The 68,764-nt window shown below is 42.1% G+C and overlaps 2 protein-coding genes across 2 annotated transcripts; one reads left to right on the plus strand and one right to left on the minus strand.

Annotated features, from left to right (window-relative positions):
- Window positions 1-4,519: 4,519 nt before the first annotated feature.
- Window positions 4,520-59,320, plus strand: LOC118210038 (NACHT, LRR and PYD domains-containing protein 3-like). The gene is made up of 9 exons (XM_035385866.1): window positions 4,520-4,562; window positions 25,339-25,449; window positions 27,882-27,992; window positions 28,605-28,715; window positions 29,081-29,150; window positions 45,417-45,756; window positions 46,459-48,292; window positions 50,590-50,763; window positions 58,594-59,320. The coding sequence occupies exons 2-9, from the start codon at window positions 25,385-25,387 to the stop codon at window positions 58,664-58,666; spliced, it is 2,778 nt and encodes a 925-aa protein (XP_035241757.1). The 5' UTR covers window positions 4,520-4,562; window positions 25,339-25,384; the 3' UTR covers window positions 58,667-59,320.
- LOC118210039 (protein NYNRIN-like) lies at window positions 16,363-19,401 on the minus strand. The gene is made up of 2 exons (XM_035385867.1): window positions 18,498-19,401; window positions 16,363-17,414 (listed from the first exon to the last, which is right to left on the minus strand). Exons 1-2 carry the CDS (start codon window positions 19,375-19,377, stop codon window positions 17,311-17,313), a joined length of 984 nt encoding a protein of 327 aa, XP_035241758.1. The 5' UTR covers window positions 19,378-19,401; the 3' UTR covers window positions 16,363-17,310.
- Window positions 59,321-68,764: the final 9,444 nt, after the last annotated feature.

Genomic DNA, 68,764 nt, shown 5'->3' on the forward strand with positions numbered 1-68,764 from the left:
AAACGTTTTAAATATGCTTTCAGGTTTTATTTCTGGCGTGTTTGGGAGTAATGGCTCGATTTTAGTCTGCACTTAGAGGATGAATTTAACTGGAAGCTCTGTCTCCATGTGCTGTGAGTTAGAGCTGCAGTAAGAGGATGAGTTTAACTGGAAGCTCTGTCTCCATGTGCTGTGAGTTAGAGCTGCCGTGAGAGGATTAGTTTAACTGGAAACTCTGTCTCCATGTGCTGTGAGTTAGAGCTTCAGTAACAGGAATGTCTCATAGATTTATAACTTATTGCACCTATGCCAAATATTATTTTTTACCATCCGCAGTGGAATATCTCGCAAACACAATAAACCAGCTTTTATTTAAACGTTTTAAAAATGCTTTCAGGTTTTATTTCTGGCGTGTTTGGGAGCAAGGGCTCGATTTTAATCTGCACTTAGAGGATGAGTTTAACTGGAAGCTCTGTCTCCATGTGCTGTGAGTTAGAGCTGCAGTAAGAGGATGATTTTAACTGGAAGCTCTGTCTCCTTGTACTGTGAGTTATAGCTGCAGTAAGTGGATGTGTTGAACTGGAAGCTCTGTCTCCATGTGCTATGAGTTAGAGCTGGAATAAGAGGATGAGTTTAACTGGAAGCTCTGTCTCCATGTGCTGTGAGTTAGAGCTGCAGTAAGAGGATGAGTTTAACTGGAAGCTCTGTGTCCATGTGCTGTGAGTTAGAGCTGCAGTAAAAGGATGAGTTTAACTGGATGTTGTCTCTCCATGTTTTGTTCACAGGGTCCAGGTAGAAAGAGCTGGGTCACCTGAACCCAGCTGTCTGTCCACGAAGAGTGATCATTCAATGGATCGTCCAATCACATTCAGGGGAGAGTTCGCAGGTGATCAAAGGTAATTAAAGGGGTTCAAATTGACAGTACTGTTTAATTATACTTCAATGTTACTGGCACCTTTCTGTTGTCAGTCGGTGTAATAAGACTTTCAGATCTATGTGGGGGTTATTATTGCACATAAAGCTGTAGGTTTGTGATTTATATCACATTCAGGTGTAGATGAGCTGTATTTTGTCATATTCATTTGTGCTGTGAGTTAGAGCTTCAGTAACAGGAATGTCTCATAGATTTATAACTTATTGCACCTATGCCAAATATTATTCTTTACCATATGCAGTGGAATATCTCGCAAACACAATAAACCAGCTTTTATTTAAACGTTTTAAAAATGCTTTCAGGTTTTATTTCTGCCGTGTTTGGGAGCAAGGGCTCGATTTTAATCTGCACTTAGAGGATGAGTTTAACTGGAAGCTCTGTCTCCATGTGCTGTGAGTTAGAGCTGCAATAAGAGGATGAGTTTAACTGGAAGCTCTGTCTCCATGTGCTGTGAGTTAGAGCTGCAGTAAGTGGATGTGTTGAACTGGAAGCTCTGTCTCCATGTGCTGTGAGTTAGAGCTGCAATAAGAGGATGAGTTTAACTGGAAGCTCTGTCTCCATGTGCTGTGAGTTAGAGCTGCAGTAAGAGGATGAGTTTAACTGGAAGCTCTGTCTCCATGTGCTGTGAGTTAGAACTGCAGTAACAGGATTGTCTTTTACATTTATAACTTATGGCACCTATGCGAAATATTATTCTTTACCATCCACAGTGGATTATCATACAAGCACAATAAACCAGCTTTTATTTAAACGTTTTAAATATGCTTTCAGGTTTTATTTCTGGCGTGTTTGGGAGTAATGGCTCGATTTTAGTCTGCACTTAGAGGATGAATTTAACTGGAAGCTCTGTCTCCATGTGCTGTGAGTTAGAGCTGCAGTAAGAGGATGAGTTTAACTGGAAGCTCTGTCTCCATGTGCTGTGAGTTAGAGCTGCCGTGAGAGGATTAGTTTAACTGGAAACTCTGTCTCCATGTGCTGTGAGTTAGAGCTTCAGTAACAGGAATGTCTCATAGATTTATAACTTATTGCACCTATGTCAAATATTATTCTTTACCATCCGCAGTGGAATATCTCGCAAACACAATAAACCAGCTTTTATTTAAACGTTTTAAAAATGCTTTCAGGTTTTATTTCTGGCGTGTTTGGGAGCAAGGGCTCGATTTTAATCTGCACTTAGAGGATGAGTTTAACTGGAAGCTCTGTCTCCATGTGCTGTGAGTTAGAGCTGCAGTAAGAGGATGATTTTAACTGGAAGCTCTGTCTCCTTGTGCTGTGAGTTATAGCTGCAGTAAGTGGATGTGTTGAACTGGAAGCTCTGTCTCCATGTGCTATGAGTTAGAGCTGGAATAAGAGGATGAGTTTAACTGGAAGCTCTGTCTCCATGTGCTGTGAGTTAGAGCTGCAGTAAGAGGATGAGTTTAACTGGAAGCTCTGTGTCCATGTGCTGTGAGTTAGAGCTGCAGTAAAAGGATGAGTTTAACTGGATGTTGTCTCTCCATGTTTTGTTCACAGGGTCCAGGTAGAAAGAGCTGGGTCACCTGAACCCAGCTGTCTGTCCATGAAGAGTGATCATTCAATGGATCGTCCAATCACATTCAGGGGAGAGTTCGCAGGTGATCAAAGGTAATTAAAGAGGTTCAAATTGAGAGTACTGTTTAATTATACTTCAATGTTACTGGCACCTTTCTGTTGTCAGTCGGTGTAATAAGACTTTCAGATCTAAGTGGGGGTTATTATTGCACATATAACTGTAGGTTTGTGATTTATATCACATTCAGGTGTAGGTGAGCTGTATTTTGTCATATTCATTTGTGGTGTGAGTTAGAGCAGCAGTAAGAGGATGAGTTTAACTGGAAGATCTGTCTCCATGTGCTGTGAGTTAGAGCTGCAGTAAGTGGATGTGTTGAACTGGAAGCTCTGTCTCCATGTGCTGTGAGTTAGAGCTGCAATAAGAGGATGAGTATAACTGGAAGCTCTGTCTCTATGTGCTGTGAGTTAGAGCTGCAGTAAGAGGATGAGTTTAACTGGAAGCTCTGTCTCCATGTGCTGTGAGTTAGAGCTGCAGTAACAGGTTTGTCTTTTACATTTATAACTTATTGCACCTATGCGAAATATTATTCTTTACCATCCACGGTGGATTATCATACAAGCACAATAAACCAGCTTTTATTTAAACGTTTTAAATATGCTTTCAGGTTTTATTTCTGGCGTGTTTGGGAGTAATGGCTCGATTTTAGTCTGCACTTAGAGGATGAGTTTAACTGGAAGCTCTGTCTCCATGTGCTGTGAGTTAGAGCTGCAGTAAGAGGATGAGTTTAACTGGATGCTCTGTCTCCATGTGCTGTGAGTTAGAGCTGCAGTAAGAGGATGAGTTTAACTGGAAGCTCTGTCTCCATGTGCTGTGAGTTAGAGCTGCAGTAAGAGGATGAGTTTAACTGGAAGCTCTGTCTCCATGTGCTGTGAGTTAGAGCTGCAGTAAGAGGATGAGTTTAACTGGAAGCTCTGTGTCCATGTGCTGTGAGTTAGAGCTGCAGTAAAAGGATGAGTTTAACTGGATGTTGTCTCTCCATGTTTTGTTCACAGGGTCCAGGTAGAAAGAGCTGGGTCACCTCAACCCAGCTGTCTGTCCATGAAGAGTGATCATTCAATGGATCGTCCAATCAAATTCAGGGGAGAGTTCGCAGGTGATCAAAGGTAATTAAAGAGGTTCAAATTGAGAGTACTGTTTAATTATACTTCAATGTTACTGGCACCTTTCTGTTGTCAGTCGGTGTAATAAGACTTTCAGATCTAAGTGGGGATTATTATTGCACATATAGCTGTAGGTTTGTGATTTATATCACATTCAGGTGTAGGTGAGCTGTATTTTGTCATATTCATTTGTGGTGTGAGTTAGAGCAGCAGTAAGAGGATGAGTTTAACTGGAAGCTCTGTCTCCATGTGCTGTGAGTTAGAGCTGCAATAAGAGGATGAGTATAACTGGAAGCTCTGTCTCTATGTGCTGTGAGTTAGAGCTGCAGTAAGAGGATGAGTTTAACTGGAAGCTCTGTCTCCATGTGCTGTGAGTTAGAGCTGCAGTAACAGGATTGTCTTTTACATTTATAACTTATTGCACCTATGCGAAATATTATTCTTTACCATCCACGGTGGATTATCATACAAGCACAATAAACCAGCTTTTATTTAAACGTTTTAAATATGCTTTCAGGTTTTATTTCTGGCGTGTTTGGGAGTAATGGCTCGATTTTAGTCTGCACTTAGAGGATGCGTTTAACTGGAAGCTCTGTCTCCATGTGCTGTGAGTTAGAGCTGCAGTAAGAGGATGAGTTTAACTGGAAGCTCTGTCTCCATGTGCTGTGAGTTAGAGCTGCAGTAAGAGGATGAGTTTAACTGGAAGCTCTGTCTCCATGTGCTGTGAGTTAGAGCTGCAGTAAGAGGATGAGTTTAACTGGAAGCTCTGTCTCCATGTGCTGTGAGTTAGAGCTGCAGTAAGAGGATGAGTTTAACTGGATGTTGTGTCTCCATGTTTTGTTCACAGGGTCCAGGTAGAAAGAGCTGGGTCACCTGTACCCAGCTGTCTGTCCACGAAGAGTGATCATTCAATGGATCGTCCAATCACATTCAGGGGAGAGTTCGCAGGTGATCAAAGGTAATTAAAGGGGTTCAAATTGACAGTACTGTTTAATTATACTTCAATGTTACTGGCACCTTTCTGTTGTCAGTCGGTGTAATAAGACTTTCAGATCTATGTGGGGGTTATTATTGCACATAAAGCTGTAGGTTTGTGATTTATATCACATTCAGGTGTAGATGAGCTGTATTTTGTCGTATTCATTTGTGCTGTGAGTTAGAGCTTCAGTAACAGGAATGTCTCATAGATTTATAACTTATTGCACCTATGCCAAATATTATTCTTTACCATATGCAGTGGAATATCTCGCAAACACAATAAACCAGCTTTTATTTAAACGTTTTAAAAATGCTTTCAGGTTTTATTTCTGCCGTGTTTGGGAGCAAGGGCTCGATTTTAATCTGCACTTAGAGGATGAGTTTAACTGGAAGCTCTGTCTCCATGTGCTGTAAGTTAGAGCTGCAGTAAGAGGATGAGTTTAACTGGAAGCTCTGTCTCCATGTGCTGTGAGTTAGAGCTGCAGTAAGTGGATGTGTTGAACTGGAAGCTCTGTCTCCATGTGCTGTGAGTTAGAGCTGCAATAAGAGGATGAGTTTAACTGGAAGCTCTGTCTCCATGTGCTGTGAGTTAGAGCTGCAGTAAGAGGATGAGTTTAACTGGAAGCTCTGTCTCCATGTGCTGTGAGTTAGAACTGCAGTAACAGGATTGTCTTTTACATTTATAACTTATGGCACCTATGCGAAATATTATTCTTTACCATCCACAGTGGATTATCATACAAGCACAATAAACCAGCTTTTATTTAAACGTTTTAAATATGCTTTCAGGTTTTATTTCTGGCGTGTTTGGGAGTAATGGCTCGATTTTAGTCTGCACTTAGAGGATGAATTTAACTGGAAGCTCTGTCTCCATGTGCTGTGAGTTAGAGCTGCAGTAAGAGGATGAGTTTAACTGGAAGCTCTGTCTCCATGTGCTGTGAGTTAGAGCTGCCGTGAGAGGATTAGTTTAACTGGAAACTCTGTCTCCATGTGCTGTGAGTTAGAGCTTCAGTAACAGGAATGTCTCATAGATTTATAACTTATTGCACCTATGTCAAATATTATTCTTTACCATCCGCAGTGGAATATCTCGCAAACACAATAAACCAGCTTTTATTTAAACGTTTTAAAAATGCTTTCAGGTTTTATTTCTGGCGTGTTTGGGAGCAAGGGCTCGATTTTAATCTGCACTTAGAGGATGAGTTTAACTGGAAGCTCTGTCTCCATGTGCTGTGAGTTAGAGCTGCAGTAAGAGGATGATTTTAACTGGAAGCTCTGTCTCCTTGTGCTGTGAGTTATAGCTGCAGTAAGTGGATGTGTTGAACTGGAAGCTCTGTCTCCATGTGCTGTGAGTTAGAGCTGCAGTAAAAGGATGAGTTTAACTGGATGTTGTCTCTCCATGTTTTGTTCACAGGGTCCAGGTAGAAAGAGCTGGGTCACCTGAACCCAGCTGTCTGTCCATGAAGAGTGATCATTCAATGGATCGTCCAATCACATTCAGGGGAGAGTTCGCAGGTGATCAAAGGTAATTAAAGAGGTTCAAATTGAGAGTACTGTTTAATTATACTTCAATGTTACTGGCACCTTTCTGTTGTCAGTCGGTGTAATAAGACTTTCAGATCTAAGTGGGGGTTATTATTGCACATATAGCTGTAGGTTTGTGATTTATATCACATTCAGGTGTAGGTGAGCTGTATTTTGTCATATTCATTTGTGGTGTGAGTTAGAGCAGCAGTAAGAGGATGAGTTTAACTGGAAGATCTGTCTCCATGTGCTGTGAGTTAGAGCTGCAGTAAGTGGATGTGTTGAACTGGAAGCTCTGTCTCCATGTGCTGTGAGTTAGAGCTGCAATAAGAGGATGAGTATAACTGGAAGCTCTGTCTCTATGTGCTGTGAGTTAGAGCTGCAGTAAGAGGATGAGTTTAACTGGAAGCTCTGTCTCCATGTGCTGTGAGTTAGAGCTGCAGTAACAGGTTTGTCTTTTACATTTATAACTTATTGCACCTATGCGAAATATTATTCTTTACCATCCACGGTGGATTATCATACAAGCACAATAAACCAGCTTTTATTTAAACGTTTTAAATATGCTTTCAGGTTTTATTTCTGGCGTGTTTGGGAGTAATGGCTCGATTTTAGTCTGCACTTAGAGGATGAGTTTAACTGGAAGCTCTGTCTCCATGTGCTGTGAGTTAGAGCTGCAGTATGAAGATGATTTTAACTGGAAGCTCTGTCTCCATGTGCTGTGAGTTAGAGCTGCAGTAAGAGGATGAGTTTAACTGGAAGCTCTGTCTCCATGTGCTGTGAGTTAGAGCTGCAGTAAGAGGATGAGTTTAACTGGAAGCTCTGTCTCCATGTGCTGTGAGTAAGAGCTGCAGTAAGAGGATGAGTTTAACTGGAAGCTCTGTCTCCATGTCCTGTGAGTTAGAGCTGCAGTAAGAGGATGAGTTTAACTGGATGTTGTGTCTCCATGTTTTGTTCACAGGGTCCAGGTAGAAAGAGCTGGGTCACCTGTACCCAGCTGTCTGTCCACGAAGAGTGATCATTCAATGGATCGTCCAATCACATTCAGGGGAGAGTTCGCAGGTGATCAAAGGTAATTAAAGAGGTTCAAATTGACAGTACTGTTTAATTATACTTCAATGTTACTGGCACCTTTCTGTTGTCAGTCGGTGTAATAAGACTTTCAGATCTAGGTGGGGGTTATTATTGCACATATAGCTGTAGGTTTGTGATTTATATCACATTCAGGTGTAGGTGAGCTGTATTTTGTCATATTCATTTGTGGTGTGAGTTAGAGCTGCAGTAAGAGGATGAGTTTAACTGGAAGCTCTGTCTCCATGTGCTGTGAGTTAGAGCTGCAGTAAGTGGATGTGTTGAACTGGAAGCTCTGTCTCCATGTGCTGTGAGTTAGAGCTGCAATAAGAGGATGAGTATAACTGGAAGCTCTGTCTCTATGTGCTGTGAGTTAGAGCTGCAGTAAGAGGATGAGTTTAACTGGAAGCTCTGTCTCCATGTGCTGTGAGTTAGTGCTGCAGTAACAGGATTGTCTTTTACATTTATAACTTATTGCACCTATGCGAAATATTATTCTTTACCATCCACGGTGGATTATCATACAAGCACAATAAACCAGCTTTTATTTAAACGTTTTAAATATGCTTTCAGGTTTTATTTCTGGCGTGTTTGGGAGTAATGGCTCGATTTTAGTCTGCACTTAGAGGATGAGTTTAACTGGAAGCTCTGTCTCCATGTGCTGTGAGTTAGAGCTGCAGTAAGAGGATGAGTTTAACTGGAAGCTCTGTCTCCATGTGCTGTGAGTTAGAGCTGCAGTAAGAGGATGAGTTTAACTGGAAGCTCTGTCTCCATGTGCTGTGCGTTAGAGCTGCAGTAAGAGGATGAGTTTAACTGGATGTTGTGTCTCCATGTTTTGTTCACAGGGTCCAGGTAGAAAGAGCTGGGTCACCTGTACCCAGCTGTCTGTCCACGAAGAGTGATCATTCAATGGATCGTCCAATCACATTCAGGGGAGAGTTCGCAGGTGATCAAAGGTAATTAAAGAGGTTCAAATTGACAGTACTGTTTAATTATACTTCAATGTTACTGGCATTTTTCTGTTGTCAGTCGGTGTAATAAGACTTTCAGATCTATGTGGGGGTTATTATTGCACATAAAGCTGTAGGTTTGTGATTTATATCACATTCAGGTGTAGATGAGCTGTATTTTGTCATATTCATTTGTGCTGTGAGTTAGAGCTTCAGTAACAGGAATGTCTCATAGATTTATAACTTATTGCACCTATGCCAAATATTATTCTTTACCATATGCAGTGGAATATCTCGCAAACACAATAAACCAGCTTTTATTTAAACGTTTTAAAAATGCTTTCAGGTTTTATTTCTGCCGTGTTTGGGAGCAAGGGCTCGATTTTAATCTGCACTTAGAGGATGAGTTTAACTGGACGCTCTGTCTCCTTGTGCTGTATGTGCAAAAGGCTCAGAGTATGGACAGTGAAGACCTAACCTGTTGCTAGGCAACGCCTTTTTGTTTACAGCTCGCGCTTGCCGCGGTTAAATTTTGTGCAGAGTTAATCAGTTTAACGGTCATTTCTAGCGAGTTAAGTTTCCTTTGTGTGCGTCAATAAACGGCAGTAAGTACCTCTTTCTCTATCTTCAAGGATATGTAGTTTAGATTATTAGTTAATCCATTGTCTGATAGTAATTTGTATAGCAGAATGTTTAAGTTTTAGTAGCAGTATTCCTTAATATTTACCACATATTGGCGATTTATGCTAGGTACATTAGAGTGTCATTCCTCGCGACAGTGCATCTACATATGGTAGAATATTCCGTTGTATTTAGTAAGCTACGTGATTAGCACCGTTTATTTCCTTTTAATGTACAGCTGATAATAAGTATAGAAGTAGGCTAACTGTATTTCTTTTTCCTTATTTAGAACCACACATACACACATGCACACCCACCTGGTTTAAACCTAAGAGGAGAACAGAGATTGCCTGTGCCTGTGTATTTGCATTCCATTTATAATAAACCCCCAAAAGAATTTCCTGCCTCCGTGTCCTGACCAGACACCCCATATTGTTGACAAACTCCTAACCACCAAGAGCTTCCTTACAATTTATGGTCCTTCGAGCCGGATAGAGTCACCAATATGGCAGCCAGTAGTGAGGGAACCAGTCTCCCTGCTTCACCATCTATGCGTCCTGTGCGCGCAGTTCAGCGACCAAGATATTTGGAAGATTATTTAGTGCAGTATACAGACCAACGGAATGTAGAGCAGATACACAGGCACGAGGAGGGAGGGATAGCCTAGTCCTGCTAGGAGCACATCCTCCATGCCACCGGCGTGGAGTGCGCATGAAGCCATCGTGCAGCAAGCTATGAAGACAGCGCGGCAACAGAGTGAGACGGCCAAGAGGCAGACAAAGCTTTTGGAGTTTGTCCTGCAGCGCCATTCCCCTCGGTCCTCAGCTCAGTCATCAAGGAGGTCGTCACGGCATCAGACACCAGCTCGCCCACATCACCCAGAAAGAGTAGGTGAGCAGCATCCCCCTGCCAGTGCCCCTCACCATTCCCGAGCTGATGATCAATCAAGCGTAGCTGCAGAACTGGCTCATCAGCTAGAAGATTTAACTATCCACCACCAACAGTGGCCATTGCCTCCACCTCTCAGCCGAGACATTCATCCCCCTCAACACGTGCTTGATCCACGCCATAGCCTTCAGGCTATCAAGCAAGAGAATGAACATGACCCAGCTTCCCATCCTCAGACACAGTATCTGCCTCCACCCAGGCATCCGCCCGCGCATCATCTTGAGCATCAGTCAGCACATCAACCTCCTTATGTGCCCTACCCCTCCTACCCAGGGAACCCGGTCATGCCAACACCTTATCCCCCCATGATGTACGTGCAAGCAGCCCCCAATATAGAAGGCCCCACGTTTCCAGACTTCACGAAAGAAGATAGAGCCCAGTATGTGGAGCTTCGCCTTTCCCTCAGCACCCTCCTGCACCCCACGCAATCTGAGCATTACAAGTATGCCATCCTGCTGAAGCATGTGAAAGTACCTCAAGCCCATCGCCTTGTGCTAGCTCATGCAGAGTCTAGTACGCCCTACTCTGAAGCTCTGAAGGCACTAGATGAGCATTACGGACGCCCATATCAGTTCGCATTGAAGGAGATAGAGGACATGGAACGCTTACCCCCCATCCGAGACGATAGGGCTTTTGACGAGTTCGCCACCAGAGTGCAGTCACTAGTCGGGATGCTGAAGTCGCTTAAAGGAGAAGGTCGTGAGGAACTCCACTGCGGCTCAAACGTGAAGCGCCTCCTCAGTAGACTCCCCAAGCACCAGCAAGAGAGGTTCCGTCGACAACAGTACAGGAAGGATCCTGATCAGTTGAAGCTGTCACTCATTGACTTCTCGGATTGGCTGAAAGCTGAAGTCAGATGCCTGGACATTGAGCCCTCCCTTCAAGCCCACAGCGAGAAGGACAAGAAAGACTCCAAGTACAAGTCCAAGGTGAAGGTCACTACGGTAATGCATGGGACAGACAGCTCCAAAAATCCACAGTCAGATGTAACCTCCAAAGCAGCTCCTCCCATCCAGACCCGAGGTAAGGCTAAGATATACTGTCCTTACTGCAACTCTGAACACTATCTCAGCCAATGCGAGAGCTTCGCTAAGCTAACCAAAGGGGAGATGGTGGACTGGATCAAAACCAAGAGAAGGTGCTGGAGATGCGGTCGTTCTCACCTAGCCTCCGTCTGTGACCTGAAGAAGCCGTGTCGACTTTGTAAGTCTAAACACCTCTCCATTCTGCACGAGGTCAACCAGAGAAGTGAGAACGAGCCCACCAACACAGCGGCCATCACATCAACAGCAGAGACTCACTACCTAGATCAGCCAAATGGATATAGCCGAGTGCTGCTGAAGATCGTCAGAGTCAACCTGTACTACCAGGACAGAGTGTTCAACACATATGCAGTGCTGGACGATGGTTCGGAGAGAACTATCCTGCTCTCATCTGCAGCACGCCGCCTGGGAATACGGGGTCAGGCAGAAGATCTGACTCTTCGTACCATCCGCCAGGATATCAAGACACTGCCAGGCTCACGTGTCTCCTTCGCCATCGCGTCTGTAACACAGCCCAGAAAGAGGTTCCGCATCCAAGGTGCTTTCACAGGTGACCACCTAGGCCTGTCTCAGTACACTTACCCGGTTTCCCAGCTCCAGAAGAAGTATCGTCACCTGACAGGCTTGCCGATTCCACCCATTGATGGAGCTCAGCCAACCCTCCTGATCGGATCTGATCAAGCCAGTCTAATCGTTCCGATTGAGCCAGTGCACCTGGGGCCCCCTGGTGGCCCTGCAGCAGTCAAGACTAATCTCGGTTGGACACTCCAGGGTCCAGCTAAGTACCTTAAGCAACAGCTTCCGCCCGCACAGTGCTTGTTCACGGCAATTTCCTCTCCTTCTGCTGAGCTGTTTCGTGAAGTTGAACGACTGTGGCAGTTGGACACGCTGCCTTTCAAGAGTGAGAGGTTAGTGACCAGATCCAGACAGGACAAATACGCAGTGGACCTGTTAGAGGCCGAGACCACCCGTGTAGAGGTCGACGGAGTGCATCGTTATGCTACTCCCCTCCTGCGAGTCCAAACCATGCCTAAGCTGCAAGTTCCAAAGGAAGTTGTGATGAAAAACCTGCGGAACACAGAGAAGAGGTTAGCTCAAGACTCACAGCGTGCATCTACTTACCAGGAGGAGATCAAGAAACTAGAGGTCGCTGGGTATGCCACGAAGATTGACAACCATGAAGCTGACACATCCGAAGAATCGTGGTTCCTGCCACACCACATAGTCAGACATAATGGCAAAGACCGGATTGTGTTCAACTGCAGCTTCCAGATAGGCGGACAGAGTCTAAACAACTACCTACTCCCTGGCCCGACCTTAGGACCCTCACTCCTTGGAGTCCTCCTACGCTTCAGGGAACATCGAGTCACGATGAGTGGAGACATCAAAGGGATGTTTCATCAGGTTCGCCTGTTGGACAAAGATAAGCCCTTGCTGAGGTTCCTTTGGAGGGACCTGAAGACCGACAAGCCACCCTCAGTATACCAGTGGGAAGTCCTGCCATTCGGAACTACGTGCAGCCCTTGTTGTGCGATCTTTGCTCTCCAGAAACACGTCACCGAGTCCAGCCAACCAGGAGAAGATGTACGTCACAGTGTGGAACAGTGCTTTTACGTCGATAACTGTCTGCAGAGTCTACCTACAGAAGACGAAGCAAGGAGCCTTGTGACAAAGCTGAGAGCCCTCCTAATCAGCGGTGGCTTTGAGATCCGCCAGTGGGCCAGTAACCAGCCAGAAGTGATCCGCCACTTGCCCAAGGAGGCCAAGTCTGACAGCAGCGAAAGGTTAGTTTCCCAGACCCATGGGGAAGCTCAAGAGATGACGCTAGGTCTCAGTTGGCACCCCCAGGAGGACACACTCCACTACAGGCACCGCCCGGTTGCTCCAAGCCAGACGACAATGCGAAATATCTACAAGATATTAGCAAGCCAGTATGACCCCCTAGGTTATATCCTGCCCTTCACCACAAGAGCCAAAGTTCTGGTCCAGAGACTGTGGGCCAATGACCGTGACTGGGACGACCCGCACTTACCCACTGATCTCCTGCAAGCCTGGAACACATGGGAAGAAGAGCTCCCTCAGCTCCTATCAGTCAGCCTCTCCCGGAGCTACTTCCCATCTGGCATTGATATAAGTGACATCACCCTCGAGCTTCACGTATTTTGTGATGCATCAGAGTCCGCCTACGGGTCAGTCGCATACCTACGTGGTGAAGATCCTCAAGGCAATGTCCATGTGGCCTTCGTGCTAGCTCGCTCGCGAGTGGCACCAAAGAAACAGCAGTCGATGCCCCGTTTGGAACTTTGTGCTGCCCTGACTGGAGCTCAGCTCGCCCAGGTGATCTAGAGAGAGCTCACCCTTCAGTTGAGAGAGACGGTGCTGTGGTCTGACTCCACCACTGTGCTAACCTGGATACAGTCTGAGTCCTGCAGATATAAGGTGTTTGTGGGGACTCGTGTATCCGAGATCCAAGAACTGACCGACCACCGGTCATGGAGGTATGTGGACACGCAGAATAATCCCGCAGATACCATCACCAGAGGGATGACTCTGTCTGACCTCGCCAAGCCGAACCAGTTCAGTCATGGTCCAGCCTTCCTTCAGCAGCCACATGACAGCTGGCCAACCCCGCCGTCTTTCGCGGAGGTTCCAGACGAGACAGAGATGAAGAAGTCTTCGTTCTGTGGCCTCACATCGACTATCTCCGCTCCAGAGATCCCGCCTGTCGATGAATATTCCACCTTCGAAGACCTCCTTGAGGCGACTAGTAGGTCACTGCACGGAGCGGACTCCCAGCCAAGCACCCTCAGTGCTGATGACTACGCAGAAGCCGAACTCCGAATCCTACAGAGAGCGCAAAGTGATAGCTTTCCAGAAGAGATCAAGTGCCTACAGACAGGGAAAGCTGTTCCATCCGGCAGTCGGCTCATAACACTTGCCGCAGAGTACGACATCTCCAAGGGCCTCGTCCGTGTAGGCGGTAGGTTACGCCGTTCTTCCAGCCTGGAAGACGACTTTGTGCACCCAATCGTGCTAGAACCGAAACACCCTGTCACCAGGCTCATCATACGGCAGTATGATGACAAGCTGCTCCATTCCGGAGCCGAGAGAGTCTTTGCGGAACTCCGACGCAAGTTTTGGATCCTTCGGGGCCGCGAAGCCGTGCGTCGCCATCAGAGATCCTGCCCGGAGTGCCAGAAATGGAGAGCGAAGCCAATCATACCAAAGATGGCAGATTTGCCCCCCTGCCGTCTCCGCCTCATGAAGCCCCCATTCTATTCTACGGGAGTGGATTGCTTCGGACCATTCCAGATTAAGCGAGGTCGGGTTACGGAAAAGAGATGGGGAATTGTGTTTAAGTGCATGACAACGAGATGTGTCCACCTGGATGTGCTGCATAGCATGGACACTGACTCATTCCTCATGTCGCTCAGAAGGTTTGTGGCTCGACGAGGAACCCCCTTTGAGCTTCTCTCCGACCAGGGAACCAACTTCCGGGGAGGGGAGTCCGAGCTTCGAGTAAGTTTCCAGGTTATGAGTGAAGAGTTAAAGACCCAGCTGGCTAAGCGCCAGATCCGCTTCCAGTTCAACCCTCCAAATGCGCCACACTTCAGTGGGACTTGGGAGCGGGAAGTCAGGTCCATCAAGGCCGCGCTATATGTGACCATGGGAGCACAGACGGTGACCAAAGAAGTTTTGCGGACGGTCCTCATTGAGGTAGAGGGAATTTTAAATTCCAAGCCGCTAGGTTATGTTTCGACGGACGTAGCCGACGTGGACCCAGTAACCCCCAACTACCTCCTCATGGGGCGGCCCGACTCCTCGCTCCCTCAAGTGGTTTATCCGGAGTCCGAGATCCTCAGTCGGAGGAGATGGCGGCACAGTCAAGTACTTGCGGACCAGTTCTGGACCCACTTCCTGCAGCACTACTTACCCTCCTTGCAGTCAAGGCAGAAATGGGTGAAAGAGACGAGAAATCTTACCATTGGCACAGTGGTGATGGTGATCGATCAGCGGTTACCTCGAGCACTGTGGCCCGTGGGAAGGGTCAAGAAGACTATCATGAGCGCAGACGGGAAGGTGAGAACTGCTGAGGTTCAAGTGGACAACAGGACCTACACAAGACCGGTGGCCAAACTCATTGAGCTACCAGCTATCCCAGAGGATACTCCGACAATGTCCCCAGCGGACACTGAGCCTTCAAGGAGCTGATTCGCACAGCGAATCAGGGGGCGGCTGTGCAAAAGGCTCAGAGTATGGACAGTGAAGACCTAACCTGTTGCTAGGCAACGCCTTTTTGTTTACAGCTCGCGCTTGCCGCGGTTAAATTTTGTGCAAAGTTAATCAGTTTAACGGTCATTTCTAGCGAGTTAAGTTTCCTTTGTGTGCGTCAATAAACGGCAGTAAGTACATCTTTCTCTATCGTCAAGGATATTTAGTTTAGATTATTAGTTAATCCATTGTCTGATAGTAATTTGTATAGCAGAATGTTTAAGTTTTAGTAGCAGTATTCCTTAATATTTACCACATATTGGCGATTTATGCTAGGTACATTAGAGTGTCATTCCTCGCGACAGTGCATCTACATATGGTAGAATATTCCGTTGTATTTAGTAAGCTACGTGATTAGCACCGTTTATTTCCTTTTAATGTACAGCTGATAATAAGTATAGAAGTAGGCTAACTGTATTTCTTTTTCCTTATTTAGAACCACACATACACACATGCACACCCACCTGGTTTAAACCTAAGAGGAGAACAGAGATTGCCTGTGCCTGTGTATTTGCATTCCATTTATAATAAACCCCCAAAAGAATTTCCTGCCTCCATGTCCTGACCAGACACCCCATATTGTTGACAAACTCCTAACCACCAAGAGCTTCCTTACACTGTAAGTTAGAGCTGCAGTAAGAGGATGAGTTTAACTGGAAGCTCTGTCTCCATGTGCTGTGAGTTAGAGCTGCAGTAAGTGGATGTGTTGAACTGGAAGCTCTGTCTCCATGTGCTGTGAGTTAGAGCTGCAATAAGAGGATGAGTTTAACTGGAAGCTCTGTCTCTATGTGCTGTGAGTTAGAGCTGCAGTAAGAGGATGAGTTTAACTGGAAGCTCTGTCTCCATGTGCTGTGAGTTAGAACTGCAGTAACAGGATTGTCTTTTACATTTATAACTTATTGCACCTATGCGAAATATTATTCTTTACCATCCACGGTGGATTATCATACAAGCACAATAAACCAGCTTTTATTTAAACGTTTTAAATATGCTTTCAGGTTTTATTTCTGGCGTGTTTGGGAGCAATAGCTCGATTTTAGTCTGCACTTAGAGGTTGAGTTTAACTGGAAGCTCTGTCTCCATGTGCTGTGAGTTAGAGCTGCAGTAAGAGGATGAGTTTAACTGGAAGCTCTGTCTCCATGTGCTGTGAGTTAGAGCTGCAGTGAGAGGATTAGTTTAACTGGAAACTCTGTCTCTATGTGCTGTGAGTTAGAGCTTCAGTTACAGGAATGTCTCATAGATTTATAACTTATTGCACCTATGCCAAATATTATTCTTTACCATCCGCAGTGGAATATCTCGCAAACACAATAAACCAGTGTAAGAAAAAATAAGGTTCCGGACGAGAAAATCTTGGTCTTCGTAGAAACTGTCTTTATTGGCAAAATATGGCAGCAACAGAAAATACACGTAGCATGTACTCTGGGAGCATCGAAGTCAAAATGCACCCCGACTGTCTGTCTTGGCCTTCTTTTAAGCTGTTAGTTGTGATTTGATTAGTGGTACCAGTGATGATTGGTGAGTGAGATGATTAGTTTCTGTCAAGAGTCACACAATGCCTTAGCAACTCTGCTTTGTTAATCACTCCCGAGTCAGTTTCATTCACCTTTCTCCCTCTCCTGGCTGATTGTATCAATATGGCACTGTCAGTCTTTACAGTGATACTGAAGTCTTGTGAGCTGTGAACTAAGGCTTTCTTTCATCAGTGGGCCCAAGTATTGCGTTTTGGCACAACCTCTGTATTGAAGATTTGTAGTTGAACTAAAAATCTTACATATCCCCCCTTTGATGGTTTATTTGCGAACATGGACCATCACTCATTTGGATACTCTTGCGGTTAGTCCAGCAGTATGGTTTCTTGGTATGGCATAGAGCATCCTTTACTCACATGCCTCTCCGGATACCCTCCCAGCGGGTCGCTCTCAACTGCTGATGGCCTCTGGGTGATGCCCTCATCTCGGGATACACCCCTCGCCATTGGACTATTACTGTGCCTCACACGCCTAGGTCCCATGAAAGCTTTTGCTGCCTTGTCCCAGTCACAGACCAACCACACCGTGACTTCTAATCCATTACTGACTTACAACCAGGAGAGAGAGAGAGGTAACCAAACCCGACCATGAAAGTATTCAACAAGCATAAGAAACCAATACATGTGTGAAGAAGTGGGTGTTTTGAAATGATATTTGTTGGGAGGAGATATGTGTGCCTTAAGAAAAACCTGGTGTGATGCGAATGGTGTATGATAATGCTTGCTGTGTGACAATCAGTGTAATGAGTGGTGGGGGAAAAGATGCATTTAAAACAAAAAAACAAAATGGGTGAAGGAAAAAAAAATGGACATTTGGCCAGACAGTACAGGGTGGTCATAACAGTGAAACAATGATAATGAATAAACATTGCTTTCTATGCAGTGTTGTAGATACCTGCCTTTTTTTTTTTTTTTTTTTTTTTTAATATTGATATCAATATCAATAACAAAAATAATAAAAATAATAATAATTTTTTTTTTTTTTTTTTTTTTTTTTAAATCAATGTTTTTTTTTTTTTTTTTTTTTTTTTTTATGATATCAATATCAATAACAAAAATAATAAAAATAATAATAATTTTTTTTTTTTTTTTTTTTTTTTTTTTTTTTTTGGTAATTGAAATGATGATGGTGTCTTTGTACATAAATTTAAAAGCTTTCCTGGTCTTCTGAGTGATAATTGATAGTGCAGTTGCAATGGTATGGATGTTGTTTACCGTCGTCTTCTCCTCCATCAGTCCTTCCTGCAAGTACGCATCTGTTTGGAGAACTTGTGAACCAATTAATTCCTTCAATTTTCCCTCATTCTTCCTTAAAAGTTGACTGTCCATCCAGTTAGACACTCCCAACCCAGCTCCAGTTGCGCTAAGTGCACTGTCCATGAACCCCAATAATTTCCGCCCTACTGGGGTTCCCGTTGAATGTGGAGTTTGGGGCCCCTCTGCCTGTTTTTCCATTGATGACCTGGTTGCCACCGCACCATGGTACTTCAGAAACGCCGTTGTCAATAGGTCCTTGTAGATGTCAGCCACACTCTCTCCTTTGCACAGCTCATCAACATCTGGAGACCACGCTGTCAGGTTCACCAGGACTGGTACATGGACCCACTGGACATTGTTGATCAGGATTCCAGGATATGGTCTTGTCACTATGCCTGACTGGGGAGCGGGTTGCTGTTCTGGGCATTCCTGGAGCATCGCCACTGTCATCGGCAATATCAACATTAGGACACTCCCTCGCATCTTCGTTCTTTTCCTATCTTCCTGCTTGATCTGAAAAAAATAAAAGTGTACACAAAAATCAGTGCCCACCCCCCCCAACATTTAGACAGACACAAACATGACGTGCGATCAGTTATTCTCTGTTCTTTTGTAGAATTTTAACTGATCCACATGAAACCATTTGTTTGTGGTTCGTCGTGCTGTTGCCTTGTACTGGACTTTATATACAGTTTCTCCACATTTGTCAATGACTGTGTATGGGCCCTTCCAGTTAGCTGACCATGGCCCAGCATGATGGTAATTCTTTACCATTACCTCATCTCCCGGCTCAAATTTTTGCTCACTGACATGTTGGTCATAATACATTTTGTTGTATTTCTGAATCGAGCCAATCTGTTGAGCCGCTTGCTGGTACATAGCAGGTAAAGAAGAACAGAGGTTTTTCAGAAAGGTTTCAGTCGCCCATCCCTCTATCATGGGTCTCGGCACCTCTAGTAGCAGATGTTCTGGCATTCGCATTCCCCTCCCTGTCATCAATTCATGGGGGCTGTATCCTGTGCTTTTGTGAACAACCCCTCGCACAGACATCAAAATACTAGGGAGATTTTGAGCCCAATTGGTGCCATTTTCCAATACCATTTTTCTCAATGCGGTTTTGAGTGTTCTGTTTGTTCGTTCAACCCCGCCTGAAGACTGTGGATGGTGAGCTATGTGTAGTTGGTGCTTTATCCCAAGTAGTTTTGCCAAGTCTGTATGAATTTTTCCTGTGAAATGCGTGCCTCTGTCACTTTCCAGGCTAAGTGGCAGACCCCATCTACAGTAGACTTGTTCCCATAATACCCGGGCTGTGGCGGATGCGGTATCGGACTTAATTGGGAACGCCTCTATCCATTTAGTGAATGTATCTATTATGATGAGAATGTACCTGTAGCCTCCTCTAGCTGCAGGGAGTGGACCTACATAATCGATCTGCAAATTTGTCCACGGTCCTTCGGCTAGACACGTGGGCCTCAGTCGCCCTTTCCTTTTCACTGGTGATGGATTAATCTGGGCACAGGTTAAACAATTTGTGCAATAATCTTTCACATTTTTGTCAACGTCTGGCCACCAAAACATGTTTTTTAATCGGTCTTTTGTTTTTTTCTATACCTAAGTGCCCCCCCCTGATTGTGGATATGATACAAAATATCATTCCGCAATTCTGTGGGTGGGATCCATACTGGAATGTCATTTCCAGTGTACAACAGCATGCAATCATGGACCAGGAGTTGTGCATCAAACAGAGTCAATGGGCCCTCCAAAATTGCCTCCCCATTCTGTTTCTGCTTGATTGCTTCCCGCAAAACTGGATCCCGTTGCTGCGCAACCTTAAGGTCTGTCGGTTCCCTGACGTTTACCACAGCAACTAGTTCTGGTTCCGGTTCCAGAACATGGAATGGTCTCCCTGCTACAGCTGCTTTCTTTGCTAGCTCGTCCACAGCTAAATTACCATCTCCATGTTGGCTTACTCCTTTCTTCTGATGGGCTTTCACCTTTAATAGAGCAACCTTATGTGTACAGGACTTGGCTGCTGTCCACAAAGCCTGTATGGGTCCGACCTGTTTTAAAGGTTGGCCATCAGCGCTGGTGAAGCCCCTTTTCTGCCAAATGGGTAAATACTCAGTGAGAGAGTTAACAACAAATGCAGAGTCTGAAAAGATGTTTAAGTCTGAATCTGGAAAAACTGAAAAGGTCTGTAGGACTGCTGAAATTTCTGCTTTCTGAGCTGAGAAATGAGATGGACATCTGTAAAGGAAATCCCCATTGTCCGAATGAATCGCAAAGCCAGTATGATACTGACCATCCTGCCAATATCGGGACCCGTCCACATATACATCAATGGCTCCTTCTATAGCGCACACTTCAAAGACACTGTCCAGAGGCTGGACAGGTTTAGTGTCACAAGTGTGAGGGTCACCTTCATAGAGAAGTGTACGGGGTAACATGCATGAAGATTTGTACACAGTTTTCAAATTTTTGGAACCCAGATCCAAAGTCCATCGTGCTAATCTTGAATTAGATACTCCTTTCACTTTGCCATTCAAAAGAAGCTGAAGGGGTGTATGGGGAGTATGGAGTGTCACTTCATTAAAGCCGTAAATGTACTCGAAATGGGACATTCCCCAATGAACTGCCAAAAGGTGCCTGTTACATGAGTCAAATGCTTTCTCAACCGGAGAGAGCACACGGGAGGCATATGCAATGGGCCGCAGATTCTCCTGAACTTCCTGCAACAGAACTGCTGATAGAGCTTCCTCAGTGGCTGCGGTCTGCAAAATAAATGGCTGTGATCTGTCTGGATTACGCAATGCAGGAGCTTTAATTAGCGCATCTTTCAATTTTTCAAATGCCGTTTGATGTTCTGGACCCCAATCCAAAGCATCAGACTTTTTCTTTTTCCCCGAAAGTAAGGAGTTAAGCGGTCTGGCAATATCAGCAAAGCCTTCAATAAAGTCCCTACAAAATCCGACTATCCCCAAAAATGATCTTAAAGCTGTGACTGAAACTGGAACTGGAAGTCGCTGAATAATCTCTACCTTGTGTGGATCAGGAGTGCGCCCCCCTTTGGTAATTTTAATGCCCAAATAAGTTACTTCCGATTTGAGAAGTTGCGCTTTCTTGGGATTCAATTTGATTCCTGCTTCTTCAAGGAGGTGAAGCAGTTCTGCAAGTAAACTGACATGCTCCTCCCTTGTTGCAGTCTGCAACAATAGGTCATCAACATACTGAATGAGACATTCTGGTCTAGAAAAAGCACCTAGCACATTTGCCAAACACTGGTGGAATAATGTCGGTGAGTTAGCAAAACCTTGTGGAAGCACATTCCAAGTGTATTGGGTATTTTTAAATTTGAATGCAAATTTGTATTGGCAATCAGGATGCAGTGGGATGGACCAGAAACCATTGGAGACATCTAGGGCAGAATAATAGTTAGCTTCTGGGAGAAGGGATGCTAGAACATCAGGTGTGGCAGCTACCACAGGCGCACATGTGGGGGTGCACTTGTTGAGTTCCCTATAGTCAATACATAAACGCCATGAGTTATCCGGTTTACGTACAGGCCATATAGGAGCTAGGCATGGAGATAAGCACGGCCTAATGATACCTTGTTCAAGTAGGGAGTCAATTGCACTCTGCACATAGGGGTTTGCTTCATTCGGGTAGCTGTACTGTCTGAGAGGGGGTGGGTCCCGCCCCTGCACATTCACCTCTATGACACCCGGATCAATGCGACCACAATCATGCTTGCTTTTGGCGAAAGCCCCTCTGTGTTGTCCTAACAGGTCTGATAGCTGGGTATCATCATGTGACAACAAGCTATCCAAATTATAATCCTCTGCCTTCTTAATAGCAAACACCGCATGCACGTCAGAAATTTCGACTAAATCATCCCCACTCTGAGTATTGCGCCAAATACAATTATTGCCATAATCGATTATGTATCCCCGCCTCTTCATTATGTCTGATCCCAAAATATTGCGAGCATCACCAGTTGTACTGAACCAAGCCTTAGCATTAAAAGAATCACTGCCAATTCGAAAAGCCAAACTGTCCGACTGAGAAGCAATAGACACTGTACCATCAAAACCTTCCAGAGTAATTGTATTCGTGGGATTGCGAGGGTGACTATCTGAGTGTATAATTGACAAGGAAGCACCAGAATCCACTAGCCAACTGTTGAATCGGCCTCCAACAGCAACATTTACAATTGGCCTACCATAGGTATCTCGTTCCAAAGGTGCAATGTGGTTCACGGAGGCCTGGAACCCCTATGCTGAAGCATTAGCACATTTCGATCCCATCCCCTTATTAGCTGCGCGCAATTCAGCGTTTTCGGCGCTCAGTTTTTGTAAAACCGACTGCATTTCACTGAGCTGTTTGCTAATCTCCGAATATGGAGATGTTCTTTTTAATGTTGAGTTGCATTCCCTGGCAATATGTCCTTCCTTTCCACAAGCATAACATAAAATTACCCCGTTTGGGTTAAACAAGGGGGGCCTTTCACCCCTCGCTTGTCTCACATCCTCCGGCACATAACCTTCATTTTTCCACGACACCGATTTACAAGTATGATTCGGGCGTGATGTGGTCTCGGCCAGTGCAGCCACTGGTTGCTTTCTAGATTGGTTAATGCTGAGATTCATGTTATATAGCTGTGTCATTTTTGCTACGATATCTGCGTATGCGGCATGCGAATCTATATGTAGCGCCAAAGCCCTCCGAGTATTCGAATCGCTTTGTGCAATCAATGCGGATTTGAATGCGGGATCCTGTTGTGTTAAACCAGCGATGCCACTATAAGACGAAAAGGCTTCCCATAGGCGCGCCGCATATGCGGCCGGGTGTTCAGAAGGACACATCACTACTTCCCTTATCTTTTCCCAATCCACAGCACGAGTGCCCAAAATGTCCAACAACCCCGTTTTTCTGCGTTGTTGGTTGGCCTCCCGATTTTGTATGTCCAGTGGAAGCGCACTAGCAAGAGCATGGGGTAAACAAGCAGACAAAATGACACATGCGTCAACATCAGTCAATCTATGTAGGCCGACCATACGTTCCAAATTCGCAAGAAACTCTACCGGATCTCGCTTTGAGGGAACAAATGCACCAATACTTTTTACGAGAGCCTCAATCTCGCTCGGAGACAGCGGCTTTACAGTGGTTGTAGTGGTTACTCTGTTTCCCCCTTCCCCCGGTATAATAGTAGTGGTCTCGTGAACTGGCGCTACGGGGAATTTTAGGGTACGTAACGAACTGCCATCCCCCACCAGAGGTAAACCTGTATTTTGTGCGTCACTCCAAACCGCGCCGTCACTTTCCTCCCGAACCCGGTTCCCCGGAGCGTTACTATTCTTCTCATACAAGTAATCGCACGTACCTCGTACGCTTTTTAATTCTGTCTGCGTAGCATAGAGTTCACAGTGGAGCTCCTCGTTCTTTATGTGTAATTGAGCTACCTCCTTGCGCAGATCTAGCTGGATTTCGGCATTCAAATTCGCGTTAAGTTGATGGCTTTGTAACGAGGTCAGAAGCTCACCAGTTTGCTGTCGCAAATTTTCATTCTCTGCTTTGAGAGCATCCAATGTTTTATTGCCTAATTTGTAAGAAGCAAGGACGCCTTTCAAAACCATTGCAACCTTACTTTTTTTCCTAAGTTTATTGGTCGTGTTCCTATCAAATTGGAAGGCAGCCCATTCATACGGCTTTTCCTGGTTCTCTATTCCCTCCAACATATCTGATTTGCCGTGCTTAGCAATGTACTGAAGAATAAACGATTCCATTATCATAGATTCTCTCAGTTGTTCCCACTTAATAAAGAGTTAGGAAAGCACCCTCGCACCACCTCTGTGCGCAAAAACCTCTATTTCCCAAAACAGCAATCGGGCTTGCTGATTCGAACCCAAAAAACAATTCCAAATACGTTACGATACGTTAATCACCGCAACCTGGTTCTTTACTTTATATTCCAGTTGCTTTAGGAATATTTTATACACCTACTGTATGGTTCAGTACCTCGAACCAACAACGCTATTCCAATTACTTTAGGAACGTATAGCTTGTCGCGTACAAATCCTAGCCACAGTCCGTCGGGCCCTATTCAGTTACTTTAGAATAGTTCGTCGATTTGCAAGCACAAAAACAGGTTCAGTACGTCGAACCAACAACTCTTATTCCAATTACTTTAGGAATGTATACAGCTTGTCGCGAACAAATCCTAGCCACAGTCCGTCGGGCCCTATTCTGTTACTTTAGAATAGTTTGTCGATTTGTAAGCACGAAACAGGCAAGTTGCGTTAGTAACTTGTTAATTCCAAACAGTTCCCTATACCCAGTATGTCGGCAATTCAGTTGCTTTAGAATTGTTGTTTTAGAGAAATGAATGGACTTAAACCCTGCAACTTCTACTGCACCTTACAAACAAAGACTACTACCAACAATTTCAGTCAGGAAACCTCCTTTCCTTGTAGGTTCTTTGAAGACGTGAAACTGAATTAAAAGTGGAAGCTGTATCACGAAAGATGATACTCACCGTATGGGAAGCTGATGTCAGGAATCTCCCCTCTTTTTTTTTCAGCTCGCGTTGGGCTGGCTCGCCAATGTAAGAAAAAATAAGGTTCCGGACGAGAAAATCTTGGTCTTCGTAGAAACTGTCTTTATTGGCAAAATATGGCAGCAACAGAAAATACACGTAGCATGTACTCTGGGAGCATCGAAGTCAAAATGCACCCCGACTGTCTGTCTTGGCCTTCTTTTAAGCTGTTAGTTGTGATTTGATTAGTGGTACCAGTGATGATTGGTGAGTGAGATGATTAGTTTCTGTCAAGAGTCACACAATGCCTTAGCAACTCTGCTTTGTTAATCACTCCCGAGTCAGTTTCATTCACCTTTCTCCCTCTCCTGGCTGATTGTATCAATATGGCACTGTCAGTCTTTACAGTGATACTGAAGTCTTGTGAGCTGTGAACTAAGGCTTTCTTTCATCAGTGGGCCCAAGTATTGCGTTTTGGCACAACCTCTGTATTGAAGATTTGTAGTTGAACTAAAAATCTTACACCAGCTTTTATTTAAACGTTTTAAAAAATGCTTTCAGGTTTTATTTCTGGCGTGTTTGGGAGCAATGGCTCGATTTTAGTCTGCACTTAGAGGTTGAGTTTAACTGGAAGCTCTGTCTCCGTGTGCTGTGAGTTAGAGCTGCAGTAAGAGGATGAGTTTAACTGGAAGCTCTGTCTCCATGTGCTGTGAGTTAGAGCTGCAGTAAGTGGATGTGTTGAACTGGAAGCTCTGTCTCCATGTGCTGTGAGTTAGAGCTGCAATAAGAGGATGAGTTTAACTGGAAGCTCTGTCTCCATGTGCTGTGAGTTAGAGCTGCAGTAAGAGGATGAGTTTAACTGGAAGCTCTGTCTCCATGTGCTGTGAGTTAGAGCTGCAGTAAGAGGATGAGTTTAACTGGAAGCTCTGTCTCCATGTGCTGTGAGTTAGAGCTGCAGTAAGTGGATGAGTTTAACTGGATGTTGTGTCTCCATGTTTTGTTCACAGGGTCCAGGTAGAAAGAGCAGGGTCACCTGAACCCAGCTGTCTGCCCATGAAGAGTGATCATTCAATGGATCGTCCGATCACATTCAGGGGAGAGTTCGCAGGTGATCAAAGGTAATTAAAGAGGTTCAAATTGACAGTACTGTTTAATTATATTTCAATGTTACTGGCACCTTTCTGTTGTCAGTCGGTGTAATAAGACTTTCAGATCTAGGTGGGGGTTATTATTGCACATATAGCTGTAGGTTTGTGATTTATATCACATTCAGGTGTAGGTGAGGTGTATTTTGTCATATTCATTTGTGATGTGAGTTTGAGCTGCAGTAAGAGGATGAGTTTAACTGGAAGCTCTGTCTCCATGTGCTGTGAGTTAGAGCTGCAGTAAGTGGATGTGTTGAACTGGAAGCTCTGTCTCCATGTGCTGTGAGTTAGAGCTGCAATTAGAGGATGAGTTTAACTGGAAGCTCTGTCTCTATGTGCTGTGAGTTAGGGCTGCAGTAAGAGGATGAGTTTAAATGGAAGCTCTGTCTCCATGTGCTGTGAGTTAGAGCTGCAGTAACAGGATTGTCTTTTACATTTATAACTTATTGCACCTATGCGAAATATTATTCTTTACCATCCACGGTGGATTATCATACAAGCACAATAAACCAGCTTTTATTTAAACGTTTTAAAAATGCTTTCAGGTTTTATTTCTGGCGTGTTTGGGAGCAAGGGCTCGATTTTAGTCTGCACTTAGAGGTTGAGTTTAACTGGAAGCTCTGTCTCCATGTGCTGTGAGTTAGAGCTGCAGTAAGAGGATGAGTTTAACTGGAAGCTCTGTCTCCATGTGCTGTGAGTTAGAGCTGCAGTGAGAGGATTAGTTTAACTGGAAACTCTGTCTCCATGTGCTGTGAGTTAGAGCTTCAGTTACAGGAATGTCTCATAGATTTAGCTATAACTTATTGCACCTATGCCAAATATTATTCTTTACCATCCGCAGTGGAATATCTCGCAAACACAATAAACCAGCTTTTATTTAAACGTTTTAAAAATGCTTTCAGGTTTTATTTCTGGCGTGTTTGGGAGCAAGGGCTCGATTTTAATCTGCACTTAGAGGATGAGTTTAACTGGAAGCTCTGTCTCCGTGTGCTGTGAGTTAGAGCTGCAGTAACAGGATTGTCTTTTACATTTATAACTTCTTGCACCTATGCCAAATATTATTCTTTACCATCCACAGTGGATTATCATACAAGCACAATAAACCAGCTTTTATTTAAACGTTTTAAATATGCTTTCAGGTTTTATTTCTGGCGTGTTTGGGAGCAATGGCTCGATTTTAGTCTGCACTTAGAGGTTGAGTTTAACTGGAAGCTCTGTCTCCATGTGCTGTGAGTTAGAGCTACAGTAAGAGGATGAGTTTAACTGGAAGCTCTGTCTCCATGTGCTGTGAGTTAGAGCTGCAGTAAGAGGATGAGTTTAACTGGAAGCTCTGTCTCCATGTGCTGAGAGTTAGAGCTGCAGTAAGAGGATGAGTTTAACTGGAAGCTCTGTCTCCATGTGCTGTGAGTTAGAGCTGCAGTGAGAGGTTTAGTTTAACTGGAAACTCTGTCTCCATGTGCTGTGAGTTAGAGCTTCAGTTACAGCAATGTCTCATAGATTTATAACTTATTCCACCTATGCCAAATATTATTCTTTACCATCCGCAGTGGAATATCTCGCAAACACAATAAACCAGCTTTTATTTAAACGTTTTAAAAATGCTTTCAGGTTTTATTTCTGGCGTGTTTGGGAGCAAGGGCTCGATTTTAATCTGCACTTAGAGGATGAGTTTAACTGGAAGCTCTGTCTCCGTGTGCTGTGAGTTAGAGCTGCAGTAAGAGGATGAGTTTAACTGGAAGCTCTGTCTCCATGTGCTGAGAGTTAGAGCTGCAGTAAGAGGATGAGTTTAACTGGAAGCTCTGTCTCCATGTGCTGTTAGTTTGAGCTGCAGTGAGAGTATGAGTTTAACTGGATACTCTGTCTCCATGTGCTGTGAGTCTGAGCTTCAGTAACAGGATTGTCTCATAGATTTATAACTTATTGCACCTATGCCAAATATTATTCTTTACCATCCGCAGTGGAATATCTCGCAAACACAATAAACCAGCTTTTATTTAAACGTTTTAAAAATGCTTTCAGGTTTTATTTCTGGCGTGTTTGGGAGCAAGGGCTCGATTTTAATCTGCATTTATTGGAAGAGTTTAACTGGAAGCTCTGTCTCCATGTGCTGTGAGTTAGAGCTGCAGTAAGAGGATGAGTTTAACTGGTAGCTCTGTCTCCATGTGCTGAGAGTTAGAGCTGCAGTAAGAGGATGAGTTTAACTGGAAGCTCTGTCTCCATGTGCTGTGAGTTAGAGCTGCAGTAAGAGGATAAGTTTACCTGGAAGCTGTCTTCTTGTGCTGTGAGTTAGAGCAGCAGTAAGAGGAAGGGTTTAACTGGAAGCTCTGTCTTCTTGTGCTGTGAGTTAGAGCTGCAGTAAGAGGATGAGTTTAACTGGATGTTGTGTCTCCATGTTTTGTTCACAGGGTCCAGGTAGAAAGAGCTGGGTCACCTGAACCCAGCTGTCTGTCCATGAAGAGTGATCATTCAATGGATCCTCCGATCACATTCAGGGGAGAGTTCGCAGGTGATCAAAGGTAATTAAAGAGGTTCAAATTGACAGTACTGTTTAATTATACTTCAATGTTACTGGTACCTTTCTGTTGGCGGTGGGTGTATGAAGACTTTCAGATCTAGGTGGGGGTTATTATTGAACATATCGCTGTAGGTTTATGATTTATATAACATTCAGGTGTAGGTGAGGTGTATTTTGTCATATTCATTTGTGCTGTGAGTTAGAGCTGCAGTAAGAAGATGAGTTTAACTGGAAGTTCTGTCTCCATGTGCTGTGAGTTAGAGCTGCAGTAAGAGTATTGTCTTTTACTTTTTTAGCTTATTGCACCTATGCCAAATATTATTCTTTACCATCCACAGTGGAACATCACGCAAACACAATAAACCAGCTTTTATTTAAACGTTTTAAATATGCTTTCAGGTTTTTTTTCTGGCGTGTTTGGGAGCAAGGGCTCGATTTTATTCTGCACTTAGAGGGTTAGTTTAACTGGAAGATCAGTCCGCATGTGCTGTGAGTAAGAGCTGCAGTAAGAGGATGAGTTTAACTGGAAGCTCTGTCTCCATGTGCTGTGAGTTAGAGCTTCAGTAAGAGGATGAGTTCAACTGGATGTTGTGTCTCCATGTTTTGTTCACAGGGTCCAGGTAGAAAGAGCAGGGTCACCTGAACCCAGCTGTCTGTCCATGAAGAGTGATCATTCAATGGATCGTCCGATCACATTCATGGGAGATTTTGCAGGTGATCAAAGGTAATTAAAGAGGTTAAAATTGACAGTACTGTTTAATTATACTTCAATGTTACTGGCACCTTTCTGTTGTCAGTCGGTGTAATAAGACTTTCAGATCTAGGTGGGGGTTATTATTGCACATATAGCTGTAGGTTTGTGATTTATATCACATTCAGGTGTAGGTGAGCTGTATTTTGTCATATTCATTTGTGCTGTGATTTAGAGCTGCAGTAAGAGGGTGAGTTTAACTGGAAGCTCTGTTTCCATGTGCTGTGAGTTAGAGCTGCAGTTAGAGGATGAGTTTAACTGGAAGCTCTTTCTCCATGTGCTGTGAGTTAGAGCTCCAGTATTAGGAGGAGTTTAACTGGAAGCTGTTTTGTTCGCAGGAGACTGCGGTCTCTCCAGTCCTGCTCTTTAGAAGAGACGAGTTCAGAGAAATTATATTTCACAAGACAGGTAAGTTCTGTGTTTTTTCAATTGTTTTTAGTTAATTTGTGTTTCATTTGTATTGTAAGTTTCATCTCATAAAAAACACGTTTTCAACATACATAAATGCCAAGTTACTCAAAAGTATTGATATCAAAATGACGCCAAGTTACGGTACTACAAACAATATAGGCTATATTGCCTCTCTGAAATGACATAAGATGTATTTCAAAGCAATGCTACCCAATATTTCCTCAGTTCTTTCAAGTCACTTGGCCCTGTGTATAAGCATTCACTACATGGACAGGCCAAACATATGTGTGGATGGCTCTCTCACAGTCAAGATTGATTGAATAGGCGTGTATATGTCCAATTTGTATTGGTATGTATGTATTTCGCTGCCCAGCCTTTCTGTTGCGTGAATGATAGTCTGTTTCTTGGTATAAGTGTGTGTTCGTAAATGTGAATGTAACATGCTGCGAGGGGAATGTCCCCTTGGGGATAAAGAAGTTCTCTATGTATGTATGTACAGTATGTATTTTACATGCAGTATTTATTGTACGTAGCAAATATACAATAACTTGCACATGTACTCAAATTCAGTTCAGAAGCAAGTATAAACATGTTTTCTGGAGAAATGCTTCCTGTCGTTACTCAGCAGCAGTTCTGTACATTAATTTCAATGTGTTCCATGAGGCAATTCGAAATATTTGACTCTTTGATCTGACACAAAGTTTGCATGACATTGAAAAATGTTAAGATTACAAAACACAGGGCCAAGTGACTTGAAAGAACTGAGGAAATATTGGGTAGCATTGCTTTGAAATACATCTTATGTCATTTCGGTGAGGCAAGATAGCCTATTTTGTTTGTAGTACCGTAACTTGGCGTCATTTTGATATCAATACTTTTGAGTAACTTGGCATTTTTGTACGTTGAAAACGTGTTTTTTTTTGAGATATCATTTCTTTTTGCAAAGCGTTTTATTATGAGAGTGAGAAATGCGACCCTGTAAAAAAAGGTTGTGGATTATGGCTATCGTTGTGTCAATTTGTACAGTCTGATGAGCGTGTACCGTTCAGCAGTTTCGGTTTGCTATATATGTAAAACAGTGGCTGTGAGAAAGGATGCAGCGGCATAAGCGTAAACGCATCAGAAACGCAGATGAAATATGGCCAGTGTATGTACTCACGGATTTGACGTCCATCCAACGAGCCTTGACTGACAAAAGAATCAGCAAGCCCGTAGAATTATAACTCCCTAGGTCGCAACTTGTGTAGCCTTCTGTCCTGCTCCGTTGTCTGTTATTTCGTGGAGATGCACTTTTAGTGTTTGTAAGGTTTATCCTTCTGTCCTGCTCCGTTGTCTGTTATTTTGTGGAGATGCACTTTTAGTGTTTGTAAGGTTTATAAGGCATTTTGATAGGCTTATCTGCAGGTAGGAATCCTCTTCGCTGTTTTGCTAAACTAGAACCGGAAAACATGATAGTGGAGAATAGGAGCAGACGCATATATCCCAGCAGGCTTTGCATATGAGAAAATAACAACAGTGTGAGAGAAATTAGGATGAAATTACGAAATTCCATAGTTGAAACAATATGTTTTTTAGCAGAATGGGCATGTAGGTGAAGGCTGACATGATCACGGAGTATAGTGCGAAGTAAATGGAGTGACCATGAGCGAGCTTACATTCCTTATCGAACGGTATATATAACAGTCTAGTGTTAACCGTTAAAGTGGAGGTTTAAGTAACATGTGAAATTCATTACACTGTTATGTTCAGTACTAGTAGTTATAATTATGAGTGAATCATGATTTTAATGGTAACGTTTTAATGGGGAGTTGCAGAACGTACATACGTAGTAATTGTTTGTATGTGGCTAGATGGAGAACAGGGCGAGGTAACATGAATGTAGAAACGTGGCGTTTGCTGATAAGGTTTTGTACGGTAGCCAAGTGAAGAAATGTAGTTAGTAGAAATGGCACAGCGGTGAACTGGTGTAACTTTTTAATAAAAGGAATACATTTGCCGTCATGAAATGCATATGGGTGGCCATGAGTGAGTTTTGGTAAAGCAAATATAAGCGTAAGAGAACGTTAGTGTAAAAGAGAAAATGATCTGCCTGAGGACGAGGCGGGATTCAATCGTTCAACCGGAGGTTTACCAGTCTGTCACTTTGTTAGGGCAGCACCATGACATAGCTATGCAATGCGTGAAATATCATTAGCAAACCTGTCCGTGGTTTTAAAGAACACAGGCGAGTAAGCGCAGAAGAGCTCCCGTTGAATCCATATGGCTTTGCAATATTGTAGCCGGTTAACAATTGAACGTGCAGACGGTACGTCATAATACAGGGTATACGTTCGGGGAACGGCTGGTAGATATGGTGCAAAAGCAACAATTGAGAAGTAGTAGACAATTATTAGTGAGGGTAAAAGCAGGTTAAAGGAGTAACATGGTGGTTGAACGTGACACTTACCAGTTGTCTTTAGGCAACAACAAAACAAATGTGCATATTTTTTTTTATTATTCAGTCATTTCAATGTACTTTAAAATGTATTTTTCTAAGCCTAAATGTCCCACTATAAAAGTTCACCCGAACCGTCTGGGCGTGGTAATGAGAACTGTCAGTTAGCTATGATTGACAGACCGTGCCCCGTTACCATAGCTACCCCCATGATACGTGCTGTTTTTGGGAGACTTTTCACAAGCTAGCTAGCTTAGTAGTATATGAAGTACCGATAGATAGCTAAGGTAAAGACGTTGACTTATATCAAATTATAATTTTTGCTATCTAGCTAACCAAGTTAAGATAAAAGCACAACTATAACGTCCTCATAAAAGCAAACTAGCTAGCTAACGTTATCGATAACATTGCGTTATGAAAGCAAACTACCTAGCTAGCTAACGTTAGCTAGCTAGCTAAATTAATATAACCAGAAATAATCTAATAGTCCTTAAAAGTCACTCTAATTTAAGTGAACCTAACGTTAGTCAAATATTTGCTTTGTCTTGCCTGTAAGCCAGCCGCGCAAACTATGGGTCTGGAGCAGGGGTCAGCAACCTTTACTATCAAAAGAGCCATTTTTGGCCCCTCTCCCCTAAATAAAATTCATCTGGAGCCGCAAAACCTATTTGACCCTTAAAATGAAGATAACACAGTGTATAAAGTTTTATATATAGTTACACTATATTCAGAGGGATTTGAATCTATCCAAAAGCTTATTTCTAGTATGTTTGACAGAAGTTTTTAATGCAAAAGGAGGTCATACAAGATACTAATTAAATTTTCGTTTCCAATTTTTTTTGTCATCCACTGTAAAAGAACAATAGTTTGTTGCATTTATGAAATCATAGAACAACAAAAAGACAACTGTTGACATTTTATTGCTGTTTTTACCTTATAACAAAGGAAAACCTCAAACTCTTATAAAGAGTTTGATTAAATTATCAAGAGGAGAGAAAAAACACTGGCATGTGTAGACCTACTTTGAAATACAAACAAAGAACCATGCAGGTCTATTTCAGTCATTTCCTTATTTGTAGAACATTAATAAAATAAAAAGTAGCCCACTTTGAAATAAATCAAATGTATAGCTGCTGCCTAATAACTTTTAAAAAAAAGAGTCAACATAAAAATAGGCCAGTTTGTATTTAATTATGACTTAAGTCCATTTCAGTCTTATTTGTAGAACATTAATAAAATAAAAAAGTAGCCCACTTTGAAATAAATAAAATGTATAGCTGCAGCTTAATAACTTTAAAAAGAGTAAACATAAAAATAGGCCAGTTTGTATTTAATTATGACTTAAGTCCATTTCAGTGTGTTGTCATCCTCTTGTTTTCTCCTCAGCCACGTACAGCAATCAACCATCGAGCCTGAACATAAAACACAACTACATCAGCTCAGGTTCTAAAATAAATATGTTTTTGCAAAATAATAACCTATTAAATGATAGTGTTCTCACCCGTTTAATGTGATTTCTGTTTCTGACCATCACTGCAGAGCTTCTCTATATCAGGGATGTAAGACGTGACTTTCATCTTCACACAGGACTGCAGGCTGTCATCTGTGAGGCGCGAGCGATTTTTGGATTTGATGTAGTTCATGTTTGAGAAAACCTGCTCGCATAAGTATGTGGATCCAAAGATTGACAGGACTCCAAATGCAAACTTCTTCATGTTCATATAAGTGTCGGGAATGGCATTCCATGTTTCAAAGACAAGTTTGTCGGGTTTGGGGAGTTTTTCAATATCGCTCCATTTGTGCTCCCGAGCGAGAATCGCCTTCTGACGGGTGACATCTTCCAGATCAGCTGTCAGGCTTTTGAACTTGGACACCCATAACTCTATCAGCTATGTCGGCCAGTTCCATTTCAAGATAGGGTTGACTTACTCCTGTGAATGCGGACATGTTCAGCAGGGATGGGTCGATGTCAAGGGGTGTGACGGGGAAGGATAGTGTGTTTTTTTTCCCTTCTGAACTCACTGAATCTTTGCCCAAATGCAGTTTGCATTCCAATGATCGCACGCTGAAAATACTCACAATTTATGTGATTGTGTGCTTCTTTGAACTCTCTCAGGGAGGGGAAGTGAGAGAGCTTACCTCTCTGTACATCTCTGGCGAACACTGTCATCTTGCGCTCAAACGCCAAAACATCCTCCAGCATCTGAAGGGCCGTGCTTCCTTTTCCCTGGAGACTTTTGTTGAGTGTTAAGGTGACCTGTCATATCCACCATGAAGTGCAGCTTTTCCAGCCAATCTGGATGTTCCAGTTCTGGATAGATGAGGCCCTTGCTTTCCAGGAACGTTTTCACGTGTTCCAGACAAGCAGCAAACCGTTTCAGCACTTCTCCCCTCGACAGCCACCGGACTTTGTTATGCAGCAGGAGATCTGAATATGCGCTGTCGACTTCATCTAACAATGAACGGAACTGTCGGTGGTTTAACCCTTTTGCTATTATTTTGTTCACTATCTGGATGACAAGGTTCATCACCTCCATGCATTCGGGGGGAAATGTTTGAGCGCACAGTGCTTCTTGGTGCAAGATGCAGTGAAACGTCAGCAGCTTTCTATCCAGCGACTTCTGAAGTAAAGTCACAAACCCCTTCTGTGCTCCTCTCATACTAGGTGCCCCATCAGTAGCCACTGACACCATGTGGGTGGTGTTTATTTCTTTAGCTTTTAAACAATTCACCACAGCCTCACAAATGTCCTCCCCCCGTGTTTGGCCTTTTAGCGGGATCAACTCAATGATTTCTTCCTGCGGCCCATCAGAGTTTACGTATCTGCAAAACAGCGCTGTCTGCTCAATTGGGATGGCAGGTATGCCATCCCGCCAAGTTACGCCTTGGCGGGGGCATGCCCCCATACCTATACAGCACCGAGAGTTTGGCACTTTTCAGGGTTCCCCACAGAAATAACCACAACAGCCACAGACACTCAGCCCTTAAAAACATTAAATTCTGTACATTCTGACCCCATTTCAACAGACAGATTTCATAAACAACTTTCACATGTCCACACAATAAAGCCCCAAACTAAGGGGATTTTGCGTTTTCTCCTTCTTCTTCTTCTCATTCTTATTTTTCCTGCCGCCTATCCCACTAATAACATGTCTCCCCATTGGACATTTTACCGACACCCGCCAAACCTTCACCTACACGACCCAATGGCAAACTCGCATACACACGCAAAATATCCATACCTTTTTACTCTGAAACATTGAGAGTACAAACAGCTAGTCCGCCTGTGGCGTAGTGGGTAAGGTTACAGTCTTGAGAACACAAGGTCCAAAGTTCAAACCCAGCTAAGAGCGCCTTCTTTTAAAGGAGTACCATGGTGATTTTCACACTCTCGTTTTTATGTGCTACTTGCACACGAGGCATCGAAGAAACACAATGAGTACAGTATTAAATATGTCCGTTCTGCATTTTTGGAGAAATATGCGTTTTAAATTTACCGTCCTATTTTCAAACGGTTGACAAAGTTGTCAACTTGGTCCGTCACGAACACAGTACTCCCACACCACTCCCCTTTTCCACGCCCCGTAAACCCATGTATAATTCCAGACCCATAGTTTGCGTGGCTGGCTTACAGGCAAGACAATGCACATATTTGACTAACGTTAGGTTCACTTAAATTACAGTGACTTTTAAGGACTATTAGATTATTTCTGGTTATATTAATTTAGCTAGCTAGCTAACGTTAGCTAGCTAGGTAGTTTGCTTTCATAACGCAATGTTATCGATAACGTTAGCTAGCTAGTTTGCTTTTATGAGGACGTCATAGTTGTGCTTTCATCTTAACTTGGCTAGCTAGATAGCAACAAAATGTATTCCTTTTATTACAAAGTTACACCAGTTCACCGCTGTGCCATTTCTACTAACTACATTTCTTCACTTGGCTACCGTACAAAACCTTCTTATCAGCAAACGCCACGTTTCTACATTCATGTTACCTTGCACTGTTCTCTATCTAGCCACATAAAAACAATTACGTGTACGTTCTGCAACTCCCCATTAAAACATTTACATTTAAAATCATGATTCACTCATAGTTATAACTACTAGCACTGAACATGAAAAAACACAGCAACGCAATGGACTTCACATGTTACTTAAACCTCCACTTCAACGGTTAATGCTACACAGCGACTGTTATATATACCATTCGATAAGGAATATAAGCTCGCTCATGGTCACTCCATTTACTTCGCACTATACTCCGTGATCATGTCAACCTTCACCTACATGCCCACTCTGCTAAAAACATATCGTTTCAACTACGGAATTTCGTAATTTCATCCTAATTTCTCTCACACTGTTGTCATTTTCTCATATGCAAAGCCTGCTGGGATATATGCGTCTGCTCCTATTCTGCACTATCATGTTTTCCGGTTCTAGTTTAGCAAAACAGCGAAGAGGATTCCTACCTGCAGATAAGCCTATCAAAATGCCTTATAAACCTTACAAACACTAAAAGTGCATCTCCACGAAATAACAGACAACAGAGCTGCACAGAAGGATACACCTTACGAACACTAAAAGTGCATCTCCACGAAATAACAGACAACGGAGCAGGACAGAAGGCTACACAAGTTGCGACCTAGGGAGTTATAATTGGGATGGCAGGTATGCCATCCCGCCAAGTTACGCCTTGGCGGGGGCATGCCCCCATACCTATACAGCACCGAGAGTTTGGCACTTTTCAGGGTTCTTCACAGAAATAACCACAACAGCCACAGACACTCAGCCCTTAAAAACATTAAATTCTGTACATTCTGACCCCATTTCAACAGACAGATTTCATAAACAACTTTCACATGTCCACACAATAAAGCCCCAAACTAAGGGGATTTTGCGTTTTCTCCTTCTTCTTCTTCTTCTCATTCTTATTTTTCCTGCCGCCTATCCCACTAATAACATGTCTCCCCATTGGACATTTTACCGACACCCGCCAAACCTTCACCTACACGACCCAATGGCAAACTCGCATACACACGCAAAATATCCATACCTTTTTACTCTGAAACATTGAGAGTACAAACAGCTAGTCCGCCTGTGGCGTAGTGGGTAAGGTTACAGTCTTGAGAACACAAGGTCCAAAGTTCAAACCCAGCTAAGAGCGCCTTCCTTTAAAGGAGTACCATGGTGATTTTCACACTCTCGTTTTTATGTGCTACTTGCACACGAGGCATCGAAGAAACACAATGAGTACAGTATTAAATATGTCCGTTCTGCATTTTTGGAGAAATATGCGTTTTAAATTTACCGTCCTATTTTCAAACGGTTGACAAAGTTGTCAACTTGGTCCGTCACGAACACAGTACTCCCACACCACTCCCCTTTTCCACGCCCCGTAAACCCATGTATAATTCCAGACCCATAGTTTGCGCGGCTGGCTTACAGGCAAGACAATGCACATATTTGACTAACGTTAGGTTCACTTAAATTACAGTGACTTTTAAGGACTATTAGATTATTTCTGGTTATATTAATTTAGCTAGCTAGCTAACGTTAGCTAGCTAGGTAGTTTGCTTTCATAACGCAATGTTATCGATAATGTTAGCTAGCTAGTTTGCTTTTATGAGGACGTCATAGTTGTGCTTTCATCTTAACTTGGCTAGCTAGATAGCAACAAAATGTATTCCTTTTATTACAAAGTTACACCAGTTCACCGCTGTGCCATTTCTACTAACTACATTTCTTCACTTGGCTACCGTACAAAACCTTCTTATCAGCAAACGCCACGTTTCTACATTCATGTTACCTTGCACTGTTCTCTATCTAGCCACATACAAACAATTACGTGTACGTTCTGCAACTCCCCATTAAAACATTTACATTTAAAATCATGATTCACTCATAGTTATAACTACTAGCACTGAACATGAAAAAACACAGCAACGCAATGGACTTCACATGTTACTTAAACCTCCACTTCAACGGTTAACGCTACACAGCGACTGTTATATATACCATTCGATAAGGAATATAAGCTCGCTCATGGTCACTCCATTTACTTCGCACTATACTCCGTGATCATGTCAACCTTCACCTACATGCCCACTCTGCTAAAAACATATCGTTTCAACTACGGAATTTCGTAATTTCATCCTAATTTCTCTCACACTGTTGTCATTTTCTCATATGCAAAGCCTGCTGGGACATATGCGTCTGCTCCTATTCTGCACTATCATGTTTTCCGGTTCTAGTTTAGCAAAACAGCGAAGAGGATTCCTACCTGCAGATAAGCCTATCAAAATGCCTTATAAACCTTACAAACACTAAAAGTGCATCTCCACGAAATAACAGACAACGGAGCTGCACAGAAGGATACACCTTACGAACACTAAAAGTGCATCTCCACGAAATAACAGACAACGGAGCAGGACAGAAGGCTACACAAGTTGCGACCTAGGGAGTTATAATTCTACTGACTTGCTGATTCTTTTGTCAGTCAAGGCTCGTTGGATGGACGTCAAATCCGTGAGTACATACACTGGCCATATTTCATCTGCGTTTCTGATTTGTTTACGCTTATGCCACTGCTTCCTTTCTCACAGACACTGTTTCACAGCAAACCGAAACTGCTGAACGGTACACGCTCATCAGACTGTACAAATTCACACAACGATAGCCATAATCCACACCCGTTTTTTACAGGGTCGCATTTCTCACTCTCATAATAAAACGCTTTGCAAGAACTGATATCTCATAAAAAACACGTTTTCAACGTACAAAAATGCCAAGTTACTAAAAAGTATTGATATCAAAATGACGCCAAGTTACGATACTACAAACAATATAGGCTATCTTGCCTCACCGAAATGACATAAGATGTATCTCAAAGCAATGCTACCCAATATTTCCTCAGTTCTTTCAAGTCACTTGGCCCTGTGTTTTCTAATCTTACCATTTCACAATGTCATGCAAACGTTCTGTCAGATCAAAGAGACAAATATTTCGAATTGCCTCATGGAACACATTGAACATTGTACATTGAAATTAATGTATAAATTCATTAATGTACAAAACTGCTGCTGAGCAACGACAGGAAGCACCTTTCTCCAGAAAACATGTTTATACTTGCTTCTGAACTGAATTTGAGTACATGTGCAAGTTATTGTATATTTGCTACGTACAATAAATACTGCATGTAAAACACATATTGTACATACATACATAGAGAACTTCTTTATCCGCATGGGGACATTTCCCTGGCAGCATCTTACATTCACATTCACGAACACACTTGTACCAATAAACATACTATCATTCACGCAACAGAAAGCCTGGGCAGCGAAATACATAGGCCTACATACCAATACAAATTGGACATACACACACCTATTCAATCAATCTTGACTGTGAGAGAGCCATCCACACATATGTTTGGCCTGTCCATGTAGTGCATGCTTATACACAGGGCCAAGTGACTTGAAAGAACTGAGGAAATATTGGGTAGCATTGCTCTGAGATACATCTTATGTCATTTCGGTGAGGCAAGATAGCCTATATTGTTTGTAGTATCGTAACTTGGCGTCATTTTGATATCAATACTTTTTAGTAACTTGGCATTTTTGTACGTTGAAAACGTATTTTTTATGAGATATCGTTTACATCACTTGACTCGTCACAGGCGATTGAGTATGCTGGAGCTGAATTAATCTCCTTAATTTGTTGACTGGTGATGTTTTCTGCCATCTTAATGGTCATGTCCTTGACGGTCTTTGCTGTTAGAGGCATATCTCGAATTTTCTGAACAATTTCACGTTTGTTTTTGAAGTCCGAGAATAGATGTTCTGATATTTTAATAAATGATTCTTTCATGTATTCTCCATCTGTGAACGGCTTTCTGCGTCTTACTATCTCCTGAGCTGCCACAAAACTAGCAGCAGTAGCTGAGTTTGGAGACTTGATCCACTTATTGAAAGTAGATTTGCTCTGCTCAGCTTTCCGCAGCAGTTCCGAAATCGCTCTTTTTCGTTCATCTTCAGCTTGGTACTTTTCAGCAAATGCTGTGTGTTTGTTCTGGAAATGCCTTTCAACATAACATTGCATTGCATTGCACGATGAATCTGTCCACGGTGAGTTAAACCCTCTATTTTCCTCAGAGACTTTTCTTTTTTTAGATTTATCCATGGTTAGCTTACCTGGGGTCAGAAACTCAAGATTAGCCACCTTCAGGAGAGGCGTCGGGGGTGTGACGCATATTTTAGTTGACAACATATTAAACAGTTTTTTTTTTCTTCAGTGTCACAATATCACCTCGATCTCCAAAATAAGAGGTGTTCCCTTTGAAAAAAATAAAATAAATAAAACAGTTATTTATTTCCATATATATATATTTTTATTTCTTTTCCCAAAGCTATAGGGAGCCACTGCAGAGGGGCTTAAGAGCCACATGCGGCTCCGGAGCCGCAGGTTGCCGACCCCCGGTCTGGAGTTATCCATTGGTTTACGGGGCGTGGAAAAGGGGAGTGGTGTGGGAGTACTGTGTTCGTGACGCACCAAGTTGACAACTTTCTCAACCGGTTGAAAATAGGACGATAAATTTAAAACGCATATTTCTCCAAAAATGCAGAACGGACATATTTAATACTTTACTCATTGTGTTTCTTCAATGCCTCTTGTGCAAATAGCACATAAAACCAAGAAAGTGTGAAAATCACCTCGGTACTCCTTTAAAGAAAGGCGCTCCTAGCTGGGTTTCAACCTACGACCCTGTGTTCCCAAGACTGTAACCTTACCCACTAGGCCACAGGCGGACTAGCTGTTTGTACTGAAAATGTTTCAGAGTAAAAAGGTATGGGTATTTTGCGTGTGTATGCGAGTTTTCCATTGGGTCGTTTAGATTTGGGTGAAGATTTGGCGGGTGTCGGTAAAATGTCCAATGGGGAGACATGTTATTAGTGGGATAGGCGGCAGGAAAAATAAGAATGAGAAGAAGAAGAAGAAGAAGGAGAAAACGCAAAATCCCCTTAGTTTGGGGCTTTATTGTGTGGACATGTGAAGTTGTTTATGAAATCTGTTTGTTGAAATGGGGTCAGAATGTACAGAATTTAATGTTTTTAAGGGCTGAGTGTCTGTGGCTATTGTGGTTATTTCTGTGGGGAACCCTGAAAAGTGCCAAGCTCTTGGTGCTGTATAGGTATCAGATATTCAGCTATGCACTTAAATAGATTGTAAAAAGCAAAAAGTGTGGTTTTTCTAAAAAAATTTTTAAAAAAACATTAAAAAACTACTTTTTACATTATGATCAAAAAAAAAAGATTGCAATTAGACATTCCAGTGCCAAGTAAATGACCTAAAAGCAAACTACTGCTACCCTCTCTATGATCTACCCATCGGGACTTTTGCCCCTGTTTGGAAGCCTCATATTCGTTACAGCAATCATACAGTGTTGAGTTCTTCAAGCTCGTTTACATACTGTAGCTTTTGAACGTAGCTTACGCCGTCCTTCTAGCTGAAACTACAGCTTAGCTATTCTACTGCGTACTGACTTATTTTCACTTTGCATTTTCACGTAGCACCTGAGTGGAAGCTTTGACTATTGGCAATGACTATTAATGATTCGATTTTATAGTTTTGTCATTTTCCTCCTTGTGATACCAAAAATGCCAGACGTGGAACTGTGTGAAGTGTGGGTATATTTTATTTGTAGTTGTGTAAATACAGAAATATGAATGACTTTCCCGGCAAGATTATACAGGTGCAAAAACAATGTTTTATTTTTAGTTATCCAGCAAGGCAGTGTAATGACAGAGGTTTTCATGAGTCAGAGGGGGGCTTGAAGCTGCCTGCACACTTCCAAAAGTGCTGCAGGCAGCCACGCTACCCAGTGAGCTACTAGCGAAAGAGATATATAAGCAGAATTTTGTGGTTTTAAACAAGTGCACTTCTATACATGCCATTTTGCGTGTGCATCCGATGAGTCGTTAGCAAGGTAGCTATGAGGAAATTTTATACCTACTGGTGAGGCAGGGTTATGAGAGGACAATTTGTTATGGTTGTTAGAGTTACACAGTACATACACCTCAGTGGTCGGCAGTATCCTTGTGCCTCGGAACTTGAACTCATTCAGTTACTTTCTTTCAGACTCTAATGCCAAAGGATTGTAATTATACTATATTCTAACCCGAGTTACTGGGACAGGTGGTTTAGGCCCGAGGACTCAGTTCCAGCACCTCAGAAATTCAGAAGTTGTGTGCTATGACACTTTGCACACTTTTAGAGGTTTTAACATGGGTTCCACATGTGGCAGATTCCAGATTCTTGTTGTAGCCTGGGGCTGCACTCAGAGGGGTGGAGACTTGTATCTGCCATGGCACCCAGAGGTTGCGACGTTACATCGGGCTCGGTACTCAGAGGTCCAGTGACCACTAGTACCGGCCTCCATCTCTGAGACTCAAAGGTGTGGTTCCCTCCGGACAGATACCGGACAGTCTCAACTGCACTTTCAGAGGGGTTGAGACGTGTACCGCCGTGGGACCCAGGCACCCGGGTTTAGTATCAGCACTTATCAGACTCTGCTTTCAGGGCTGGAACTTAGGAGCCTAGGCTATGCACCCGGCTTAGCACTGGTCATTTATTTGTTCCTCATAGGCTAGAAACTTAATCCTTTAACCTTGTTACTGCACTCAGAGGTGCTTATATTAAGGCCTAAAGCCTTTAAACTTGTTACTAGACTTGTACTCGGAGGTTTTTATATTAAGGTCTAAAGCCTTTAAACTTGTTACTAGACTTGTACTCAGAGGTTTTTATATTAAGGTCTAAAGTCTTTAAACTTGTTACTAGACTTGTACTCAGAGGTTTTTATATTAAGGTCTAAAGCCTTTAAACTTGTTACTAGACTTGTATTCAGAGGTTTTTATATTAAGGTCTAAAGCCTTTAAACTTGTTACTAGACTTGTACTCAGGTAATCTGTTCCGAGGCTCAAGAACACTTACCACAGTGCCCTGGGACACCGCACCTCAGCTTGTATGCACTGATATTAGTGGGTTAGCATATGGCCGGTGATGCTGTGGACAAAGTGAGATTATTCACGAAATTATGGATCATACTGAAAACATAGTGGTTTATTGTTACTATATATATATATATATATATATGGAAAGTAGAAACATAAGAGTCTTCTCACACATTTAAGTTCTAACATAGATACATTCTAATAAACACACACATATGCCACATACCCAGCATGTTTCTGTACGGACAAGAGTATGGTACCCGGAGAATCTGATAAGCAGGCTTCTCCCAGATCTGCTTCCTTGCTCCCCTTAAATGTCATCCCGACCATACCTCCCAAACTCCACGTTTCCCTCAATTTGCCCAAATAAGGCCGAACAGAAGTAGCACTGTGGCTCCACCAACCAGAGATCCCCTTCCCCCTTCTTCCCCTGTAGATACAGGGGAGCCATTATCCACATGATAGTATTAAGATACTTTGTACGATGGCGCGTGATCTGAAGATTGATTTTGATACCTTTCTTTTGTGGAGGCCCCAGGTGGTGGTTCTTCTATAATCCAGTCACTTATGTAGGCAAATTCATCCCCCTCACTCCTCAATCCTTCAAACACCTTAATTCCTAACATCTTTTCCATATTACCATCAGACCCACATCCAACCAAGCCTCTTCCACCTCATTACATTTTATATTGCCTCAAATGTTTTAATAAAAGCTCATACTGTATTTACAGAACATGTCATGCCCCAGAGTTATAGGATATAGGATTCTGTTTGAGGGTGACCTGACCCAATGACGCCATATGGAGGCGCTGTGGCACTGTCCGTGAGTGGTGTCCAGCCTCGCCTTGTCCGCCTGGCATGTCCAAGCGGCAGGAGGGTGAGCTGTATGTCCATTGATCCCCAAGTTGGTATGTCCAGAGCCCTATCTTCAAAAGGGCAAGATGGCTGAAGAATGCAGAAGATCGCTCTTCCGCAATAAACGGTGTGGTAAACAGTCCCATGCAGGATGCATTGATTGCTTTCCTAGCTGCAGGTCTCATCCTTTAGGCATTTATGGCCCCCACCTGTGTGTAGCAGTTGAACACAAGTAGAAACCAGACGTGACAGAGTCCTTTTGCAGTGGAATTTTTACCTTACATAGCTAATGTTAAACTTGGTGAAAATGCAGAAAGCGGAACTCTCTAAAGTTTGGGTGCATTGTATTATTTTAGTGCTTATTAATTTAGCATCTGGAGGTGGAACATGGCTGGGATAAAAGATATACACAATATTCCAATCTGGAGAGGTTTTCAGGATATCTGGGCCCACCTTTGGGAAAACGCATGTCAAATTTTACTGCTTTGTTAAATCCACTTTTTTATTGGTGTTGTATACATCCTGGGGTACGATTGTAAAAAGAAATCTGGTTCCATCCAGTATCTGAAGTATATATAATCACTACAGAATAAAGAAAATACAAAACATTTTTGGATTTCTTCTTTGTTTTTCAGGATGAATATGTCCTGTATGTTTACAGAGCAAGACTCCCGTGTGATCAGGGGTTATTTTGGTAGTAATGTTCTCTTTATTTTTTTATAAGCTTTGAACCATGTCTGGACTGCATATAGTTTTGTGTATGGAGATAACAGTACTGCATGGAGATAATGAGGTTTCTTTAAGGCAGGGGAGGTTCCTACAAAAAGGCCTGGATTTTAAGTGGGGTTTAAGGGGTTAACTCCTCTAAAGACACAACTTAACATCAAATCAAGTTCTGGAGTGCTGCCTGATCCTCCCTGCCTCACAGAAAGTCCAGATTCCTTTAGCAGGTCCCACAAATGGCAGCAGAGGAAGACTCCAAACTGAGACTTTTAAACTGGAAGCATTCAGTTCAGTTAGCATTTACTAAATGCACTGCACAGAGCATGAATATGGAAATTCGTGATTTAGCACAAGTAGTATCTCTAGTATCTGTATTTCTCTTTTCTGGCTGTCACAAACACTCAACACAAAACAAGGATCCTGTTGCGTTTATTTGAGCAAATGTAATACAACACATGCTGTAAAAAAAGTTTGGTTCTCCCAACTAAAATGTTTAAAATAGCTGTAGGCCTATACAATAGCGCTTTTCAGTTTGCTGTACCTTCAAGGTTCTGTGCATTACAAACTCTATGATCCAGCGACAATTTTTTTATGTTGGCTGAGCAACGATAAATAAGTTGTATTAACTTTGATTTGACAATATTGACTTACATTAATATTGAGGTATTCAGCCAACAAAATATTTTCACTCTATTTTTTTTCTAAATCTCTAAATATAATAATAAAAATTAATAAAATAATATTACTACATTTTATATTCAAATACAATAACAAAATTACCAAATTAATGTAACTAAACATTTTACACTGGGCCAACCTAAATAATAAAGGTATTTGTAGGGAAAAAAACAAACAAGACAAAATTCTATCCATCCATCTGGTAACATTTTTGTAACATTTATTTAATTATTATTTGATAATAATATGATTAATGGTCAATTATGATTAATTGACATACTCACCAACCCACCTCTTCATGTGTTTATTTCACACTGATACAGCAAACCTCTTCATGTGTTTAGTTCACACTGATACAGCACACCTTTCATGTGTTTATTTCACACCGATACAGCACACCTCTTCATGTGTTTATTTCACACTGATACAGCACACCTCTACCTGTGTTTATTTCACACTGATACAGCACACCTCTTCATGTGTTTATTTCACACTGATACAGCACACCTCTTCATGTGTTTATTTCACACTTATACAGCACACCTCTTCATGTGTTTATTTCAGTCTCTCCTGCGCACTTTGATGAAGCTGAAGAAGGATGAGAAGTTGAAACAGTTTCAGAGCCATCTGAGTCAGGATTGCCCAGAATGCTTAAAGAGTCTGTCTGAAGATCCTTCTGTACTGGTTAAGTTTATGAAGATGAAGGAATTGTTCAAAAGTCATCGAATTGAAGATTACCCAGAATGCATTGAGAGAGAGCAGAAGGATCCTGAGGTCCTGTACATAGTTGACAAGTTGCTGGAGACCTGTGGCAGTGAGAGGTCTCTGAAGATCACACTCCACATCCTGAGGAACATGAAGCAGAAGGATCTCACTGACTCACTGGAGAGAGATGAGCAGCGCAGTAAGAGTTTTCTCTCCTTGCGAATTTGTGTCTATTCAAATGCTGGAATTAGCTATAGCATCCACACTTTCATAATAGTGTTTTACATTGTCAACATTACATATAGAAAGTGTCACAACCAATGTGCACACAAAGGCATTGCAATGAAATTATAGCATGAAGCAGTGATTATGGGGGTAAGCAAATGTACATGAGATTAAATGTCCCTGAGGGGGACATAAGCAGTAATCTTGTGCTCAAAAGCCAGTGACTAAACCACTGTCCCATTAGACAGACTGCCCCAAGGTTGTATCCAGGGCTAAAGAGCACTCAGGATAACAATATTATATTTTAAAATGACCATGTAACAACAACCTGAGACATGAAGTGTAGAAACACATTTGAACCCATTCTCAATGTTTTAATGTTTTTTCCCTTCATCTGTAGTGTACAAATGCAACAGTGTGTGCTTCCTTGCTGATATGATGTATTTATGATAGATTATATTTCAGAGTTATGTAATACTGTGTGAGAAGTGCGTAACACACTGTGAGAGAGGCATAACATACTGTTAGACTTATGTAACACTGTGATGTGCGTAAAATGCTGTTAAGAATGAGTCTATTAATATTTTTATTGGCAGTTTAAAAAAAAATCTGTTATTGAATGGGAAATGTTTATCACATTTTAAACATAATTGTTTCTCATTTTTCCTCTATTCAGATAAATCCATAAAAATAGCCCAGAAGGCACTTAAAGCTCATCTAAAGAGGAAGTTTGAATGCATATTTGAAGGTTTAGCAAAGCAGAGCAACCCAACCCTCCTCAATGAGATCTATACAGAGCTCTACATCACAGAGGGGGGAAGTGGGGGGGTCAATAATGAACACGAGGTCAGACAGATTGAGACAGCATCCAAGAGACAAACCACACAGGAGACTGCAATCCCCTGCAATGACATCTTTAAGCCTTTACCTGGACAAGAGGAACCCATCAGAACTGTGCTTACAAAGGGCATCGCTGGCATTGGGAAAACTGTCTCTGTGCAGAAGTTCATTCTGGACTGGGCAGAAGGAAAAGCCAATCAGGACATTGATTTCATCTTCACTCTTCCTTTCCGAGATCTTAATTTGAAAAAGGAAAGAGAATTCAGTCTGATGCAACTTCTGCAGCACTACCTTCCACAACTGAAAGAGAGCCAAAGTGTTGAAGGTGATGAGGTCAAAGTGGTGTTTATCTTTGATGGTCTGGATGAGTGTCGACTTCCTCTAGAATTCCAAAGCAATAAGAAGTGCTGTGATATAACAGAATCATCATCAGTGGATGTGCTGCTGACCAACCTCATTAAGGGGAATCTGCTTCCCTCTGCTCTCCTCTGGATCACCTCCCGACCAGCAGCAGCCAATCAGATCCCTCCTGAGTGTGTCCACCGAGTGACAGAGGTACGCGGGTTCAATGACCCACAGAAGGAGGGGTACTTCAGGAAGAGAATCAGAGATCAGAACCAGGCCAGCAGAATTATCTCACACATACAGTCATCCAGGAGTCTCTACATCATGTGTCACATACCAGTCTTCTGCTGGATTTCTGCTACTGTTCTGGAGACAATGTTGGGTGAAACAGAGAGTGGAGATCTGCCCAAAACTCTGACTGAAATGTACACACACTTTGTGCTCATTCAGACTAATGTGAAGAGTCAGAAGTATCATGGCACTGATGAGACAGACTCAAAGATGATGTCAGCATCAGATACAGAAATCATCCTGAAACTGGGGCAGCTGGCTTTTCAACAGCTGGAAAAGGGCAATCTGATATTCTATGAAGAGGACCTGAGAGAGAGTGGCATTGATGTCAGTGAAGCTTCAGTGTACTCTGGGGTGTGCACAGAGATCTTTAAAGAGGAGTGTGGGTTGTATCAGGAGAAGGTCTACTGCTTTGTGCATCTGAGCATTCAGGAGTATCTGGCTGCCTTATTTGTGTTTCATTCATGTGTAAATGAGAACATAAATGTACTTGGAGCAGAAGAATCTGAACTTCACAGTGACAGAGTGCAGCTGTCTGAGTTACACAGGACTGCAGTGGATCAGGCCTTACAGAGTAAGAATGGACACCTGGACCTTTTCCTCAGATTCCTTCTTGGCCTCTCTCTGGACTCCAGTCGGATTCTCTTCAGAGGACTACTGACACAGACAGGAAGCAGATCACCTGTACCAGACCTACAGACACAGACAGGAAGCAGATCACAGAGCATTGAGAAAACAGTCCATTACATTAAGGAGAGGATCAGAAAGGAATCTTCAGCAGAGAGGACCATAAATCTGTTCCACTGTCTCAGTGAACTGAATGACAACTCCCTAGTGGAGGAAATCCAGAATTCCCTGAGATCAGGAAAACTTTCTGATAACAAGCTGGAACCACACCAGTGTTCAGCTCTGGCCTTTGTGTTACTGATGTCAGAGGAGGTCCTGGATGAGTTTGACTTGAAGACCTACAACACAGCAGCAGCAGGTCATCAGGTCAGACTGGTACCAGTGGTCAGGAACTGCAGGAAGGCCATGTGAGTATTATGTCATTAATAATGTAGATGATTGACAGTGTATTTTCACACTTAATATTTCTAGTGAGAGTAAAGTACAATAAAATTGTCTGGGAAGTGAAAATTTGGTATAAATGATAACTTCTGGATCATTTTAACAGTTAGTGCCCTCATTTAAACCCTTTGTGCGCATGCCAAATCTGCCCAATCGTTGCCCATTCACGGGGTACCTTATTTAAAGCTTTATAACTCCAGATGTGAGCATCACAGAGACTTGAATAATGGCTTAAATGAAGAAAGACATTTGTACCATTTACAATAAGATTTGTTTATATTCATAATGTAGGAAGAAATAGGCAAAAAAATCCAAATGGAATTTGCTCTTTTTTAGTTGGCAATGAAATACTGAGAAAACCTGTAAAACAGGTTACACTATACATGTCCTGGATCAAAAACTCCTTGACCACAAGTTCATAAAATCTAAGGGTGGATATGTAGAACTACTATAGATTTATGAAGCAAGAACTAAGCAATGTACCCAGTGTCTCCAAAACTATCCAAAATGTCTAAATTATGCATTGCTGTAAATCATGTATTTCACTACAAATCAACTGTTTTGTCTGAAGAAACTCACTGTTGCATCATTTTCAAGTGGGAATTACAAGATTTCCATCGGTACAGAGGCCTACAGTATCTAGGTGTCCTGAAACATATCCAAAATCTCTCCAAAAATTAATGAAATACTTTTTTTCTGTTATAAAGCATATAAACGTGCCCCGTTTGAAGGTTTAAGATGAAGCATTGATATTAGATTAAAAATAATGCAAAAACATTATCACACAATATGGAGCAGTACCTACATGTGTAATCATTAATTCTTGTATCTTTTCCTGTACTCTACGGTATGTAATGTTTCCTTGTATGGGAATTGGACGACATTAATACAAATTCAACTGTCCGCCACTATGTTTCAGTTCAGCTCTCATCCGATGCATTAAACACAATGACTACTTAGCAACCAATGAACGCTTACATTACAGTTACATTACACTCAAATTAAAAAAATTAGCACAGCTATTTTAAAATGTACCCAGGCATCACAAATAAGTGTAATTTTCACAAACGGATTGTCCAAGACAATATATGACCACTCAGTCTTGAAAGGGACATCTCTACGCGTAAAACCAATTGTAAGGTTGTATATTTATTCCATATCAATGCCCAGATATTGACAGTAGAATGACATGGCATAATTTTTTTTTTAAATTCCTCTTCTTTGTTTTAGTGTTCAGTGAGCAGCATTTTTCACAGCTGTACTGGCATGCCTTCGGCTATTGTTGGCTTTATCTTGTTGCAATGACGGAATACAAATTTTTAGCGGTAAAATAATGTTTTTATGTATGCCCAGATGTGCAAGTTCCGTGCTGAATAATGTGTTTCCTTTTAAACCAATCCAGACCAGGTCTTAACTCATAGCACATTTTGCTATTTTGGTGGTGGTATGAATGCGGCACACATGTGAATGCATGACACAGATGTGAGAAATATTTAATTTCGGTTTGACTTTCAAATGCAAGCTGTGCTCATTTACGCAGTCCAATGGCAGCTATTTTTGCAGTGCATCTGTATGGAGCTAACAGCGTCATTTAGAACTGATCATGTGACTAAACTGACACAGTAGCCTCAGTGAAGTGGATTATTTCTAATACTGAATGAATTACATTCTGTCATTAAACTGAAGATGAATTATTTGTGAAATTTGTAATTATAACAACTGCGCTTCCTATGAGAGCAGGGAGGCTTCAGTGAAAAGCCTGGGAACAGTCAAAAAAAAAAGTGTTCATCCTTTACTACTTTCTCCATACATTAAGCCAGCACACCACCAACTTGCATTTTATTGGTCAATGATTGAGCGAACGTTTGGAATGTTAAAAATGTATTTTAGATGCTTGGAAGGGTTGGGTGGTACATTACAATACAGCCCTCAGAAAGTCAGTGCATTCTTTGTGGTGTGCTGTGTTATACACTAAATAGCCATACACCTTGGATGTGACACAGACCCCACAGAGTAGACATTACAGGACTTATAGGGAGAGAGAAAGAGATTACAGCACACAGAGTGCACGAGAGAGCAGGGACTTGTTGGCTGTGGAGCCGTTTCTCTCGTGAGCACACATTCCTCTTATCAAGTGCATGTCTGAAATAAATGAAACTTAGTTGAAGTGGTGAAATGTTTTCTTTATTTTTAATTGCGGTATTAAACATAAAATGACAGTAAAGAGACAATATTCATAATATCCTATATTAACTCTCTGCAGACTGAACAACTGTGACCTCAGAGCGTTGTCCTGCGATATTGTGGCCTCAGCTCTCCAGTCATCAAACTCAACCCTGAGAGATCTGGACCTCAGCTACAATAACCTGAGAGATTCAGGAGTGAAGCTGCTCTGTGCTGGACTGATGAGTCCAAACTGTAAACTACAGACACTGGGGTGAGTAGTGCTGTGTACTGTGTGACCTTAACTGTTGTGGCTGTGTAAGGGTTTGAATTTTGTCACAGGGAAGAAAACAAACTTCCTGATTTCATTCATTTTCAAAACCTGTAACCTGAATGTTTGCGTGAATACAATTTAGCATATATGCGTATTGACTGGGGTGTGCTCATATGAAATTATCGCTGGACACTGCACCCTGGAGAGAGAAACACTCTACTGCTGCCATCTAAGTGTTCTCTGACACTTAAACCTCAGTCAGCGTACAAGTGAGCAATTCATGACCTCTGTATTATTTTATCCATCTGGACACTGACTCTAGCAGCTGTCCCAGAGGAGCTGCACATCCTGCTGGTGAAATTAACAAATATGCCCAGCGAGTAACACAGTAAGGGTGTTACCCCATAACTTTATTAACGAGGCCAATGCAGTGATTGGTTCTTACAGAGATGCACACTTCAGTCAGCGTATAAGTGAGCCATGTAGTTTGGTGCAGTGTAAGAGAAAACAGTTTATCATATGACAAAATATGAAAGTTGCCAATAACCAGGAACATACAGCTTTAACAATGTTAAGAGGCAATCATTTGGATGGATTTTCCACAAAGATTATACAGATGCAAAAGCAATAGTTTAAATGTTTAATTGGGATGGCAGGTACGGTATGCCATCCCGCCAAGTTACGCCTTGGCGGGGCAGCATGCCCCATACCTATACAGCCCAGAGAGTTTGGCAGTTTTCAGGGTTCCCTTCAAAAATAACCCCAATGACCACAGACTCTCAGCCCCTAAAAACATTCATTTCTGCACCTTCTGACCTCATTTCAACAGACAGAATTCACAAACAATGTCACACGTCCGCACAATAAAGCCCCAAACTTAGGGGATTTTGTGTTTTTTTCCTTCTTCTTCTTCCTGTCTGATTACATCATGATAAATGCTCCAGGCCCACAAAGAATACATCTCCCCATTGGAAATTTAGGTATATCAGCCAATAGAAACATCTGATACACACACAAATATACAAGTACACGTTTAAAAGTACAAAACTTTGCAGCCATAATGTCTGCAGTCTTTTAGCTCACTGGGTTGCCGTTGGAACTTTTTGTAACAGATGCAGGTTCATCCCCCCTCGGACTCACACGATCCTCTAACTAATTACACTGGATTGATGGCTAACTAAAAATAAAACATTTAAACTATTGCTTTGGCATCTGTAAAATCCTTGTGGGAAACTCATTTATATTTCACAAATCCAAATAAAATACACCCACACATTAGACAGTTCCACCTTTGCCTTCAAGTTTTACATTAGCTACCTTGCTAAAGATACAACAGATCTTGTGTATAATGTTACTACAGACGGCTCTGAAATTAAGCACTAAAATCAGTGATGCATTTCTGTCTGGTAGGTAACATTACTGGTCGTACAGAAACTGGCGCAAGATAATGACTTCTCCATGCCTGGTATATCGCTTTTTTAAAAGTCAGAATGGTTGTATTGTGCCAGTACTGGTACTGTAACTACTTCTTAACTAGACTACTGTAGTGACCCTGCAACGCCATATTTCTAAATTAATGTTAGCTAGCCCTATATATATCCTCTAACGACTTGCAGACAATTAGTAAGTCTGTCATGTACAATAGCCCATCAAAACCACTTTCATTTAAAAATGACATACACTTTAATTTATTTGTCATTAATGGTAAAGTAAAAAGATTACATCTATGCCTGTGTGTTTCTTTCAGCTTGAATGTGTGTTTGCTTGCATTTATATGCATGCATGTTTCTCATAGCCTACATTTATATGAATTGCTATTATCACTTACTCATAACAAACCCAGTACAAAAAGAAATGATATCTGATGAAGAACACATTTTCAACATACAAAAATGCCAAGTTACTTACACATACAATGTACTGTTTTTAAGTCATTTATTCAAATCTAGGCCCTTCCATTAAAAGTATTGATATCAAAATCGCACCAAGTTACATGAAACAATATCTTAGCTCACACAAATTAAACAAGCTGTATTCCAAAGCAATGCTACCCAATGTTTCCTGAGTAGTTTAAATTATTTTGGCCCTTTGGAACTTTGTATGACTGTCATGCCATTTTGATTGAATCTATCATTTCTGTATATGTTGCGTGTCCTGCTGCAAGGACCTATGGTGATGGCCCTTCTAACTATAATTTTCTTCACTAGTTACAGAAACTTTCAATTACTTTTCTTCATCTTCTATTATAAACTTTTATCATATCCATACATATATTTGAGCCTGTTTCTGAAGTGGCTCTGCCTTTAGCTGTGTGTTAAGTAGGTGGTATACCTAGTAAGAAGTCTAACTTTTTGAGCAAAAAGACGCAATGAGAACAACTGAAGAACAAAAACACACAGTGTTGTGTGTTCTCACGGTGCAGTGTGCGATGGCCCCCAGGGAGAACTCCGACCTCCCCCTCTCAGCTATTGGTCCAAATATCACATGGTTGGTTACGTCACGGTTGAGAGTTCAGAGGGCAGACTTCACATGCTAATGTACGGAGAGTCAATGTCAATCTTTCTTCTGTAGAGATGGGATTTCCCGCATGTTTGATGAATGGTTCTACTCATTTCAGCAAGTCATCAAAATGCCTAGCACACATTTGGAAATAAGAGAAGTGGACCCCCTCGCCTAAACTCCACATTTGCCGAAAGTACAGACAAAACTCTCCATTCTCTGTCCTACTCTGATTTACATGGCGAACATACCATCTCCTTTGCCTTTTTTTCGTCTTTTGCATAGCTGGATAAACTAAAGCCACTTTAAACACTTTAAACTTTTTGTTTTGTGTTATGATCTCGCATAGCCCTTCTCTTTATACATCCATGGCGTAGCCGTGAGACGGAGGTCTGGGCGAGATTCCAGCCCCAGTTAATAGCTGCCTCGTAAGTATTCTGCACCCCCCAGCAGCGTGGAGTGACATCAAACGGTGTGGTGTTCTCACTGAGTATACCGACAACGGTGTTGGTGGACATGTTCGCCAGTGGTTCTCAATCCTGAAGTTCTTTCTTCTTACTGAGTATACCACCAGCTTTAGCTTGCAGTGCAGTGAGGAGTTTGTTACATTAAACCAAAAGTAAAAAAGAAAACTTACTGTCAACTGTGAAAGATGTATCTTTTACATCTTTACTTTTGGTGGTAGCTGTGTCAAACATCCCACAGCATTGTAAACTAACTCACTGTCCACTCTGAAAGATGGCAGCTACACTTCTGGGATGGGATGGGAGGATTAAGCCCAGAGAAAAGATTATAGATAAGGTAGATGGGCCCTTTGCCCCAGTTCAGAGAACATACAGTATAAGAAAAGTGGCATTTTGGGTCAGAATAATATCTGTAGAACTGTCAGAGTTTAGTCCAGCAGGACGTCTAATTCTCAGGTGCAGAGTGCTGCTGTTGGAGAGTGTAGCACAGACATCTTCCCCAGAGCATCATCAACCTTAAAATCCTCAATTTCACTCTTCAACACTGAATTATTGTTCCATTTCACATATTACTAGGGAGGTGAAATGTTCTGCCTACAGTGTAATCACAATGGGCGTTCCACACAAACATAAAACAGACTTTGCATCTGGGTTCACTTTAACAGGACGTTTAACAAGGAAGTATGCAAAATCGGAGTAGATAAAGCTATTAAATAATTTAACCCCTTAGCTCAAAGCCCCTAGTGGTCGGCACGCCGGCATGCCGAGATTACTGAACTCAGAGATTCGGTGCTACTGCAACCAAAGTATGAGTTAACCTTCCTCCAGTGTTCGTTGCTCCCCCCCACAAAAACTAAAACTAACACAAAAACTATAAATCATCACCAAATTTTGTTTAACACCTTTTTAAGCTGTGAAACAATGTCTTCAACTAATGGTTAACATGAGTAACTGTAGTGTATCTACAAAGAACAGACACTGAAAATGTACACTCCTGGGCAAAAAAATGGGCCAAGCCCAAAATGGCAAAGAATTAAGCTTTTAATGGTCTTAACAACAAATCATTGGTCAGAAAATTAGCAAGAATTTCAAAAATGCACTCCTGAGACCTCCAGCGCCACCATTTGCTCATTTACTTTTGCTGCGTGAACTCTTTGGGGAAAAGCTAGAAACAGGAAAATTCACTTATACGGTAGACAAATTAACATAATGTCAAATAAAATAGTAATGTTTTGTATTTGGTTGCATATCATTTGCATGCCATGACTTCCTGATGTCTGTGACCTATCAACATCATCAGAGTCTGGATATTTTATTTTCAGGTTGTCCTACAAGCAATATAAAAACTCTCTGCATTTGAATGGATCTCTATGGGAATTGGGGGGTGGGATTAATTTTCCTGTTGAACTCAATGGTTTGAGGCTCATTTGATACCTTGGACCCTTGATGACTTAAAGCCATACAGCCAATGAATGTGTTCCATAGTGTATCAGCATAATTTACAGCTGAATCTAGTCCCACCTCCAAATTCCTATAGAGATCCATTCAAATGCAGAGAGTTTTTGTATCGCTTGTAGGACAACCTGAAGGGTGGGGGGCATTACATTACATTACTTTACAGGCATTTGGCAGATGCTCTTATCCAGGGGCAGATGGGTGGGGGTGAGGGGGTTGTGGTTGTGGATGTGTGGGTGAGTGGGTGTGTGTATGGGGATGTTTTTCCATCTGCTGGATGAACATAATATAGTTTTACCCATTCATTTCCTATGGTGGTCATTTTAGACCCAGAACACCACAGGTGTAACAAAGTTGACTAAACCACTCAAAATTCAATGAAAGTGGCAATTTTTTCACAGTATTTATGATTTAGGAAAGTTGTAAATTGGTCAGATTTGACCAGAACACAGGAGGTTAACATTCAGTGCTACTGCAACCAAAGTATGAGTTAAAAACAGAAACGCGTTGTTTTAGTTTCATTAGTAGACGATACACGACAACTATGCCGAATACGGAGTTTCTCAGCGCCGCCATTGTCGCTCTGGTCGTTCATTTAACATGCCCCCCTCCCTGCAGTCTCATCTACAACTACTCCCCCCACTTATGACATAATGGATAATATTGTCTATGTTGGCACTCATAAAAATATTTTTTCACCACTAAATCGTATTCCGTCATTGCAACAAGATAAACCCGACAATAGCCCTAAGATATGCCAATACAGCAGTGAAAACGCTGCTCACTGAATAACGAAATAAACGAGAAAAAGTTTTTAAAAATAATACCATGTCATTCTACAGTCAATATCTGGGACTAAATATTGAATAAATATACAACCTTACCTTTGGTTTTACGCGTAGAGATGTCCCTTTTGAGACTGAGTGGTCATATATTGTCTTGGACAATCCGTTTGAGAAATATACGCGCATTTGTGATGCCTGGGTGCCTTCCAAAATAGCTGTGCATAATACCACCCGTGTTGTTTACGGCGTTGTCGCCCTTTTAGTACAGTCTGGCTTGATTGAAAATTCATTTATTCAGTTGGTGAGAGTGTAAGCTTTCTAACAATGTATAACATGTCTAATTTTGCTTTAGGAATAGCGTTTTATAGCATTTTCTATGGAGACAGTACTGTCTCTGTCTCCATCTACTGAACATAGATAAGATTTCATCATTGCTATGTAAGTATTACTAATCAATGTAAGTATTACTGATCAAAATATTTTGGTATACATTATTTTTGAAATTGAGTGTCTTTAAATAGGTTAGTGGTATTATATAATGTGGATATTTCACACTGTAATGTAAGCGTTAGTAGTGCAGTAGTTTTTTGTGAAGCATGCAAGAGTGATGACATGAGAGTTGGAACATTGCCAAAACGTGGTGGACGGTTGAAAATTGTTTTCATGTCGTCCCATCCCCATACAAGAAAACATACGAGAGTACAGAGTATAGAAATACATACAAGAGTTTGTACACATTTAGGTACTGTACCGCATTGTGTTATAATTTTGTTTGCATTATTTTTTTATCTGATAGCAATGTTTCATCTTAAACTTCATAAGGGGCTCATTTATATGCTTTATAATGGGCAAAATACATTTTATAAATTTTTGGAGAGATTCTGGATATGTTTCTGGACCCCTAGATATTTTAGACCACTGTGCTGACTGAAAGATTGTAATTCCCACTTGAAAATGATGCAACAGTGAGTTTCTTGACTCAAAACAGTTGATTTGTAGTGAAATACGTGAATATGTTGTGATTTACAGAAATGCATAATTTAGACATTTTGGATAGATTTGGAGACGCTGGGTACACTGCTTAGTTTTTGCTTCATACATCTATAGTAGTTCTACATATCCACCCTTGTATTTTATGAACTTGTGGTCAAGAAGTTTTTGATCCAGCACATGTATAGTTTAACCTGCTGTATATATGCAATCTCTCAGTATTTCATTGCAAACTAAAAAAGTGCAAATTCATTTTTGATTTTTGTCTAGACAATTGCATTTGTGGCACTTTATTTATTCCAAAATTGTGAATATAAACTAAACTGTGTTAGTATTGCAAATTGTACAAATGTCTTGCTTCATTTAAGCCATTTTTCAAGTCTCTGTGGTGTTCACATCTGGAGTTATAAAGCTTTAAATAGGGTACCCCCTAAATGGGCAAGGATTGGCATGTGCGCTAAGGGGTTAAAAACTGTGTTGACAGTTCAGAAATTTTACTTTTTAACTTTAGAACCAGAAATTAGGCTAATTTTACTGTTTACAAGCATTTGTGCCTACACTTAATGCTTCACAAAAATCAGTGGGGCCATTATAATAAATCTAACCATATTTGAAGGCATTATTACACATTCCATCACAAGAAAAACTCAATGTGAAATGTCTTAGATGTTAATTGGTTATTGTTTATTCATACATTCGTTTATTTAGGTGGCCTAAAAAGTTACAGCTGCCAGCATCCTGAGGGACTGAGGGAATTGTGCAGCCATGTCAGAAGCAAAATGGCACCAAAAAAAGCGCCGCTAACCATCTTATTCAAAATAGTGTGTTGCTGAAATGAAATTGTGATTTGCGGTTTCAGTTTTACACTCTTTATTTTCATTCTCTGTCTGTCTGTCATAATTTTATGACCCATAATTCCATGCAGAATCTACTGAATGCCGTGCCGTTCACAATTGCGGCGGGATTGTCTGATATGATTTTATCTTCCAGCTTGGCTATGTTTGTATTTATTTTGGCTAACAGCGTTGTGTCAGTTTCCTGCCTCATGCATTGCTCTTCAAGCTGGCTGCGCTAATGTTTAGACAGTGAGAAAGCATGTCAGTGGTGCCTAGGGTCCTGGCGTGGTTTTTCTATAAAACAGCCTTCTGGTTTTGTTTGGCATGTGTGCTGGGAGAGCGGTAGCCATTTATGGAAACTTTCCCGAATTTCGTTTTGCTGCTTGTACGTTCATGCAACTAATACCACACACACACAAACACACACACATGCTACCCAACCTCCCACAGTTGGTATAATTCTGTTCAAATCCATCATTGCCATCTCTATGTCTTAATGGCAATTACATTGCACATGTTTGTAGAGAATAAAATATATCATTCCTCGGGAGCCAGATTAATCAGAGTCATTCGTGTCCATATTAGCCATCTCAACCAGTAAACTCCAAGTGAAGGTTTACACCCTCTGCTACACTGGCCCTTCGAGCCGGCATGAGTGCAGCTAATTAAATAATATGGAGGTGGTTCCAGATGCACCAGAGCCCCAGAGTAGGCCCTGCACAGATCATCGTTTGCCTCCTTATTTAGCCGACTATGAAGTTGTTTCCCGACCTTCTGAGGATCCTCCTCTGTCTCTGTCAGTGCATTTCCCGCTCAGGCTCTCTCCCACATCCAAACCGCCATTCTGGAGGAGAGGATAAAGCAGATGGAGTAGGACACCCTTCATCACCAGCTAGAGGAGGACTCTCGTGCGGACCTTGAATATCAGCGGCTAGAGGCTCAGGCTAAGGAAGCTCAATGTCTTCAGGATGAGGCTCTCCAGGCTAAAGAATCTTTAACCATACAACTGAAGCCGTCGCTTGAAGAAAGCAGAGTGTGACTGGGAGGTAGCCAAACGTGTCACCACCTTACTCACCGCTGACTCTGAATCTGCCAGTCCAGATGTTCCATTACCTCCTGCTAGTTTCCTGCATCTTCCTCAGGCTTCTGACATGGACCAGGCTGAGACCCTTCCTTCCACTCGCCCTCAGCATTCCACGCCTCGGCAGCCAGAGTTTCCTCCACCAGCTGTGTCAGCCACATCTATTCCGACTGCTTCAGCTGCACTGTAGGCACTGCCACAAGTATATCGAGACTCAGTGCTGCTGTCTCCTGGATCTTCTCAGCTGATGTCACTCACTGTTACAGCATCTACTGCTCCACGTCCTGCACCCCATGTGACACAGTATCTAAATCCAGCACCCATGGCAGCCTTTGGGCTACAGCACTCTGTATCACATATTTTCACACTTTTTTTCCCTTGTCAGAATAAAGCCTAACACTTTACAATAAGGTCATGTGACTTCAGTATGAATCAAATTTGTCTCTAGTTAGTAGTTCAATAATGCTACTAATTTATTATAGTTACATGATTGGGATGGCAGGTATGCCATCCCGCCAAGTTACGCCTTGGCGGGGGCATGCCCCATACCTATACAGCACCGAGAGTTTGGCACTTTTCAGGGTTCCCCACAGAAATAACCACAACAGCCACAGACACTCAGCCCTTAAAAACATTAAATTCTGTACATTCTGACCCCATTTCAACAGACAGATTTCATAAAAAACTTCACATGTCCACACAATAAAGCGTTTTCTCCTTCTTCTTCTTCTCATTCTTCTTCTTCTTCTTATTTTTTCTGCCGCCTATCCCACTCACAACATGTCTCCCCATTGGACATTTTACCGACACCAGCCAAATCTTCACCTACGCGACCCAATCAAAAACTTGCATATACACGCAAAATACCCATACCTTTTTACTCTGAAACATGTCCAGTTTAAACAGCTAGTCTGCTGTGGCCTAGTGGGCAAGGTTACAGTCTTGGGAACATGGGGTCCTAGGTTCAAGCCCAGCTAGGAACACGTTTCTTTAACCTGCTTTTACAAGCAGGCAATGGCAATTCATGTGACCTTACTGTGAAGTGCTACTGAATAAAGTGCAGTAAAATTCGGGCTAGTGAGCTAGTGCTCTCATTTAATGTTCTGAACCCAGAACATAAGCAGCATCAAATGCAAAAACTTATCATGTATTTTATTTGATTTCATTTACTAATTATTTTCAAAAATACCAATTTTCTAATGAATGGTGAATTTGTTGAAAGTGAAAGGCAGTGTCACACACCGTGACACACCCCTATTGTGTACCGAAGAGTTGGACGCAGGGAATTGTGGGAAAAGATCCGGATTTCACCAGCATTTACTGTGGGCTTAGCGAGAGAGAGACTATTGATAGAAAATAATTAAAGGAAACAAACTTACATGGATTCCAGGTAACAAAATAATGTAGTAAAATAACAAACTGAAATAACCAGAACAAGACAGCACAACGGGGACGCTTTTCAGTCCTTTCTGTCGCTAAGGCTCTCTCTCTCTCTCTCTCTCTCTCTCTCTCGCTCTCGCTCTCGCTCTCAATTTCAATTTCAAAGTGCTTTATTGGCATGACAAATTTAGGCACTTGTGTTGCCAAAGCAGTGGTTACAACATACAACTATATACAATGAATCCGAGAATGTGAATTTGTTATATAAAAAATATAAAAATATATACAAAAATATCAGTAAGTGATGTTAGGTGTGTGTGTGTCTGACTATCTGTGTGTTGTGTGTATGACTGAATATTATGTGTCTGCTTGTACGCGTGTATGCTGTGTGTAAATGTGTGCATGAGGTGGTCACACATTGTCCCTCAGGGTATGGCAAGAGAACACAAATTGTGCTGCTAGTATGCAGCAACCTTTTTCTTCTCCTAATAGGTAGGGTAATCTATCGTCATTGGGTATATCATTGAATTGGGGACATTTCTGGATCATTTTTTGGTAGAATTTTTGGCGAATTTGGTCAAATTTTGTGCATTCCATTAGGAAGAGTTTTTCAGTTTCAATTTGGTTGCCTTTGCATTGTTGGCACAATCTTTTTTCTTCTGGCAACCATGATTTTCTGTGCCTGCCAGTTTCTATGGCTAGGTGGTGCTCGCTGAGTCTGTACCTCGTCAAGGTGGTTCTCAGTTTTTTGTCAGTAACTGTGGTCAGGTATTTCGCTACAGCATACTGTCTTTTTAGGGCCAAATAACATTTCATTTTACTTTGCGATTTTGTTGTAGTTTCCCAGTAGGTTATATAATTCTGTTTCAGCTGTGTTTCAATTTGGTTTATTCTGATTATGTTTGTAGTTTTTTTCTGATCCTGAGCAGGTGAGGTGTTAGTGTGTGTTAGTGTATGTGGGGAACTAAGGCTCAGGACCAGCTGAGTGAGGGGATTGTTTGCTTTGCTCAACTCTTGGTATTGCAGGGCTTTGTATTGATGTGAGTGGGGGTCACTTTGTTTTAGGTGCTTCCAAAATTTGATTGACCTTTTTTGTATTTTGATAAGTGGGTATAATGGGTATTGGCCTAATTCTGCCCTGCCATTGTTTGTTGTGTTTCTGTGTAATTTCAGGATATGTTTACAGAATTCTGCATGCAGGGTTTCAATTGGATGTTTGTCCCATTTGCCAAATTCTTGACTGATGAGTGGACCCCACACTTCACTGCCATAAAGAGCAATTGGTTCGATTACAGCTCCAAAGATTTTAAGCCAAGTTCTAATTGGAATTTCTACACAAATTTGTCGTTTTATGGCGTAGAAGACCCTGCATGCTTTCTCCCTTAGTTCATTCACTGCAATGTTGAAGTTTCCTGTAGAACTGATTTTTAGCCCTAAATAATTGTAATTTGAGGAATGTTCAATGTAGGGTGTTCCTAACATAAATTTGTGTTTTGTTCCCTGAGATCTGGATCTTTTTTGGAATGTCATAATTTTAGTTTTGTTAAGGTTTACTGCCAGGGCCCAGGTCTGGCAGTATTGTTCTAGCAGGTCTAGGCTTTTCTGTAACCCCTGTTCTCTGGGGGAAAGGAGAACCAGGTCATCTGCATAGAACAGGCACTTGATCTCTGAGTTGTGTAGAGTGAGACCAGGCACTGCAGCTTTTTCTAATATGTTTGCCAATTCATTAATATAAATATTGAAAAGAGTTGGGCTAAGGCTGCAGCCCTGTCTCACTCCACGTTCCTGAGAGAAGAAATTTGTTCTTTTGTTGCCAATTTTTATACCGCATTTGTTCCCTGATTGATTTTATTAGATCATAGGTTTTACCCCCTACACCACTTTCAATAATTTTGTAGAATAACCCTTGATGCCAAATAGAATCAAATGCTTTTCTAAAATCAATAAAGTAAGCAAATATTTGTTTTTTATTTTGGGTTACATATTTCTCAATTAGGGTGTGTAGGGTATAAATGTGATCAGTTGTGCGGTGTTTTGGTAAAAATCCAATCTGACTTCTTCTCAAGACATTGTGTTTAGTAAGGAAGGTTAAAAGTCTAGAATGTATGATACTGCAAAGAACCATCCCCAGATTACTGTTCACACAGATGCCTCGGTAATTGTTTGGGTCAAATTTATCTCCATTTTTTAATATTGGTGTTATAAGTCCATGGTTCCAGATGTCAGGGAAGTAACCTACACTCAGAACCAAATTGAATAATTTTAGAATGGCCAGTTGAAATTTTGTGCTTGTGCATTTTAACATCTCATTTAAAATACTGTCAGGTCCAGATTCTTAGGTTTCAATTTTTTTATTTTATCTTTAAGCTCTTGTTCAGTAATCGAGAAGTCCAATGGATTTTGATTATCTTTAATAGCCAAGTCAAGTTCCTGCAATTTTTTATTTATATGGTTTTTGTCAGGCTTTGCTCCTAATTCCACTTTTTAAAAAAGTGTTTGAAAATGGTTTGTCCAAATATCCCCATCTTGTATTGCTAATTCTTCTTCTTGTGATTTTTTCAGATTTTTCCATCGGTCCCAAAATTGATTTGTATTTATTGACTCCTCAATTTCTGCCAGTTGCTTATGAGTATATTGTAACTTTTTGTTTCTGAGTGTACGTTTATATTGCTTATACTGATTATATGGCGTATATTTGAGTTATTTGGGTCCCTGTGTTTTTGATTTGACTATTTTCTTAGTTCTTTTCGGATGTTTTGACAGTCTTGGTCAAACCATTTGTCGTCTTTTTTGAGTTGAGGTTTCAGTTTATTTTTCATTTTTAACTGCGATTTTTCTGCTGTTTTTTCAAAGATAGTATTGACATTTTTTACTGCCAGATTGACTCCTATACTGTGAATATATGGCTTGTCCAGAAAGATGTCGAAAAGTGTTTGAATTTCTTGATCTCTAATTGCTTTCTGGAATTCTTCTTCACTGTTTTGAACCCATCTGTATGATTTTCTTATATTTAACAGCTTACTGGGCTTTGTGTGTGTAGTATTGTTAATTTCTGTCCTTTTGAAAATCACAGTAATTGGACTGTGGTCAGACAGAGGGGTTAGAGGCTTAATAGTGAATGCTCTGAGAGAGAAAGGGTCTAAATCTGTTATCATATAATCTACTGTACTATTCCCAAGAGGTGAGCAAAATGTGTATCTTCCTAATGAATCCCCTCGTAACCTACCGTTGACGATGTACAGACCCAGACTTCGACAGAGTTATAAGAGTTCTCTTCCATTTTTGTTGATTACACGATCATGGTTGTTTCTGTGGGAATAGGGAGAATTGTTAATAAAGGGCATTTTTTTTAGTTATATAGTAATCTCCCTGTGTGCTGGTAAAATCAAGTTGTGTTCCTGTCCTTGCATTCAGGTCCCCGCATATGAGCACATTTCCCTGGGCCTGGAAATGGTTTGCATCTCTTTCTAATTCAGGGAACATATCTTCTGTGTATGGGGACTCTGAGGGAGGGATGTATATGGCACAGAGAAATACATCTTTTTCTGAAAGAATAAGGCCTTTCTTGATTTTAATTCATAAATAATGTTTGCCAATTTTTAAGGGATCTATAAAATTGTGTAATTTTAGAAGATTATTATTCCCCCTGAGTCCCTGCCCTGATGTATATTGCTAATCTTTTGGGAGGGTATGATGATCTCTCTGTAGTCTGGGGGACAGTGGGTGACCATGGCTGCCTTACACCATGTTTCCTGCAAGATGATAATATCCTTTTCTTTTATGCTGTTTTGGAAATCATGGTGTAAGGTCTTTAGTCCAAAGGCTGATGATTTCAGACCTTGGATGTTCCACATACTGATTGTAAATGAAGTCATATTAAATTTACATTTTTTGTTTAAAATGAGATAAACCAGTAAAAACATTTGTAACTATAATAGTGATAATTCAAAGACTTCTAGGGTGTATTGCCTGTTTGCCTCTTTATGGAGACGTGTGAGTATGCATAATATACATACATATGTGTACCTTAACCTATACCTATGTGTACATTAACATACACATGTATTTATATATATTTATACTTCTATATATTTTTTTACTTAATCTGTTTAAATCAATTTATTGCAGATGTATTGCAGCAATTGTTTTATTTCACCAATCTCCAGTGTGTCCTGTTGTCCTCTGAGGGCTTCAGCATAGCTGTGTTGCTGCTGCTGCTGCTGCTGTGGGGCAGGTCCCTGATGCAGTGGGGATGCTCTGGGCGTAGTGGCTGGGGATGGGGCGTGGGCCGGTCCGGGTGGAGGTGGGCGGTGAGCCGGTCCGGGTGGAGGTGGAGGTGTGCAGTGGGCTGGTCTGGGTGGAGGTGTGCAGTGAGCTGGTCCTGGTGGAGATAGGCGGTGAGCCGGTCCAGGTGGAGGTGGGCAGTGAGTTGGTCTGGGTGGAGGTGTGCAATGAGCTGGTCCTGGTGGAGGTGGGCGGTGAGTTGGTCTGGGTGGAGGTGTGCAGTGAGCTGGTCCTGGTGGAGGTGGGCGGTGAGTTGGTCTGTGTGGAGGTGTGCAGTGAGCTGGTCCTGGTGGAGGTGGGCGGTGAGTTGGTCCGGGTGGAGGTGGGCGGTGAGCGGGTCTGGGTAGGCTGTACTGGTGTACTTGGTATCCTGGCGGAGAGTGGGGTCTCAGGAAACGTCTGTGGATGGGTGGGGTTCTGATGGGTGTGCGGTAGCTTGGGGGCTCTTCTCCGTATTCCCTCTTCCATTGGAGTCAATGAGGATAGCTATATCTGTGTGTGTGTGTGGTGCTGCAGGATTAGGTGCAGGGCTCTGTTGGCTGGGTGTTTCAGCAGCCTGTGCGCTGGGGGCTGCAGGGGTGCTGGGGTCAGAGGAAGGGGCAGCATTACCCTCTGCAGCAGTTTGGCTATTTGGCTCGAGGGGGCTGGGTGTGGACTGGAGCTGCTCAGTGTGAGAGCGATTTAGGGGGCCAGGGAGAGAATGTATCTCTGCTCTTAGAGTCTCTATCATAATATCTCTGGTGTATCTCTTGTCTGAGCCCCACCAGCTCTCTCCTCATCTCGTTGTTTACCTCTGCTAATTCTTTTTTTAGTGCCTGTCTGTCCTGGAACAAGAGCTCATTTTCCCCTTTCAGCTCCTGTACTGATGCCTTCAGCTGGTTTTTAACTTGGCTGAGCTGGTCTTTAAGGAACTCAGTGCTTGTGTTTGAGGTGATGTGAGCCTGCACGCGTTCTCTCAGCTCCACAAGCTCCACCTCCATTAAGGAGAGGCTGTCTCTCATCTGGGCTACCTTGGTGTTGATGCGCGGGGTTGGGGGAGGGGTGTCAGTTTGCCGGGCTTTGCTCTCAGTAGTGGCAGTGAGGCTTTGAGGAAGCTCTGTTTCTCCCTCTGTTTTGTGTGTCCCAGTAGTCAGATGTCTGTGTTCTGCTCTCTCACGCTCTGCCTGGCTTTTTAGGGAGTCAAAGGCATTTTCAAAGGCCATGAGGGCAGCCTCACTTCCTTGCACCATTACTGTGCCATTCTGGTATATATTAACAGTCAATTGTCTGTTTTCTGTGGTCTTTTCACTGTCCTCAAACATATATATCTGGCGTCCTTTGCAAATTCCCCTTTTCGTGACATATTTATAATGTTTGCAGAGAGCTGAATGCCATGCTGATGTGTACTCTGTATAGAACAGCAAGTTTGTAATGACATCTTTTCCCTTAATTTGACTGCAGTCTTTAAACAGGGTCTCTGGATTCTCTCTGGATTTTTTGCTTGTATTTCATTCTGCCACTCTCTGTATGGATCTCTGGTGGGAACTGAAAGGGGTGGCTGGCTACTGCTGCTGCTGCTGCTGCTGCTGCCATTTTGTTACAATGTATCACACAATACAGGCAGCCCAACTATCCAATCAGAGGAAGGGCCAACTGTCAAAACTCACCCAACTGTCAAAACTCACACAACTGTCAATTTTCCCAGCTAATGTTAGCTGATTAGCTAGCTGTCATAGGTACAATCTGGATTTTTATTACTATAAACTTATGGATGTATTAATTAATATCACTTATTCTCTCGGGATCTTTTGGATTTTGGTTGCCTACATCCAGTGTGGGGGGTGGTACACAGATCTGCCTTGGGTTATCCCCAAAAACAGTCCCTGTTGTCCTTTTTTGTTGGTGAATGTCCTTGTTTTTTATTTTAAATAAAAATAATACTAGACATTTCTCTTCCTTCAGAAAATGATCTCCCTTGTTGTCCAGTCCTGCAAATGGTTCTCTCTCTCTCTCTCTCTCTCTCTCTCTCTCTCTCGTGTCAGTCAATCCCCGGTCTCAGACACCTACTGGGAAAAGAACACACTTTTAAACCCAGGACTGATTAGTAATGTTATCCAGGTGTGTGTGCCTACTTAACCAGTAGACGTGATCCTCTGATTGCCCTGAACCTCCCTCACAAACCAAACCCTGCCACACAGAGTAATCTGATGGAAAAATCTTCATGTCAAAACATGCAACTCAAACTGATTAAAATAAATAGAGGCTATATTAATTTACAATATTAAGACAAGGACACAGTATTAAAGGGGAACAGTAGCACTCATAATGTGGCTCTGGTTTGTTTGCTTTTTACCTTATAAAAGATATGGCCCTGCCTTCAAATGTGAAATCAACCTGTATTTACTAGAAAAAAGCTAAAAATTCCCTGTTTTGCATGAGAGTGCAGCCATCCTGGAACAAGTTAGGTTGTGATGTCACTGAAATAAATCTGTCTCTAATCGATTGTTTTAAAATGACCTCTTATGGAAATAAAGTAGATGCCCTAACATGAAATGTGTGGATTTGTGAAAAACTGAGTTTGAAAATCTTTAGCCTAGTTGTACGTAAACTTCTGGTGTCTGCTGTAAGTTGTTTCTCCAAATGTTTCAGCAGAAAATTGTAATCATTAGATGTATTGTTTCTCTTATACAATCATTTTTTCCCAGAGGAGCTGCCAATTCTGCTAGTGAAACTAACGATTTGCCCAGTGAGTACCCCAGTAAGGGTGTTACCCCAAAACCTGATCTCTTGTTATCCCAAAACCAGTTCTCTGAAACAATGAGAGAGATCCACCTATGGGGAATGTCATCCAGTCTTGACCTTCGCAGAAGCATCCAGTTGCACCAAGTCTGGCTCTGACAGGCAGTAGCGTGTCCAATGCTAAAGGAGGCCACACTGCAGCGCCTGGTGTTTGCTCTGTTTGCTCTGTTTCCCGCCTTTCTACGCTGTAAAGCGTCTTTGTGACGGTTTGTAAAATGTCTGTCTGTAAAAAGCACCATGCAAATAAAATTGAATTGAATACTCCTCAGTGAACATATGCACTTCTCATGCACGACAAGCAGTGCAGTCTTGGTGGATTTCTCCACCAGGGTTACGATTGTGAGCTAAATTTCTGTTTAGCTTAGTCTCATTTTGTGTTTGAGACACACCTATGGGGAGATATAGACTGCTCCCAGAATGCCTTATGCTCATAGCTGAGATGCTGTCAGGCCAGCAAGGGATGCCTCATCCCCTGAGGGGAGGGTGGTGTCTGGCACATCCCATGTAGGGAAGTACTAAAGACATTCCACCGCCCAAAGCTATAGCCAGGACCCTGGAAAAATGTGAAGTACTGAAACCCATAGCAGATGAGGGGAGATGTGTGCGACTCACACAGAGCTCACCCCCAGAACTGAGTGGGCTACCGGCCTCCTGGTGACGTTCAGGTGGTAGAACCTAGCAAAACCCAGCCTGCAGCTGAATAAATTTCCTGCAAGGAGACCCCATGGAATAGGGCCCACGATGCAGCCATGCTCCTCGTAGAATGAGCCCTCAGGCCCAAGGGGGGCGTTATCCTCTTTGGATCATATGCCATAACAATAGCTTCCACAAGCCAATGGGACAGCCGCTGCTTAGAGATGCTTTCCCTTTGCAGGCAGGGGCCCAGTTGACTAAGAGCTCTTTCTAAAAGCCTTAGTCTTTGCCATATACGTGTGGAGAACACACACAGGACACAGCATATGCAGCCTATGCTCCTCTTCAGAGGAGAAAGATGGTGGGTGAAAAGCAGCAAGCTCCAACATCACACATGTGAAAGCAGGGAAGCTTTTAGGCATAAAGGCTGGATTGAGCTTAAGAAAAACCCAATCCATATTAGGGGAGGATATTGTGCATGAGAGATGCACTGAGAGCACGTGGAGGTCACTGACTCACTTAGCTGAGGCTAGTGCGAGCAGCAACGCTGTCTGGAGAGACAGCAATTTTAAATCTATCTCATTTATAGGCTCAAACGGCCTTAAAGAGAGATCCTCCAGCTCCAGTGATAAATCCCAAGGGGAAATGAGCTTTTTAGCAACAGGCAGAGAAAAGTGAGGCCCCTTCATGAACCTGTGAATGAGGGGGTGCTGCCCCACTGCATAGTCTTTGAAATCAACATGCCAAACAGTGAAAGCTGCCAGGTCAACCTTAATGATAGTAAAGGATTTCTCTTTATTTGTAACAGAGCACTGG

The sequence above is a fragment of the Anguilla anguilla genome, chromosome 12 (assembly GCF_013347855.1).
Source record: "Anguilla anguilla isolate fAngAng1 chromosome 12, fAngAng1.pri, whole genome shotgun sequence".
Lineage (NCBI taxonomy): Eukaryota > Metazoa > Chordata > Actinopteri > Anguilliformes > Anguillidae > Anguilla > Anguilla anguilla.

Excerpts from the sequence above, each read along its gene's own strand:
- LOC118210038 (XM_035385866.1), top strand. The coding sequence starts at position 25,385 with ATGAAGAGTGATCATTCAATGGATCGTCCGATCACATTCAGGGGAGAG. Across the intron at positions 28,716-29,080 it reads GATTTTGCAGGTGATCAAAG|GAGACTGCGGTCTCTCCAGT; the intron begins GTAATTAAAGAG and ends TTTTGTTCGCAG. Across the intron at positions 29,151-45,416 it reads AATTATATTTCACAAGACAG|TCTCTCCTGCGCACTTTGAT; the intron begins GTAAGTTCTGTG and ends TGTTTATTTCAG.
- LOC118210039 (XM_035385867.1), bottom strand. The coding sequence starts at position 19,377 with ATGTTTTGGTGGCCAGACGTTGACAAAAATGTGAAAGATTATTGCACA. Across the intron at positions 17,415-18,497 it reads CACAGTCATTGACAAATGTG|GCAATGTTTATTCATTATCA; the intron begins GAGAAACTGTAT and ends ACTGCATAGAAA.